Source organism: Miscanthus floridulus, chromosome 9, assembly GCF_019320115.1.
Source record: "Miscanthus floridulus cultivar M001 chromosome 9, ASM1932011v1, whole genome shotgun sequence".
Lineage (NCBI taxonomy): Eukaryota > Viridiplantae > Streptophyta > Magnoliopsida > Poales > Poaceae > Miscanthus > Miscanthus floridulus.
Window position 1 is genome coordinate 114,985,091 of NC_089588.1, and position 69,531 is coordinate 115,054,621.

Here is a 69,531-nt window from a genome sequence, read left to right on the forward strand (position 1 = left end):
TGGTCGACGATGTGCTGACGGTCAGCGCGTCGCGGTCGTCGTCGATGGTGGGGCGCGCGCAGGGCCACTACATCTGGGCGTCCACGGGGAACCCGGAGCTGCTGGTGACCATGAACATGGTGCTCACCTCCGGCCCCTACACCGGCAGCTCCGTCACCGTCGTGGGGCGCGACGACATCCTCGCGCCGGTCCGGGAGCTGTCGGTGGTCGGCGGCACGGGGCAGTTCAGGATGGCGCGCGGGTACGTGCTGTGGAAGACCGTCAGCCTCGACCACCGCAACGGCGTGCTGGAGCTCGACGTCTACGTCATGTGAGCAACCGTGCGTCCGACGTGGCAAGCTCCGCTCACCAGCACGTGTTCTATTCCACCGCCAATAAGCTTTGTAGAAGTACCTACGTGAATTTCTCTGCACTGTGTCACAAACTGAAGTTTATGTTGTAAATGTTGCGGTTGAGTATATAATAAGGGGAATTGAACAATTTATTGTATGTCACCGTAGAAATAAAGAATGTCTACGTGTATCTTCGCATTAGGAACAATATATGTGTTTACATCCAAATTTGAGATTCAGTGCTAAGGGCTTGTTTCACTACTTCCCCGACGGAAGAATATCTATTATCCTGTCACGTGCGTAAAATCGACAAAAAAAAAATTATGAGACCGACAGAAAAATTATTTATTTCAGTGAGTGGTTTACCTACCGACAGGTAAACATGCTTCTCTGTCAGTATAATAATACTCACAGAGAAATTCTTTGTTTTTCTGTTGGTGACATTTTTTCTGTTGGTTTTTCCCTCACACAGAAATATTACAAGGAAAAAATTCTACACGCCTAATCCTCCCGCTGGCCCAAGCGTCCAGCGCCAAACAAAAGTGGATGCCCAGACATGCACGGCAAGCGCTCTTGTACGCGGTGCACATCGTGGCAAAAGCGGTTGTGTGCACGTGCACGGCGTGGCACGGGGCTCGGTCCAATCTGAGATTGTAGGCATGCATTTTGTAAATAACAAGCATCAAGGAAACTGAAAAATCATCATGTCATGGTTATTACTAGCACACCTAGAGGAATGAGTCCAAGCTTGCGGGCATGCTACTAGCAAGAGTATCGGCGGCAACTTTGGACTTGCCTCAACGGGAATTGGTGGTTGGCAAACCACCAAATCTCATGATAAAAATCATCGTATCATCATTGTCTCTATGTTGGTTTGCAAATCCCTATCACTAGTTTGTTTTACTTGTTTTATTACTTGTGCTAGTGTTGTAGTCGTTGCTCTTACGTGGCTAGTTTAGCTTGCGTAGTTAACTAGTTGCTCTTTTATAGCTTGTATAGCTAAGTAGTTGTAGCTCTCTAGTTATGCTTTAATAGTCTAACTAGTTGAGTAGAGCTAGTGTAATGCCAGCGTGTTTCTTGTTTTATGCTTGTGCTCACTAGTATGCGTAGGATCTATCATTTGGTTTCTTAACTAGTTACATAGGTTTACGTGACTTTGCCCACTAGAATTATGTAGGTGAGCTCTCACTAGCTGATCACGTTAGTTGCTTCAATTAGGATCTTTTGCAAGGTGCTTACGACATAGATAGAGAGGTGTAGCCTTGGCTAAGTTAATTAATTTAATTTTGCATTTGTTTCCGTTAGCCCACGTAATTATATTTAAAAAGTACGGTTGAACCCATCTCCCCCTCCTTCCCTTTACTCCGATATCTCGGCCCTACAATTGTTTATTGCTGCGTGACACGTGAGGTTGTGATGTGGTGCCAGGATCGACGCGATATCAGTTGCTACCGTACTACGATTTGATTAACACACACTCAGGTACGGTGGAACTCACGTTCTCAAGTCACCGGCGATTCGTCGTGCTCGCCGCCAACACCGGCGCGCTCGGTTCAGGAGTCTAGATCGAGTTCAACGTCGGGTCAGGCTCCGCTCCCCCCGCGTCGTCTCCCTCAGGGGCGACACCGCCCGCCGCCAGAGGGCCCCCGTGCGAGAGCTCCCCGGCCGCCACTGCTGCTCGTCCGCGAGTGGCGGCGGCGGCCCGCGGTCAAGGGCTCAAAAAGGCTGCTGCCGCAAATACCTCTCCTCCTCCTCACCAGGTCTCCTCTTCCCTAACCTGCTAGTTTGTACGTTTGCTCCATTGGCGGCCGGAGAGCAGGAAAGAAGCCAGATCCGTGACCTCCCAGTCCGGATCCGGTGTCTCCCCACCAAGATCTGCTGGGGCTGCAGCTGGAGGCGTCGGCATGCCGCCGGCGTGCCCGTCGGCCTTGTCCTACTCGTCGCTGGCGGTGGCCCGCTTGAACGACAGCGTGCCCTCCTGCGACGGTACCTCTGGCGGTGTCCGCCCCGGCACGAGCGCGGCCTGATGCGCGCGGTCGTCTCCTACAGCCGTGGCGGCGGCCGGCGGGCGGATCTGGCGAGCGCGGCGGACGCGGATCTGGCGGCTCGCGTCCCGCCCGGCGCCTCCATGGCCAGCGGGCGAGCCGTGGGGCGGGCGCGGCGGCCGGCGGAGGCGAGCCGCGCGGAAGTGGAAGCGGCGCTCTTGGACTCCATGCTGCTCGTGCCCCGGCCCCTCGAGCGATGGCGGTGGTGCGGCCGTGGTAGGCCACGCCCAAGTGCGCTTCGCCAGCTGAGGCTCCATCTCCTGCTGACGATTAAGCAGAACAGGACGCAGACGGCAAAACCCGGGCCTGTCTGATGTGCTTCAGGATCTGCTGCTGGTGGCATGCTCGGCTTGCTGCGTTCGGCGTGGTATTCGCAGCGGTGTGAAATCTGGGTGAAAACCCTGCCTGGCTGTTGCCCCAGGCCAGCGACGGTGACGCAATGGCATCATATCCCCTGGAGGCGTCGTTGAAGATTTTGGTTCCTGCCTTCCAAGCTTGCTGCTATATGCTGAGTAGGTCTCGGGGCAAAAGCCTTTCCGAGCTTGCTGCTACGGTCATCGATGGTGAGCTCGGCCCGACTCGACCCGCGGGCCCAGCCCGAGCCTGATGGGTTTTAGCCCGCCCACGAATCTTACTGGACAGGGCCTGGGTAGAGATCCCGCTGCCTAGAAAAAAATTTCTTGGCTCGAGCCCATCCCAAAACAATATTTTTTGCTATTTTACACTATAAAATGTGCATGTGGCCCGCCCAGACCCGGGCCCGAACCGAGCCCGGCGTGAAAAAATAGGCCCGACCTGCCCAGTGGGACGGTCATGGGTGGGACTTTTTTGGCCCGAAATAACCGGGTTTTTTTCTGGCCCGGCCCATAAAATGCTCAGGTCTAGTCACTTCTCTTCTTGAAGGCATCGATGCAAGTAGGCCTACATGCCAGAGCGTCCTTGAGCTCTCTGTGGCTGATCTCTCACCCCTTCTTGTTTTGGTCTGTCTACCCTCCTACCCTTTGACCTTTGCACACACCGCTTCCTGTCAGGTGCTCGTCCTCAACGGCTCGTTCTCCTCTACACACTTGAGTGCTTCGTCTCATCATATGCTGGGTTGTGGGGACCTTGATCTCTTTTCCGGATCTCCTCGTTCTCCTCCTGATGGTCCTCCCCCTTTGAGGCTTCCTTCCCCTAGATGGCATTGGTGGGCGTCGCTTGGATCCCAGATGCACTCATAGGCGATGCAACTCACGGCTGTCGCCTGTTGGCTCTGACTCTAGGCCATACAACTTCCTAGCTGTCGCATGTTGGATTTAACTAAGTACCTTACAGTTGCACGTGGTTTAGAGTTCTTCGGAGTCTGTCATTGTTGGTGGCACATGCTAGGAAGTAGCGTTTGTATTCGCTTTGGTTAGTAGGTTGAGCTGGTAGGTAAATCATGTTGTTATTGTTGTTGTGTTGTGATGCTGTTGGTGTTGGATGTGGTTATCTCCCTCGTCTTGGTGTAGGTAGTTATAAAAAAACGTCTTGGTTTAGGGTTTAGGGTACATAAGAGCCCGGCTTGGGCCTCACGATGCCTGTTACATGGGCCTAATGCCCTAATACGGACCATAGCCATCCTGGCCCACTAATGCGGATGTTGGCCCATTGTGCATGAGATCCTGCCCTTGGCTCGACTGCCGCTTCGACGTCGCCTTCTTCATGATGACGCGACTCCTGGAAGTGTCCTCGGGTTCGGGTATGCGTTGGTGACACCAAGCTCATGCTCAATTGCTCGCCCATTTGTACGATCAACGTGGAGCGTGGCATCATTCTCCCCTGCTTGCACACACCACTCACGTCAGTAGGCTGGCCTGCTAAGGCCTTGTTGGAAAACTTTGTTACATTAGAGTAGGAGCGCCCTGCTAGACAAATATGTAAAGCATGATTAGATAGAGAACTAATTTAGGTTTATAGTCTCGTTGATGAATTGAACCAACTAGTTTCAGAATCATTCACCTCCTCACCATCTGAGGAAATCAATGCTCATTTGCAACTTCAAAAAAAGAAGTGTCGTGCGCAACACAAAGCTTTCGTCCTCATATCATTGACGAACATAGAGCACAACCAACCTCGACCACAAACAACCTAGACCACAACCGCAGGCGTCAGCTGCAAGCGATTGGTGGCTTGGCACTGCTATAGTAATTTCAGTTATTGAGGAGGGCGTCCCAATCGATCTCATAGGCTGGGTACTTGCGCAAATGAAAGCTTTCAGACTCGTCCCATGGCGGCTCCGTGAAGTCCAGCTCCTGCATATCCATCATGTCGTTGAATCAGTGTATATTTTTCAAATATCCAAAGAAACATCTGATACTTAGTTCTTAGCTTTTCCTTTTCTGGCCTAAATTCAAGTAGTTTAGATTGGAAACATTTATTTTCATCATATATATGGTTAAATTAGTGTATATTTTTATGCATTTAAACTACAGGTGTCTTGCACATTTATGCATGCCCAAAACCAAATTGTGCACAACTAGCATACACTCCTAAATGAATGCATGACATGAGCAACCACATACAAAAATTCAAGTCTAGGGAAATATATAGTAGTATCTTACAGCACAATTATGCTTGCCCAATATCAAATGATGCAACCTAGAACATTGATAGGAAAAAATAATGCACATGCATTATACATATAAATTCAAGTCTAGGGAAACACCAGTCATAGTTTACATCACATTTCAATTTTAGCAGATAATTTCGAAACTTTCCAGTCTAAGATTTAAGTTGAGAAGGGATACGACAAACTAATGGGACTATGACTGAAATAGGTAGTCACAAACTTGTTATAGATCTTAAGACCAAATAAAAATGTATAGAAGGCTCAATGGCCAACTTACTTGACAGAAATAACAGATTTTTGTATTTGTGTTTGTGCAGCACTTTATTTTTATAACTACAAAATATTTTTTTAAGAAAATGATAACTACAAGTCTTTGAAAAGAAATATAATGCTCGATCCTCTTTCAGGGGATATCTGAAACCACTATCGAGAAATCAAGAACAAATATATGTTCCAATATATATTCGCGTAAAACAAACTCATGCAAATCGATGATGCCTCTGTGATAATACCTCCAGGCATGCAGGTGTCATTTCCTCTTGCCTGTCATAGCAGTCGACTATGCTTTCCCATATATGAAGCATTTTCATAATTTGCTTTATTGTAGGCCTTTCATTTCGTTGAATTTTGATGCAGCTTAGACCTATTTCAAGGCACCTTTTTATTTGTTTGCAATCTGTTTCTGATGGCGCTGCTTCCAACCTGTTTCTCCATTTTTTTACTGCCTGCAAAATTAGACCTGTGAGGTCTACACTATGCAAAGCTAAAATGTATAATAAACCAAAAAAAATAGCACCATCTAGAATGTTTAAACACAATTTCTTACAAGTTGAACGAAGTCTTGGCACGAGGATACATTATCAAGAGGGTTGACCTTGTGCCCCGTTATGATCTCTATGATTATTACACCCAAACTGTATATGTCTGCCGGACTTGAGACAACGCCTTGCCAAATGTACTCCGGAGCCATGTAATAACTGTATCACAACATAAGTGTTTGGATTTCAAAGTGTTAAAGAGAACAGCATAGAAAATCCATTTTGCTAAACATTAAAGGAAATAGATTACCAAGAGGCAGTGAACTAACCGTGATCCCATCAATGTAGTAGCACAAGCATGTGTTTTTCTATCATCAAGGAGTTTGCTAGACCAAAATCAGCAATTTTTGGCACCATATTATCATCGAGCAATATGTTCGCAGGTTTCAGGTCCAAGTGGATAACAGAACCATCAATTTGGCATTCATTGTGAAGGTAATACAAACCACAGCAAATCCCCTTAATAATTTTGTAGCGCTCCCTCCAATCAAGTCCATGAGATTCATCTGCATTTGTCACCAAAACAAGAGTGGTGTTGGATAAATGTTATATTAAAATCTATATTGCTGTGTGCTCGTGGAAAATGAAGGACTACATGATTGTACTACATGTTCTGTTAATTCATAGAAAGATATCAGCATCCTCCTAATCATTCATTTATAGTTAATTCATGTGTTCTACTCAACTTCACTATCCACAGTCATCTTCTCCACGTCCTTGTTATTTGTGAGCCACCATCTCTCATCATTTATTTTTCCTAACTAACCTTTTAGAGCTTCAGGTGTATTCTGATGCGACCTGGGCTAGTGGTCCATCTGATCACAGGTCTCTTCCAGCACATTGTGCCTTTCTTGTCTCCTCACTCATAACTTGGAAAATTTAAAAGCAGACTGCATGCAATATCCCAACCCATGCATTGTGCTAAGGCTGAGTTGAGAACTATGGCAACAGTGATAGCTGAGATCACTTACATTGGTATATGGTGGTTCCCCACTGATTTTGGGGTCTCCTACCATTGGAGCAATTAGCATTGCTAGTGATCCTGAGTTCAAGAGTGTGTGATATTGTTCGCAAAAAAAGAGTTTGTGATATCTCTCCAACATGTGCCATCACATATGCAGCTTGCATATTTCTTTATTAATCGCAACCCAAGGCATATGGTGTCGGGTTCCCCGGCAAAAGATCGGCCCAGCAGACGACGTTGCAAACGACGCGTAACTCCTGGGTCGACCCAAATACCTAACGACGGGCCAGAAGGGCGATCCAGTCTCCGACCGGAAGGCCTGGCCAAGGAGGAACAATGCTCGCTTCCGACTCCGGCCTGCCTCTCCGACCGGAAGGCCTGGCCAAAGAGGAACAACGCCGCTTCCGACTTCGACCCGCCTCTCTGACTGGGGATGCACCGAACCTCTGCTTACAGCTCTTCTCCGACTGGCGCAGTCGAAGCCGACTGGGACCAACCGACCGGGGACGCCCGCTCGGTAAGGACCTAGGAAACGGGTAGAGCAAGGCAGGGCGCTCAAGACAACTACAATACCGAGGACCGTACCCTGCACACCCGCAAGACAGTACTGTCAGACCATGTCAGAAGGGTGCTCTGCAACTTTCCAGACATGTCAGAACCCAAACAGTGTTGAGGGCATCGACATTTGCCCTACAGTGTTGTGGGCGCCATCAATTCCCGTACCAGGCAAACGCGATAAGGCCCCCCACATGCATTTGGACATCTACAGTGTTGTGGGCGTTGGCATTTACCATACCTGGTGGAACACGGTAAAACCTCCCAAATGCGTCTGACATGAACAGTATTGTAGGCGTCTACAATCATCTTGTACCCGACGACGTAGACAACAAGACTTAGTAACACACGTACTCTCTCTCTCACACACTTGTAAGACCGTCCCCTTCATCTATAAAAGAGGATGCGCTCTCTCCAAAAGGGGAGGATCCAGATAGTTTGATTCTGATTCTCTCTGCTGGGCTCTACAACTCTAAAGCCAAGACGAAGCATACGTTCAAACACTTAATGCACGTTGGAGCTCCCGTCATTCTTGGTCCTTCGGTCCTGAGTCCAACCGGACCTCTGATGCCCCTATCTTACTCCCTCTCGTTTGTAACCCCACAACAAACTTTGAGCACCTAGACTCAGGAATAAAGTCATCGACCGACTTAAATTGGACACAAAGCATATTGCCTGAACCAATATAAACTCTATGTCATTAAGTGCTAGACCACATCCGATCACAACGTACGACAAAACTACAAATATTTACTTGTTGGTCACTTTCTGCACCGACACATAGTATGCATTGTCAATGTACTTACAGTTAGATGCAGATTGTAATGATTCCCTAGCATATGGGGCTCTTTGTATATGTACACAGTTTTATACATTTACCCTTTTGGTCCATGGAACATGGATTTAGTTGTTCGTTCTTCATCACCTAACATGGTGGTTAAACAGACCAAAGTTAAGAGGCATAAGGTATGATCAGTGGCGGAACCAGGGGGTGGACAGCAGGGGCCACGGCCCCCCTGACACGCCAAAAATATTTGGAACCCTGCCATTGCAAGTCTTCTTCAAAGCACATATACAGCACATACAGTACAGATCATCGTTCTGCACTTTAGCAATAGCAGGTCTCCAGCTTTCTTCCGCATTCGAAGCCCAGGGACCATATTCAGGTCTCGACGAGTCAACAACAAACCGCTACCCATTCCGGATACTGAAGGATGGAATTAGCGCATGGGCGGCTTCGGCTGTCACGACGACTAGAGGTTAATAAAACACCGTGGAGCAGCGGGAGGTGCTCACTGCTCAGGCACGGTGCACTTCTAACCCAGCTGCATGCACCCTCAAGCAACATGCCGACCCATGAAGTTACAGTGTTTGCACGGCCCCCCTACTTGAAGTTCCTGGTTCGCTAGACAATTATATAAAGCATGATTAGAAAGAACTAATTTAGGTTTATCTCGTTGATGAATTGAACCAAGTAGTTTCAGAATCCTTATTCACCTCCTCACCATCTGAGGAAATCAATGCTCATTTGCCAACTTGAAATTTCCTGGAAGAAGAAGTGCCGTGCACAACAGAAAGCTTTCGTCCTCAGAAATTTCCTGAAATAAGTAATCACAAACTTGTTATAGACCTAGGTATAGAAGGTTCCATGGCCAACTTGCTTGACAGCAATAACAGGTTTTTGGTATTGGTGTTTGTGCAGCACTTTAGTTTTATAACTACAAAATATTTTTTTAAGAAAATGATAACTACAAATATTTGAAAGAAATATAACGCTCCATCCTCTTTAAGGGGATATCTGAAACCTCTATCGAGAAATCAAGAACAAACATATGTTCCAACATATATTCTCATAAAACAAACTCATGCAAATCGATGATGCCTCTCTGATAATACCTGCAGACTTGCAGGTGCCATTTCCTCTGTGCTTTCCCATGTACTAAGCATTTTCGTAATTTGCTTTATTGTAGGCCTTTCATTTCGTTGAACTTTGATGCAGCTTAGACCTATTTCAAGGCAGCTTTTTATTTGTTTGCAATCTGTTTCTGATGGCGCTGCTTCCAACCTGTTTCTCCATTTTTGTACAGCCTGCAAAATTAGACCCGTGAGATGTACACTATGCAAAGCTAAAATGTATAATAAACCCAAAAAAATAGCACCATCTAGAATGTTTAAACACGATTTCTTACAAGTTCAACGAAGTCGTGGCACGAGGATACATTATCAAGAGGGTTGACCCTGTGCCCTGTTATGATCTCTATGATTATTACACCCAAACTGTATATGTCTGCCTGCCTTGAGACAACGCCTTGCCAAATGTACTCCGGAGCCATGTAATAACTGTATCACAACATAAGTATTTGGATTTCAAAGTGTTAAAGAGAACAGCATAGAAAATCCATTTTGCTAAACATTAAAGGCAATAGATTACCAAGAGGCAGTGAACTTACCGTGATCCCATAAATGTAGTAGCACAAGCATGTGTTTTTCTATCATCAAGGAGTTTTGCTAGACCAAAATCAGCAATTTTTGGCACCATATTATCATCGAGCAATATGTTCGCAGGTTTTAGGTCCAAGTGGATAACAGAACCATCAATTTGGCATTCATTGTGAAGGTAATACAAACCACAGCAAATCCCCGTAATAATTTTGTAGCGCTCCCTCCAATCAAGTCCATGAGATTCCTCTGCATATGTTACCAAAACAAGAGTGTTGGATAAATGTTATATTAAAATCTATATTGCTGTGTGCATGTGGAAAATGAAGGACTACACGATTGTACTACATGTTCTGTTCATTCATAGAAAGATATCAGCATCCTCCTAATCATTCATTTATAGTTAATTCATGTGTTCTACTCAACTTCACTATACATAGTCATCTTCTCCACGTCCTTGTTATTTGTGAGCCACCATCCCTCATCGTTTATTTTTCCTCACTAACCTTTTGGAGCTTCAGGTGTATTCTGATGCGACCTGGGCTAGTGGTCCATCTGATCACAGGTCTCTTCCAGCACATTGTGTCTTTCTTGTCTCCTCACTCATAACTTGGAAAATTTAAAAGCAGACTGCTTGCAGTATCCCAACCCATTGTGCTAAGGCTGAGTTGAGAGCTATATGGCAACAGTGATAGCTGAGATCACTTACATTGGTTATGGTGGTTCCCCACTGATTTTGGGGTCTCCTACCACTGGAGCAATTAGCATTGCTTGTGATCCTGAGTTCAAGAGTGTGTGGTATCTCTCCAACATGTGCCATCAGATATGCAGCTTGCATATTTCTTTATTAAATCGCAAACCAAGGCACATGGTATGCATTGTCAATGTACTTACAGTTAGATGCAGATTGTAATGATTTCCTAGTATATGGGGTTCTTTGTATTTGTACACAGTTATACATTTACCCTTTTGGTCCATGGAACACGGATTTAGTTGTTCATTCTTCATCAACAAACATGGTGGTTAAACAGACCCTAGACCAAAGTTAAGAGGCTTAAGGTATGATAGTATTTCTTTCATGTTATTATACATCATACATCAGTGTTCTAACTTCTAATATAAAAGGTTACACCAAGGCGTTGGCAACAACCTTCTTTGCCTAGCCCACCTAAAAGTCTGCATAGGATTAGTAGGTTTCACCCCAACACCCTCTTAGTCCTTGTTAAATCAATGCAGTACACTGTACACATGCACTGCCAGAACTTTGTAAAGTTTGATATAAGTGCATTGAAAATATAAATAGGGAAAGATCGAATTGCAATACCTGAAATATACTTACAGAGGCTTCCATTAGGCATATATTCAAAGCAAAGCAACATTTTTGGCTTCGCTGCAAAAACATGTCCACCATTGTGCTCTATGTATTCATATTGTGTTTCATAGCAATAGCCTACAAACCGCACTATATTTTCGTTTCTAACTCTCATCAGATTGTCAATCTCAGATTTGAACTGTTTTTCCTGAAATTCTAATGTTGGAAGAAGGTTCTTCACAGCAACCATTGCCCCATTTCGTAGTACTCCCTGTCCAAAATCGCCTATAAATATAAAAATCGAGTTTTGGAGAACCCAGGTTAAATTAAGTTTCAAATATTAAGAACAGATGATCATACCTTATATACCACACCAAAACCACCTCTACCGAGTTCCCGCTCACTAGAGAAGCCATTCGTGATATATCTCAAATAGTCTAATGATAGATCACATGGTTTTGCACTTGGATCATTCAATACGATCTCTATGGCATCATTTCTATTATATGCACCATCCATCTTAGAAGTTTACTTGTGAAGGGGCATGGGTCAAACAATGCATCTGCCAAGGGAACAAATTAAATATGTCCTTCATGAGAGAGAAAAAGAGAATATGAAAAAAACTGAAATACAGTAAATATTTCATATGCTTGCCGTTTTCCTTTGCAAGGGCATTTTATAAAAGTAAAATTGCTGGAGTGGCTTTAAGTGAAATGAAAGAACAATATTTGTCATGACGCTTTATGAAAAAAAAAATGCAAGCTTTACTACTAGTTTGCTTTCGGTCTAATCGGTGCACCAATGACTGCTTCTGAAAAGGTTGCTTAGTAGTTAGTACTCCCTAGAATGTATGAGGATTTAAAAAGGTCTTTACCAGGATGTTTTGGACATCAATTTCTCTCACAAGTCACAATACAGTATCACCAGTAGACAAAAAAATCATTTCATATCAAACTTCAAAGGTGTTTGAAATGCAAACCTGTGCAATATAAGCATGCATGTAACTTAACTAATTGTTAGTCAAACTCCAAGAAGCTTAACTTTTTAAAATTATAATATACCCCCTCAGCTCCAATCTATAAGACGTTTTAACTTTTCTAGTGTTTGTCTAAATACACAGTAAAAGCTATGTACCTAGAAAAGTCAAAATGTCTTGTAATTTGAAATGGTGGAAGTACCATATACAAGAAATGGACTACTCAATTTTCCAATGAACTTTAAAACAACCAACAATGTTTAGACTAAAAGATACTCCAATCCAATGCAACTTGTGCTAGTCAATGTTTCGAGTAAACAACCGACGATGAGTAAGAAAGGTTGGTGAAGAAACTAGTATGCAAACTTTTTAAACATTGTCCCTGAATAAATAGATTTCTGGAGTTGTCTTAAGTCAAACTTTTTAAACTTCGACTGAATTTTCAGAAAAAATCGTCAAGATTCATGACATCAAATTAGTATCATTAGATATACCATAGAATATATTTTTATAGTGTGCTTATTTTATGTTACAGATGTTGTTAATCTTTCCTATAGAGTTAGTCAAATTTAAGATAGTTTGACTTGCACAGATTCTAGGAATTGATTTATTTAGGAACGGAGGGGCAGTTCATTACGGCTTAATAAACTTAAGATATTTTGATTTATTTAGGGCGCGCGGGGGGGGGGGGGGGGGGGGGGGGGGGGGGGGGGGGAGGGGTCAAACCTGGGTGGAGGTGGAGGATGCTGAAGTAGCTGAATCAACCTCGCCACCAGCATCCAACTGGAGGGCCGTCCCGGAGACCGAATTGGAGTGGAGCGATGGGGATCTGATTTGGACACGATAGAGGGGATCTCAGGGCAACTCGTACTAGATTAGCATGCATTGTAAAGATGACAACAACTGAGACTTTCGTTTGTCTCACTGGTGCTGGGACCCACAGCTCCTTTGGGTCAACATGTCAGTGGCCAGAACGGCACGCGTTAAGGCGCCCGAGAATGGTTTTAATTGAAAACGCGTGGCGCCTTCTACCTCGGGTTGCCGATTAGTGTATCAATTCTGCTTCGTTCGATAAAATGTTTCAACCGATAAGCAAAGCTGCTCTTGCAACAACAGTTTACCTGTATTTTGTTAACTGGTGTTCAACGCACTTCCTCTACAGAATTTCCCTGCCAAGTGCCAACGCTGTTCTTTGCGTTCTGGACACGAAAAATGCTGCATCGCCCTCCACACTGTTTTTCGCCTTGACTGAAGAAACAAAAGGTTCTCCTCCATCAGTCAGCAGTGTCCGTTCAAAAAAAAAAAAAAAGAGGTCTGCACCAGATTCACACGTCTCGCTGCAGGTGGCAGTAACACCGGTAGTAAAATTAGTAACCACCTGCATTGCTCGAGACAATTAGTTGATGGATACATCACAGTTAACCACAGGTTTTAACATAATGTTACTTTGGCATGCCCTAACAACTGCCCCCAAGAATCCCATGATCCGGTCTCGTCCTAAACCAAAGGCGCCCTCTACTCATCTTGTGCCGACAACCCGACCAAGAGTTTCTGCCTTGCTACACTGCAGGCGACAGCCTGACGACGTCCCAAGAGACCCTCATGATGCCACCATTCCTCGCCTCTGCCTCCTGGAACGTCCTCCCAGATGCCTGAGAAGGGTGTGGGAGCTCCCTCCACTTCTCGGTCCTGAGCTCAGTGACGTCGACCATGCAGACGCGGCTCTCCGCCGGGCTCTTCCCTGGCGTTTGGAAGACCTTGCCCCTGCCAACCTCCTTCCCATCGCTGTCAACTAGCGAGACGAGGCGGCCAGGCTCCAGTGAGAAGGATCTCGTGAATGGGCGGATCAGCATCGTGTTCGGGGATAACTCTGCCTGCGATGTTTGCTCATTGCTGTCCGGGCTCACCAGTCTGCCTTTGGATAGAGCGTTCATCACCCTCGCAGGGGGTAGATAGTTGTCCTCCCCAGCACTTTCGGAAGACTCGCCAAGATGGATAGTGGCTGGTGTAGATGGCTTATCAGCATTCTCCCCCTCAAATGGTCCTCTTTCTTTTGCAATGCGAGCAAGCTTAGCTTTCCGATTGTTCAACCTGGAATTTGCATGAGAAAACTGTTACAAATAGCTGTAGATGAAAAGCACAAAAATGGTATTATAAATTTGAAGAAAGAAACTTTAAAGGACAGCTAAAGAAGATTCACAGTTTTACCAGTTTTTAAGTTGTGATGCTGTGATCTCTGGGCCCTACAAAAGCACGGCCGTGTTTTTCATAAATGAGAATGCATTCAGTAATTTGACGTAAGAAGAGAATGCCCAAGTGAAAAATACCTGCAGACTTAACTTCTCTGACCAACTCTGCAATAGAACAGCGTTCTTGTGCATCTCAGGCTCATCTACTAGAGCCTTCTCTAATTCATCTATTTGCTCATTATTCATAAGGGTCCGCTTCCTTCTCTTAGGTTGCCTCTCATCATACATACTACTCTCTCCTTTCTCATCCTCCTGGAGACCATTTTCTTTTGTGAGTTCTGGTGTTTTGAAATTATCCACACTGCTGGATGCTGGATCAAGATCCATTTTGCTGCGCTGGAGTCCAGTGCTAACACCGGAAGTGACAACCGAAGAGCCACCACTGACTGTTCTTGCAACGCCAAGATGGACTAGGTTTTGACCAACTGCATTCTGCAGGAAACCACCATTTCTAGAGACAGTGTTCTTTGGAGTCCCATCCTTATCATTTCCCTCTGGATTTATTGGGGGTATTGGTGTAGACACTTCCATGTTCTGCACATCCTGTTGTCATCAGCTTCCGATTAGAATCCAATTCACTGTGGACCCGATCACCAGTGATGTTTCATTGACCCACTCATCTAAGTATTTACCTTTGGAAGGTTATTCATTTTGGAGTCCGGAGTGCTTGTCCGTGTTAGCAAGGGCTGCTGCACTGGGTGAATGTCCTCCGTGCTTTCTGGTGGAGTATCATTTTGTCCCACCTGAAACATTCCATAATGAGGCCATCCAACAATTGAACAGAGACTGAAAAAAGGATTTGAAGCAAACTGTTGCAAATGCAAACTGAACACCCAATGCAAGTATTCAAGCATCAACAGCCACACAAGTAAAGAGAGCTTAATGTTTTTTATGGCTAATAAAATTTGTACTGAGCAGATTATGTGCAAATTCCTCTATTTAGTGTGCACGCTCTGCAGTTGTGTTATTATGATAAAGATGAGATTTCTGTACCAACAAAATTAACACTTCAGTACCATTGATAGGTCATTATGATAACAATGAGTACAGAAAACAAACCTTTACTGCAACTTGCTCAACTTGTGATTTACACCAAGATTGTAGCTTATCAGAAAAATCACTGCCAAAAGGTAACCAAAAGCTTAGAAATATTATCAAGGCATTCAGAGCAGTAAATTATCAAGGAGTACACAATAAAGTATAATCAAAACCAATAAGTTCAGGCATGTAACCAAAAAAGTACTTAATCGTCATTTGGGAAAACCAGGATACAATATAAAATACAGTAAAATGGTTTTAAGCACCTTAATAACACCACGTCTTCCACATTTAACAAATTCGGAACCAATGTTTTAGCATAATCAGACAAAGATCCTACAAAACCCACAGAAGAGTTAGACATGCCACATAATGGATATATTAACCAACAGATAACTAGAAACAGCAAAACTAACTTTACCTAAGTTTCTACAGACTTTAGTGGCCTTGAAATCACTAGAAGCTGGCTCGTCTGCTGATAGTTTAGGACTCCCAGACACCAAGTATTTTTGAAAGTTCAGAAGGAAAAGATCCCTTTCTTGCTCTGTTGACAGAACAAACAGAACTTATTTTAAAGAATGTGTTGCGAATAATTAAAACTCATAACATGTAGGAATAGTCTAACCTTCACAAATGTTTGGAACAAAAATATGCAAATTTGCTATTATTTTCACTACACATGATGTTCTTGTCTGTGCATATGCCATTGAAGGCAGGCTAGGGCGAAAAGGGCATGAATAGTTAGCTTTAGCTTCAGTCAACACATTATCAGAAGCTAACAGTGCCACCTCAGATGCACCAAAAGGATCATAATCTAGGCTTGCATCTTCCTCAATTGCTGGTACGTTGACAGAGCACCAACTTGAAACAAATTCCTCATGAGGAGTTGCTAAAATCTGGGTTAAAAACGGGACCTGCAAATTTATGAACAAAAAGAAATTGAAGAATACATTATCCTGGCTTAAAAACACATCCAGTTGCTAAGGAAATGCAAGATATAATTGTTAACGCAAGTAGTTAAGCAAAAAATCTTACAGTGTTAGTCATAAAGGAAGATCTGAAGTTTGAATCATCGGAGAAGACATCAACAAGACGCAATGCACTGATAAGCACAGATCCCATGGGGTAAATCTTACCCTTATCATGAGAATCAGAAGTTATGTTTTGTTTTCTTCCAAATGCAATCTTCAGCAAATTAAGAACCTGCAGTAACTGAGCAAAATCAAAATTTGGAGAAAGCGAATATTTTTTTAAGTAGCAGCAGATACAGAGGAATATATTCCTGGGCAGTGGTCAGCCCCAGTAGAACTGACCTTTAGAGCCAAGGTTTGCCCTAGCCGCCTGCTGTTTGGGTTAGTAGCAACTTCATCGAGGTAAGAGACACTTTCAGCCTCACAAAGTTGCAACAGCTGGGAAATTGAATATATCAACAATTTAATCAGTCACTTAATATAGGTTTGCACTACTACGCTCCAATTCTGGTAAATCATGTGCAGTTAACTTACAATAGAAAGTATCTTTGCCTTGAGCCTGGAAATAGAAGCAACAAGATCGGTTGACTGTTTCAAACATTCAGGGACATCTAACTTCAGTATAGTGTGAGAAAGTGACAGTATGCCTCCATTTCTAGAGAGTTCCTGCATTAAGCGAGAAGTTCCTTAACATGCAAGCTTCCAAGAGCATTATATTTAATAACTGTGTAGTAGCCCATTAGAGATTTGGCCAAAAATATAACTTCACCCAAAACTAGTACATAAGGTTTCACACAGTATTCAATTTAATAAGGTTCCAAGCACAGAAAAGAGTAGAAGATGAACCATGTGAACTACAGTGGGGGAAATCATAGTCAACATGATAACTTCTATTTTTGATAATTTAATAAAGTTCCAAGCACAAGAAAGACTAGAAGTAAGATGAACCATGTGAACCAGAGGGAAATCATAGTCAACATGATAACTTCTATTTTTGAAATCAAATGGTATAGCACAACTACTAATCTCTTACAAAGTCAAAATGGAGAAGAAAAGGCAATCACTCCAAGTATTCTTTTTCCCCCTCAATAGCATAAAAAATTATATGCCTTTAAAGATAGGTGAGACCTTATTTTTTAAAATCCGATCTCGAAACAGCTTTTGCTGGCACAACAACAAGAGAAATTGCAGTGATGCTTCACCCTGTTGGCAGATGAAGTGAGCACGACGAGATTCCAAAGAACCAACATGAAAGGAACCGGAGCCCATTGATGATAATCTGATATTTAACAGCCTCACAACTTCATGCAAACTATCAAAGGCCACATCCATAAAGATATCAACCTGATCATGAATCATTAAATGTTAGTATGCGCACCAATGATTGAATTATAAGTGTTCCTAAGCAGATACATATTGCTGAATAGCATATATATTGAAAGAATAGCATTATGAATCAGTATGTGCACAACGGGGTATCCAAAACAGAAACAAGTGCTCAGATAGAATTTTTCCAAACATACACGTATAAGAAACCCAAATCACAGGATAACAAAAAATATACACATGAAAAAACTTGAATCATAGCATCATATAACACACAGAACATAAACTGGGCAATAGTCAGCAAAACATTAGCATAAACTACGTCTCTTATAAGCATAGCCTTTGAGGCATTGGGGGCACGCCTGTACATCTAGGCAACAAGGTGTTACTGTGGTGCCCTGTGGCATTGGGGGCATGCCTAGACACCTAGGCGACACCTCAAAAATCATGCTTATATGACAGTAAGAACACCAAGGGATCTATTGTACTGATATAACCTAGATAAAAAAACTGAGTTTTAACAGCAATGTTAACGTGAAAATTAAGAAGGCATGTACGTATGTGTACAAAATTCAAGCAGCATAGCTCCAATGCAGAAAACTAGCCTCATGTCGACTGCAAGATTTTACAGCAAGTTTGGATTAATAATTGACATGGCAGCTTGCAGTGATTGCTATCAATGTTATCAAAATGTCTAACCGGTCCTAGTCGCCATTGCAGCGATCAGCCCGACAAATCGTGACTAATCACGAGTAATCATGACTAATCGTAGTGCATAACTGATCGCCATGGCACCGATCAGCCCGACAACTAATCGTGATTAGTCAGACGACTTGATAACATTGATTGCTATGTAATTCAAGAACAAAATGCCACACAACGATAGCTAAAATAACTCTGGAATAAAACATCAAGAGCAAGGTTAACACTCAAAATCATGGTACATGACTATATTTCATGGAGAGGATAAATCCAAGAATCAACCTTTGTTACAATGAGATTAGTGTGGAGAAGCTGTTAGCAAAGATGTAGTGAACAAAAATTAGCAGATAAGGAACCAAAATAAAAGCAAAGACAACATGGGGTCTTTTGCTTAAGAAATAAGGTAGATGGCAAAATTCATAAGTTATGTTTCAGATATAAAATTAACATATCACAAGAAATTGAAGAGTGATCCTATGATAATCCCACATGTTACCTTTGGATGTGCAAGCAGAATATGGACAAGTTCATGCCACTGGGAAGAGAAGTAACTTGTCAACAGATGAAGACTAGCTGCTACAAGTGACGCATGCACAAGCGGAGAAGCGCCGACATTATTCTCCTAATTTAAAAACAACAGCTGTTACCAGAATTAGTATCAGATGATAATTCAAAGTGGAGCACACATGAATGAATAAAAGCATTTTGGTTTAACCCATTGAAACCTTCTTCTGTTCAGCAAGAATAGAAAGTAGGAAGAATATCAGGTCCATGACTTGTTCGGATAATTTGACATCATCAAGAAGAACCTGCAAGGAAATATTGCTGTGAGCTAGGTGCCCATCATTTAGCTAAATTAAATCAACCAGAAGATAAAATCCAAATATTAAACAGATTGAGCTCGGTTGGACAAAGTCTATCAGTCTAATGACAACAAAGGAGCTTCATTACATTCCATAGGGCCTCAGAGTAAATAACTTGAATTATCCAAGCATCATATGCATGTGATGTGATTCACAGGCTAGCTTTTAACATGGAATATTAAAATCCTCAAACCATATCATAACCCATAAGAAACATAAGAATGGTTCCATATGTTAAACTTGTATACGAAATAGTAAAAGGAGTAACCTGCTCCAGTCTAGTATGGCGGGATGCTAGATCAGACAAACTATGCAAAAAGCGCATGCCACGAAGCACATAAGTCAAGTCCGGGCCTTGCCCAAGCTCCAAACATACAGCAAGGAGATGAAGAGGAAGCGAGGACACAAGTTTTTCCATGTCCACCTACAACAAAGAACAGGTGTCAGGGAATCGGGCATTGCAAGTTTGCAACATATGCAAACATTTTGTACATACAAGTACCTGCTTTGGACCTCCGTCTTCGGTCTTGGACTGCAAAACAAAGTTGTCTGACTCCTTCAGCATCTCCCCAAGTTCTTTAGAGGTTAACCCACTAAGCTCTTCAATGGCAGACACCATGTCTATCATCTGAACCGAAAACAACAGGGAAACTCTTGTGATCCAGCAAGACCATGGGAATCCTATGGTGAAAATCCTACTTATTCTGATCTTTTAGAAGTTAGAACAAATATTTCTATTTTGTACAGTAGTCAAGAAGTGGGAAAATAACATCCTGGCTTGCAGATGAATCGTTTGGCAGTTGGCACATCAGGCAATATGTATATACGATATTTGAAAATTATCTATTAGAACTGAGTCATTTCCTAGTGTATGTTGACGAAGCCCAGTTCAATAATAATATCTTTAAGGACCTATCTTTAATAGCACAGTGAAATTAACTTTTTTATCACTCAGCCTCCATACCCTATATATACAAAAAAATGGGGAGTTTTAACTACCTAGAAAAGAATTACAAGCTTGAATTCAGAGTTATATTGTATTAGGCAACAAGCATTTCCAAGGAAACTTGCATGAATAAGCTCTGCATGAGCAGTGCTGCTCAGCTAAATGAGAAATGCAGGAAATTTGCATGAACTGGTTGTCCACACTCAAATCACTTCCATCCAAAGGGTATGCATACCAGCCCAGAGGATTTGAAGAGTGGGGCCCATGGCAGACCCAGTGGCACACTGGCCAGTTCGTACTTCGTAGTGGATTAAATCATCATTAAATAAAAGACCTAAAAACTCCCAGTGATATATACGGTAATTTATACTGTACAATTTAACTCCTTTCATACGGTTCTCCGCATCTGTCCTTGTAGGAAATGGGGGGCGGCAGTGAATTCGTAAAGGTGATTCCAATATATACAAAAGAAAAGGCAAAAACAAATGAGAAATAAAGGTGCTCTTTTTAGCCCAAATCATACAGGGAACCTGTGAGCATCAAGCTACGAAATGTAGCAGCGCATCAAATCCATCTCAAAAAAAAACTAACCCCGGGAAGCAAGCTGCAGCTAGCGGGTACGCGGGAGACCCGGGCCGCGGTGGGGGAGGAGAGGGAACTGACCTTCAGCCGGCGTAGCGACGGCGCAGCGGGGACCGAGGCGCGCGGATCTCCGTCCGTCCGTCCGTCCGTCCGCTCCGCACCAGCCCAGCAGGCGGCGGCGGCGGTGGATGGGGACGAGAGGGAGGGGGAGAAGGATTTGGCGGTCGGCGCGGCGACCTTGGCTCCGGCGGCGGGCGGGCGGGAGCGGCACGGCCGGCGTGGGGTGGGGACGGGACGGGGAGGGGAGGGGAGCACGAGGTGGGACTGAGCTCTCGTTTATTTTTTCTAGGGCTGGCTGCTGGCTGCTGGGTTAGAGAAGTGGACCGAGTTCATTTTCGCATCTGCTGGCGACGTTGGATTTGACAAGCCGAGGAGAATGAAGGACATCAGTTGCTGGAATAGCTCAGTTGGTTAGAGCGTGTGGCTGTTAACCACAAGGTCGGAGGTTCAAGCCCTCCTTCTAGCGAAATGTTTTTATTTTTCATTTTCCCCCCTATTTTAATCAGAATATTTTTTGAAATACCTAAATCATGCATTAAAATTTTTTACTTTGCTCCTTCTTATCCTATTTTTCACTGTTTTGACATTGAAATATCTTAACCAAAAGAAATCCCTAAATCATGCACTAAAATGTTTGTATCAAAATAATTTTAACTCATCGGATAACAATTAAAATATATTTATTAGATGCTCTTCGTTACAATAGAAGAGCTTAGCATTGAGATAACTTTATCAGAATAGTTGTTGCTACTTTTAGAATAGAAAAATAGAACTCCCCAAATCACCCCCCTATAGCGTGTAATGTTTTTGGTATTTTTCCACGTGCTTTTTTATTTTAGCACTGACACTTCTTTACCAGAATATTTTTTTCTCCTTGTTGCAATACAGAAATAGAACCCTCAACTCATGCATGCATTTTTCATTGCATATTTCTTTTCGAAAGAGAAAGTCCACTATTTTTTTTCTAATTACCATATCGTCATTCCAAAAGGAGTTGCCATGATGCAATACGCAGATGACATGGTTTTATGTCTAAAGCATGATTTGGAAAATGCAAGGAATCCTAAGTTGTTATTTTATTTGTTTTCTGACAAAGGTATGAGATGATATTTGATTTCAGGATCAATTTTCACAAAAGTGAAGTTCTTGCTATCAATAGAGATAAGGAGATATGTAAAGCGTATGCTGAATTATTTAATTGGCAAATAAGTCATTTGCCTATCAAGTAGTTGGGTGTGCCTAATTTGGAAAATGCGAAGAATCTTAAGTTATTATTATTTTATTTGTATGAGTTGATGTCCGAATTCAAGATCAATTTTAACAAAATGAACTTCTTGCTATCAATGCTGATCGAGACATACAGAGCCTATACTACATTATTTAATTGTCAGACAAGTCGCTTCCCTCTTAAGACCTGGTTTAGTTCCCAAAAATTTTTACCCCAAACTATCACATCGAATCTTACGGCACATGTATAAAATATTAAATATAGACGAAAAAAAACTAATTGCACAGTTTGGTTAGAAATCGCGAGACGAATGTTTTAAGACTAATTAGTCCATGATTAGCCATAAGTGCTACAGTAACTAACATGCGCTAATGATGGATTAATTAGGCTTAATAAATTCGTCTCGCAGTTTCCAGGCGAGCTATATAATTAGTTTTTTTATTAGTATCCGAAAACCCCTTCCAACATTCCCCGAAACATCCGATGTGACATCCAAAATTTTTATTTCGCGAACTAAACGCGCCCTAAAGCAGAATCATTCAAGTATAAACATAATTATTTTCCAATCTTTTTGGCTCATGGAAAATAAGGAAAAAGTCTACTTAACCCCCCACCTATCAACCATGGTCTACTTCACCCCAAACTATAAAATCGTCTATTTTACCCCCTGAACTTTTTAAAACCGTCTATTTTACCCCCCGGACGGTTTTCGACGGTGGTTTGCTACAGTAACAGTGGTTTTGCTATAGTGATGATGGTTTTGTCTTCTTCTTTTTTATTTATTTCTGGTGAATCTTTAAAAAATCATAGTAAATCACAGAAAAATTATAAAATGGAAAATATAATTTTGTTGGACTCCACATGAGTAGATCTACACAATGAACATATAATATGATATGGTTTAGTACAAAATTTTTGCTGTAGTTTTAGATTAATTGGAAAATCCAATTTTGTCTGTAATTAATTGGAACAATTCATAGCTGCAGCTTCTGTGGTCCAATTATGGTGAAATTTTTATGGTAGGCTAATTATTGTATGCTTGAACTATAGTAAAAATTTTGTACTCATTGGACCATGTATAACTTAGTTATAGATAAATTTCAATTAATTACAGACAAAATTAGATTTTCCAATTAATTTAAAGGTACAGCACAACCTTTGTACTAAATCATACAACATTATATGTTAACTATGTAGATCTACTCATGTGGAGTCCAACAAAATTGGATTTTCCATTTTATGATTTTTCTATGATTTACTATGATTTTTCAAAGATTCAGCGAAAATAAATAAAAAAAAAGAAAAAGGTGAAACCACAGGCAGCGTAGCAAACCACCGTTACTGTAGCAAAACAACCGTCGAAAACCACCCGGGGGGGTAAAATAGACGGTTTTAAAAAGTTCTGAGGGTAAAATAGACGGTTTTATAGTTTTGGGGTGAAGTAGACCATGGTTGATAGATGGGGGGTTAAGTAGACTTTTTCCTGGAAAATAATGGGGTCCTGATCAATGATAATGTGATTAACTAAAAATGGGTTGGTGGTTTATCTTTGTTACTTTTGTGATCACTGACAGGATGAGACCATAATTCATACGTATGTTCTTTAAATGTCATGTTGCCCAAGTGGTTTAGGCTGTTGTAGCTATCTGTTTTCTAATAACATTCCTAGGAATCTAACTCAATCCTCGGCATGTGTAAAGAAGTGGTTGCCAAACGGAAAGAAAAAATCATACATTTGGGATTGCTGCCCTATGTTACGTTGGGCAATTTGGAAGACATGTAATAAAGCATGCTTTGAAGAAAAATATTAAGAAGCCTTTTGAAATTGTCTATTTCACTTGTGCACTAATGCATATATTGGTGCAAGATTAAAGATACATACTAGAGGGGGAGTAGATGTATCGGTGTTTCGAACCACCGACTAATAAATTTATGTTTGCGCGTCAGACCCGGATGGTGTGTTCGGAGGACACAAAGGTTTATACTGGTTCGGGCGAAATGTCCCTACGTCCAGTTTGAGGCTACTCGTGTTACCGACACTTGTTTGTAGTAGGGGTTACAAACGGGCAAGAGAGGGAGAAGGTCACAAGTCTCTGATGAAGGATCGAATGGAGTTGAGTCTAGTCGAACTCATTGAGCCGTTGAGCCGCTTTGCCGTGCCTTTCGTGGGGCGTCCTGCCTCCCTTTTTATAGATGAAGGAGAAGGCGTAGTTTACACGAGAGAAAGAGAAAGAGAGAGAGAGAAAAGCAAGGAGGAAGAAGGCCTCCGGGGTCACGGCGTCCTTCGTCTCCTTTACGCGGGTCCCATCGGTCCTATAGATGGTGACGGGGATGGCTCTGCATCACGACCCTTTTCATCACTGGCGCTATATGCAGGCATCGTCAGCCAGCCGTGGAGCCCCATTCCATCCCGGCGGGCGGCATGGTTAGCAGATACCCACATCGGAAGTCATATGGGGATTAGGTAGCATAGCGCCGGCACGCCCGACACTGTTGGTGACGTGAGTCCTCAGGTATGGTCCGTCGTGGCCGCAGGTCACGTCAAGACACGCCTACTCCCATTCTAATGTCAGAAGTTTGACCCTAGGTTCGTACTCTTAGACCCACTATTCGCCTAAATGGTCGTTTAGCCCGTTTAAACACCATGTAAACGCTACACAGTGGTGCGTCATTTCTGTTTAATCACCCATTTACCCCATTTAATTGGCCGTTTAGCCCGTTTAATGGGACGTTTTGCCCGAATAATGGCTAAACGGTAGGTGACCGACTGTTTACCGTTTAGCGTTTAGAAAAACATTGCTTAGACCCATAGTGGTTGGGGGCGATACGGACCCCCGTTAGGCGAGGCAGAATCCCCCTTCGAGGGGTCTGGTGAGGCGAAGTCTGTGCCCGAGGGGTCAGGCGAGATGAAGCACGCACCCTTGGGATCGGGCGAGACGGAGCACATGAAAGGTCGGCTAGATGGGGTGAATAGCCTATTTAAAAATCTACAAATCAACTAGAGCAATTTGATTAGTATAACAAATAGCGAAATGCAAACTTGCTCTAGCACTACAAGGGTTGCAATTCTAGTTGCTATAATCACTAAACACACAATTTGTTATTTCACTACTCACTTAGAGCTCTTACACTTGCTATACTAAAGAGCTTCACTAGATGAACTTAAACTACAAAGCAAGCTCTCAAATCTAGTTACACTAAAGAGCTTGCTACAACTAGTTTGCAAGAATATAAATGAGTGAGTAGGGTGATTATACCGTCATGTAGAGGAGTGAACCAATCACAAGATGAATACTAAATCAATCACCGGAAGAATACCAAAGGGCAAGAGACAATCAATTTTTCTCCCGAGGTTCACGTGCTTGCCGACACGCTAGTCCCCGTTGTGTCGACCAACACTTGGTGGTTCGGCGGCTAAGAGGTGTTGCACGAACCTCGTCCACACAATTAGACACCGCAAGAACCTACCCACAAGTGAGGTAACTCAATGACACGAGCAATCCACTAGAGTTACCTTTCGGCGCTCCGCCGAGGAAGGCACAAGACCCCTCACAATCACCACGATCAGAGCCGAAGACAATCACCAACCTCCGCTCAACGATCCTCGCTGCTCCAAGCCGTCTAAGTGGCGACAACCACCAAGAGTAACAAGTGAATCCCATAGTGAAACATGAATACCAAGTGCCACTAGATGCAATCACTCAAGCAATGCACTTGGATTCTCTCCCAATCTCACAAAGATGATGAATCAATGATGGAGATGAGTGCGAGGGCTTTGGCTAAGCTCACAAGGTTGCTATGTCAATGCAAATGGCCAAGAGAATGAGCTTGAGCTGGCCATGGGACTTAAATAGAAGCCCCCATAAAATAGAGCCGTTGGGCTACTCACTACACTGAACATGGGGCAACCGGACGCTTCGGTCATATCGACCGGACGCAAGACCCTAGCGTCCAGTCGTGCGAGGCATGCCACGTGTCCCCTCTCTTCACATACTGAGCGCCCGATCCCAATGGTTAAATGATGACCGGACGTGCTGCTGCGAAGTGACCGAACGCTGGACCTCAGCGTCTGGTCGTTTCCAGTAAGCATCTAGAAGCGAGAAATTACGACTGGACGCGTCCGGTCATGCTCGACCAGACTCACCCAGCGTCTAGTCACACAGCATCTCCTCTATGCGCTGCCACGTTAGCAGGACTGGACGCACCCCGTCAGCGTCTGGTCACTAAGTGACCCAGCGTCCAGTCGAAGACCAATTCCAGCGTCTTCACACTTCCACTAACCGGACGCACCGGTCCTACCTAAGGCTGGATGAAAAACTCGAAGCTTGTTAGCTCGCTCGGCTCGTGGCTGGCTCGGCTCGGCTCAGCTCGTTATGATAATGAGCCAAGCTAAGCTAAGATTTTAGCTCGTTAGCTATAACGAGCCAACTCGATCCACTTGTTGATCTTGCACTTTGTCATCACTACTTCTTGCTTGAACTTGATCATGAGAACCACTAGCTTGTACATTTGAGTTAGAGAGCACTTGATTCTTATCATCTTCAACATCAATCACCTCTCTAGGCCTTATATCACCAATGTCCATGTTCTTCATTGCATTGATCAATTAAGTGCCTCTTACATCATCTAGATTCTCATCTTCCTCTTGGGAACCATTTGTTTCATCAAATTCCACATTATGAACCTCGTCAAGAGTACCACTAGCCAAATTCTAAACTCTATATGCCTTGCTAGTAGTGGAGTAACCAAGCAAGAAGCCTTCATCACATTTCTTTTCAAACTTGCTCAATCTAGTGCATTTCTTCAATATATAGCATTTACAATCAAAAACTGGAAAGTATGCTATGTTGGGCTTTCTTCCATTCAATAGCTCATAAGGTGTCTTCTCCATCATGGGGTGATAATAGAGTCGGTTGCTATAATAGCAAGCCATGTTGATTGCTTCAGCCCAAAATGAATGACTCACATTGTACTCACTCAACATTGATCTTGCTATATCAATCAAAGTTATATTCTTTCTTTCAACTAGGCAATTTGATTATGGGGTCTACTTGGCCGAGAATTGATGTCTAATTTCAAATTCATCACACAACTCATTAATTCTAGTGTTCTTGAATTCACTACCATTGTCACTTCTAACTTTCTTGATAGTTGTTTCAAAGTCATTATGAATGCCCTTAACAAATCATTTGAATATCGCAAATACATCACTCTTGTCAACCAGAAAGAACACCCACGTGTATCTAGTGAAATCATCTACAATCACAAATCCATATTTGTTTCCACCAATGCTAGTGTGTGTGGTTGGTCCAAACAAGTTCATGTGCATCAACTCAAATGCCTTAGATGTGCTCATCATGCTCTTCTTAGGATGTGTGTTACCAACTTGTTTTCCATCTTGACATGCACTACATAGCTTATCCTTCTCAAATATGACATCTTTCAAGCCTCTAACTAAGTCATGTTTAATCAACTTGTTCAATTGTTTCATTTCAACATGACTAAGCCTTCTATGCCATAACCAACCCATGCTAGACTTAGTGATCAAACATGTTGTCAATTGAGCTTCTCTAGCATTGAAATCAACCAAGTATAGATTCTCATATCTAAATCCTTTGAATATCAAGTTAGAGCCATCTACACTTATGATCTCTACATCATCCACACCAAATATGCACTTAAAACCAAGATCATATAATTGAGCTACCGATAATAGATTAAAGTTCAAGCTCTCTACTAGTAACACATTAGAGATGCTCAAGTCATTAGATATTGCAATCTTACCTAGCCCTTTGACCTTACCTTTGCCATTGTCACCAAATGTGATACTATCAATCCCATTGCTCTTATTTTCATTGATTGAATTGAACATTCTTGAATCATCAGTCATGTGTTGTGTGCACCCACTATCAAGCACCCAATGCCTTCCTCCGGCTTTATAATTGACCTATAAAAGAAGATCAATTTTTTTTAGGTACCCAAACTTGCTTGGGTCCTTAAAGGTTAGTTACCAAGATCTTTGCTACCCAAATGACCTTCTTCTTTGGGACCACAATTGTTGTACCAATAAACTTAGCCTTCACATCATTGGTATCCTTAACAAGCATATAACAAGAATCAAATTTAATTGAGGATACATTAGGTAGCTTATTCTTGTTAATCTTGCAATATTGCTCTACATGGCCAACTTACTTGCATCTATTGCAAAACCGACCATTGCCCTTCACAAAGCTAACTTTGGGAGCAACAAAGGCCACCTTGCCTTTCTTGGGGGTATAGCCTAATCCCTCTTTGTTGAGAGAAAACATTTGGCTACCCAAGCACTTTAGCAAGCGGACATCTCCACTATAGGTATTGCCTAAGGCACGAGTGAGCTCATTCACCTCCTTCTTGAGGGTCTCATTTTCCACTATTAGTGAGGCATCACAAGTGAGACCATCACTCAAAGGTGAAGTAGAAGTGGTAGTGCTACAAGAAGTATTAGTGGGAGCAACTACAATGGGTTTATAAAAAGATTTATCAATAATATCACATGTTAGTCCCATATCACAAGACATAATCACTTGCTCCTTCTTGGCTTCCTCTATTTTGACTTGCTCGATGACAGAGGAGTGAGCTTTTTCAAGCTTAGAGTGAGCTTTGCCAAGCTTCTCATGGGCTTCTATTAGCCTCTCATGAGTGGCATTTAGCTCATCAAAGGATTGCTCAAGAAATTTTACTTTCTTGCATAATTCTTTGCACTCCTTTCTCTTCATCTCAACGCAAGTGTGCACTTCCTCACACATGTACAAGAGCTCCTCCTTGGTGTACTCCTCCTCCTCATCATCATCATCATTCCTACAAGCACCACTTTCCATTCATCATCATCACTCACATCATATTTTACCTTGGTAGGCTTTGCTATGAGGCATGTCGATGGAGTGTCGAAGATGGAGGGCTTGTTGTTGATGGTTATGCTTGCTAGTGCTTTCTTGATAGATTTCTTGCCATCATCACTAGAGTCATCACTATCCAAAGAGCCATCACTATCCCAAGTGACCACATAGCCTCCACCCTTCTTCTTCTTTTAGAAGGTTATCTTCTTCTCCTTCTTCTCCTTCTTTTCTTTCTTGTCCTTCTTGTGCTTCTTCTTCTCATCCTCATCATTATCACTATTGTAGGGACAATCCGCTATAACGTGATTGGGGCTCTTGCAATTATAGCATCTTCTCACATATTCTTTGCTTTTGGTGTGATCTCTTCTCTTTCTTGCACCATATCCCTTCTTTTTCATGAATTTGCCCATCTTGCGCACAAATAGAGCCATGGCTTCATCATCAATGTCACTAAGATCCTCATCATCACTTGATTCTTTCTTGGAATTGCCCTTGTTCTTGGATGATGATCTAGCCTTGAATGCTACACTCTTCTTCTTATCTCTATCTTCCTTCTTGTCATCCTTGTCAACCCCTTCCCTTTCCACTCGGTATGTCTCTTGTGTCATGGCATCACCTAGTACTTAGTTTGGGGTAATCTCCTTCAATCCTCCTCTTATGATAAGCAATCTCAACATCTCAAATCTTGGAGGTAGGCACATCAAGAACCGATGAGAGACATCATCATCCTTGATCTTCTCTCTCAATGCCTTCAAATCATTGACAATCACTTGCAATCGATGGAACATCTCCGAAATGCTCTCATCATCCTTCATCTTGAAGCTTGTCAACTTATCCTTTAGGATGTACAGCTTGGCACTCTTCACTGCTGGTGTGCCCTCATATGTTTCCTCCAATCTCCTCCACACCTCATTAGCTCTTTCACAATCCTTGATTTGCTCACCTTGGAATCAATGGCATTGTATATGGTGTCAAGAGCCATTGTATTACATTGCTTGTTGGTCTTGTCTAGGTTGGTGGGATTGTCAAGATCAATGATAGCATAGTCATTCTCGGTCACATCCCATACTTGATCATTGATTGAACCAAGTTACATCTTTATCTTTCTCTTCCAATAATTATAGCATGTGCCATCAAAGAATGGTGGTTTGCCCCCCACATGGTTGAACACAACTTGAGCCATAATTTAACACCGAGGTTGTTAAGCCTTCAATTAAATAGTAACCTGTCTCTGATACCACTTGAAAGGTCCTAATATGGCTAGAGGGGGGTGAATAGCCTATTTAACAATCTACAAATCAACTAGAGCAATTTGTTTAGTATAACAAATAGCGAAATGCAAACTTGCTCTAGCACTACAAGGGTTGCAAGCCACCTATCCAATAATTCTAGTTGCTATGATCACTAAACACACAATTTGCTATTTCACTACTCACTTAGAGCTCTTACACTTGCTACACTAAAGAGCTCCACTAGATGAACTTAAACTACAAAGCAAGCTCTCAAATCTAGTTACACTAAAGAGCTTGTTACAACTAGTTTGCAAGAATATAAATGAGTGAGTAGGGTGATTATACCGTCATGTAGAGGAGTGAACCAATCACAAGATGAATACTAAATCAATCACTAGGAGAATACCAAAGGGCAAGAGACAACCAATTTTTCTCCCGAGGTTCACGTGCTTGCCGGCACGCTAGTCCCCATTCTATCGACCAACACTTGGTGGTTCGATGGCTATGAGGTGTTGCACGAACCTCGTCCACACAATTGGACACCGCAAAAACCTACCCACAAGTGAGGTAACTCGATGAAACGAGCAATCCACTAGAGTTACCTTTCAGCGCTCCACCGAGGAAGGCACAAGACCCCTCACAATCACAACGATCGGAGCCAGAGACAATCACCAACCTCTGCTCAATGATCCTCACTGCTCCAAGCCATCTAGGTGGTGGCAACCACCAAGAGTAACAAGTGAATCCCATAGTGAAACATGAATACCAGTGCCACTAGATGCAATCACTCAAGCAATGCACTTGGATTGTCTCCCAATCTCACAAAGATGATGGATCAATGATGGAGATGAGCGGGAGGGCTTTGGCTCAGCTCACAAGGTTGCTATGTCAATGCAAATGGCCAAGGGAATGAGCTTGAGCTGGCCATGGGGCTTAAAAAGAAGCCCCCACAAAATAGAGCCATTGGGCTACTCACTGCACTGAACATGGGGTAATCGGATGCTTCGGTCATATTGACCGGACGTAGGACCCCAGCGTCTTGTCGTGCAAGGCACGCCACGTGTCCCCTCTCTTCAAATACTGAGCGCCCAATCCCAACGGTTAAATGATGACCGAACGCGCTGCTGCGAAGTGACCGGACGCTGGACCTCAGCGTCCGGTCGTTTCTAGTAAGCATCTAGAAGCAAGAAATCACGACCGGACACATTTGGGCATGCTTGACCAGACTCACCCAGCGTCTAGTCACAAGGCGTCTCCTCTGTGTGCTGCCGCGTCAGTAGGACCGGACGCACCCCGTCAGCGTCCGGTCACTAAGTGACCTAGCGTCCGGTCGAAGACCGATTCTAGTGTCTTCACACTTCCACTGACCGGACACACCGGTCCTACCTAGACTAGCATCCAGTCACTTACAGTGACCTCCATTAGGCGTGACGGAGCCCACGCCCTCAGGGTTAGGTGTGATAGAGCCCACGCCCTTGGGGTTGGCCGACATGGAGCCCGCACCCTTAGGGTCGGGCGAGACAGAGCCCGTACCTTCATGGTTAGGCGAGACCAAAATACGCTCTTGATTGTCTGGGCGAGTTAGCATTCATGGCCATCAGCTTCCTTCTTCTGGGTATCCCTAATATTGATACCCGACAGTAGCCCCTGAGCCTGTAGAGGAGTAGGATACTTCTTTGAAGGCTTTTTCAGATGGAAGGATTTTGAGGGTCTTGATCTCCCTTTGTGGGTCACAAGATATCTTGGTAGGGTCGCGATTCCTTTCCATCATGTTCGGACTCTTTAGGAGCATGCAGCTGCAGGATTCGGGGGGTCAGAAAAGACCTCTCTTGATTCTAATCCCTCCCTAGGATCTAATCGATCCACCATTGTTATGCAACCACGTATTCGGTCTCCTTGTAAGTCCAACTTCCCCTGAGCCCCCACGCGTAGCAAGGGTCCGGTCGAGGGGTCAACTCGTCTTGTGGTCATCCTCCCTCAATCGTTTTTTTGATAAAACAGAGGGGCTGAGTCATGCCATGTTTTCCTCTATGGACGAATCATGGTGCTCGATGAGCTGTTAACGGGCAAGTCCGAGTGGGGCCCTGGCTTCCCGTTCATGGGGGTCCAGCATGGGTCAGCTGGTGACCGACTTCAGATTCCTGATGGCTAGTCCATATAGTTCTCAGGTCCATTTGACCGGTCCCAAGGGCTCGTTGCTTTTCTTCTTGAGGAAAAACCATGGACCGTGCACCGGCCAAGACTCAAACGTGGGTCGAGATGCCCATGGCGCTCGTGCGCCTAGGTGCTAGCCGCTAGCGGGCCCATCCTTAACCACCCCTCACTCTAAAGGTGCCCCGAAGCAGTTGTGAACCCATCGATGGGCCAACCTATGAACTCCTGGGCCTTAATGGGCCATGGAAACATTTTTAGCTCTGTATCCCTCCTTACCTATGGTAGTTTTCAGCCATCGATGGGGCAAACCATCGTCCAATGCGCCCTTCGAGGGGGTAGCTGGGCGTGGCATGCGCACAACTCTCGGAGAGGCAAAGTGACGAGGCGTGGTAGGCGTGTCGATCGAGGCGGACGGTTCGCCTCTTGCTCCACCTTCCCCTATAACTAGGGGGTTTTCCCTTCATCTTTCATACGCCGAACCGCAGCCTCGTCCTCTTCGCTTCTTCACCACAAGCGCTCGGATCTCTTGCTCTTGCTCTTTCACCGTCAACGAAGTTCTTGTTCCTCCACCCTTGCTTCCCATGGAGTCATGGTATTGCTCCGACGTCACCCACGAGCGCATGGAGGGCCTCATCAAGCACGGTCTTCTCTGTGGGAGAACCGAGGCGGTGGAGTGGCTCGTGCTCGGTCATGAGGAGGTGACTGCTATGTCGTGTCCTTCACGCCCTTCCACGAGCGCGGACTCATGATTCCTCCCCACCTATTCCTCCAGGGACTGCTACACCACTACCAGATTGAGTTGCAGCACCTAAATCCCAATGGGATCCAGCACATCGCGGCCTTCATCATGCTGTGCAAAGGGTATCTAGGGATTGAACCCTACTTTGAGTTGTGGAGGTACTTCTTCTCCGTCTCCCTGCACAAGAAAAGGGAGAGGAGTGGGGACCTATCAGTGCTGATAGGATGCGCAGGTATCCACCTCTGGGGCCACTAGTCCACCGAGTACATGACATGTCCGCTGTTGAGGTCCAATAAAGGATGGCACGTGCTTTGGTTCTACATGAAAAATGACGTTGTCGCTCCCTTGCCGAACTTCATCGGACGCCTAATCGAAGAGGCATTGCTAGTGTGGGGGTGGGGACCCCCCGAGAAGGAAAAGAAAAGGCTCCACGATCTCCTAGATGCCATCGCGCTCCTAAAAAACCATGGTCTCTGTGGGGCTGGTGTCATCAGAGCGTATCACGCGAGTAGGGTGGCACCGCTGATGGCGCGCGCCCTCCCACTGTACGGGATGACGCCTGGCGCATAGCTTGGTGGGATGGTGCTCGCCCAAGGGCCGCTCTGTGACAATGAGGTTGTGCAATGTATCAAGGAAGTGATGGAGGAGTTCGATGCCATGTTCCTGATCCTAGGACATCCCATGATGTGGCTAGACATGGGCTTTGTCGAGCTACCGGCGGGGTTGGGCTTTTGGGCCTCCGTCGTGCGCTGCCAGAGCACGTGGCCATGAGGGTGGTGAACCATGCCACAGACAAGAAGAGGAATAAGAAGAAGGATGAGGAGAAGGCAAAGCGGCGAGCGAAGCTGGACCGAGGAAACAACATAGTCAGAGCGATCATCCACGCAGGTGGCCGTGACTTCACAGGTAGAAATAGCACAGCTGGAGCCATCATCTGTGTAGGTGGCCGCCTCTGTGATAGGGCAGATGGAGGAGGATGCACCCGAGCCATCCATGGCGGACGTGGTGCGGCTGGGTGCGGTCACGACATCATAGGCGAAGACAGCGCAACTGGAGCTATCGTCTGTGTAGGTGGCCACGTCTGTGGTGGGGTGGATAGAAGAGGGCGCACCTGATGCATCCTTAGCAGATGTGGTGATGGGTAGGCCTCCACGTCCACATCACCCACCCCCTCTACCATCAGAGGGGCCGCTCCAGAGGAGTTGCTGCCACAAGAGGGGTCGGCGCTGCTTGGGATTAGCGTAGAGCCATCCCGATCTCTGGTCTAGGTGGGTGGCGACCTACACGCGTGGGGAGGATTCCTGATCTAGTGGGTAGACTAGCGGGACCCAGGGGCAATGCTTTTTGGCCTTGACAACACCGCAGAGGAGAGGGAATGGGGGAGCATCCACATGGAGGTTGGGACCACGGTTAACACCCTAACCACGGCGCTGAGCTCGTTGCACAATGTCATTGCCCCAGTTGGCCAGGTATGATATGATCGTGTTTCTAACTCTCATTTTCCCATTCCGCGCCTCTAAGTTTTGTCCTCTTTGTAGTCCCTTATGGTTTGCAACCAGGAGAAGTCCTAATTCCTTCGTCGCGAGAAGGACATTTGGGACCGCCTCGCTGGAGAGACGTGGCAGAGTGAGGGGCTGGCTGCACAGCTCGCTACCCCCCATTAGGAGGTGGCTGAGCTTGCCCCGCTACCCAGGAGCTGGACGACCTCCGAGTCAGGGAGAAGGATGCTCGCGATGATGCCCGTGAGGCCGAGGAGAAGCTCATGGCCCTGATCAAGAGGGTGCGCATGGACACCATAGAGGCCAAGCGGCTACGGAAAGAGTGTGATGATTTGCTCTAAGCCATAGAGGGGCTCCGCACGGAGTGTCACTTGGCTCACCAGGAGCGTGCCGACGCCCAGCAACGGATCGACTTCCTCGAGGGTGAGCTTGAGGGGGAGAGGGATCTGAAGGTTGTGGCTGAGGGCATGTCCGCTAGGCTTGCCATGGAGGTTGGTCAGCACCAGCAAGAGGTCCGATGCCTGGAGGCTGAGGTGACCCGACAGCGCGATGAGGTGCACAAGCTTTGGGTGAACGTGGATGGTAAGCCTCTGGTTTCCCATGTTGTCTTTCTCCATGGAATCCGTGGTAGGCCTTTTGACATGATTGGTATGTGACTTGGATAGGTCTTGATGACAAGCTTGGGGCGGAGGTGACGAAGAGCTATGGCCTAGAGAAGGAGCTTGGCGAGGTGAAGGCCTCCCTTCTAGGGATGAAAATGGATTGGATACGGACAGATATCACTGATATTACCTTTGTTTTCATATTTCTGTCTAGATTTAGATTCGAATACAGATAGTGTCAACTATGTCGGATAGGATACAATTGGATATCGACATCATAAATATGTGATTTGAGTATTTGGATACGGATACGGTATCGGATGTTGGATATCCGGACTTGGATATGGACAGATCTCAAACCCTCTAAACGGATTCGGTTTCGAATACGGTCGGAAAATATCCGTACTGTTTCCATCCCTACTCTCTCCTAAAGGAGAGCGATGAGCATGATACCCTATGCGTCGCCGTCTATCTGGTCTACGACAACCTCGAGCTAGCCCCGGAGCAGGAGATGAGCTCACTCGTGGTCCATGCCATCCAGATTATGGATTGGGCGCGTGAGATCATGAGGGACATGCTTCACTTTGGCATTCATTGGTCGTTTGCGATCGCTTGTTCTCACTACGAGAACATTGATCTGGCAACGATGAGTCAGGGCTTCGAGCCCGGTTACTCCAAAGCCAAGCTAGAGGAGATCGAGGAGTCAGTGCCCCCCTTGGCGCAGGACCTATCTATCAAGATCGATGATGAGGTCATCCCATGGGGGTTTCGTTAGTTAGATAGGCCAAGCGGCGACCTTGTAATAAGTAGACAAGTTTTTAACTTTTGTTATGGTCAAACAGACTTTTGGTTCTTCTCCCTTTTTTATGTATAAAAAGGTTCATGCGTTTTGACCATTTGATCACACTGTAAAGCTCAGGGTACGGGCAAAAAAACTTTGATCACACTGATGAGCAAAAACGTTGTAGCCACTGGGGCGTAGGTTTCTTGTGGCCCGACCAGTTTTACTCAGCATTTGTTTCCGCAGCCATAGCTACTAGTCTTAACTTAAGAGAGGATCAGGCGTAGTGAATATTTTTGGGTAGATATACTCTTATCAGCCCCCGAGTGAGGCCTGACCCCTTGCCGTTGCTAGGTTCGGGTGTCACTAAAGATCGAGGAGACAAATAGCAAAACCGATAAGAAAAAATATTTTGGCATTTCAGAAACATCATTCTTAATTTCCGCAAGTATATGCATAGGCTAGGGGTAAAAGCGACGTAGTTGTTCGATGTTCTAGGCATTGATGAAGCTTTGTCGTCGATGGTTCTGAGCTTGTAGGTTCCTGGTCGGAGCACCTCCGCGATGACGTATGGTCCCTCCCACGGCGGAGAGTGCTTGTGGCGGTTCTTGTTGCTCTAGACGAAGCGGAGCACCAAGTCTTCAACGTTGAAGGCCCAACCCTGCACCCAACGGCTGTGGTACCAGTGCAATGCTTGCTGGTACTTGGCTGAATGGAGAAGGGCAACATCGCATGCTTCATTGAGCTAATCCATGGTGTCCTCGAGGGACGCCTCGGCTCCCTGCTCGTCGTACACCCTAACCCTTGGTGCTCTATAGTTGAGGTGGGTTGGGAGGACCACCTCAAAACCGTGGACCATGAAGAAAGGTGTGTAGTCGATCGCTCGACTAGGGGTCATCCTCAAGCTCCAGAGTACCGTGGGAAGCTCCACAACCCATCGTCCGCCAAATTTGTTCAGCTGGTTGAAGATCCTAGGCTTAAGGTCTTGCAAGACCATGTCGTTCATGCACTCAACCTGCCCATTCGTGCAGGGGTGCGCCACGGCGGCCCAATCGACGCGGATGTGGTAGTCATTACAAAATCAGAGTATTTTTTTCCTGGTGAACTGTGTGTCGTTGTCTATGATGATGGAGTTTGGGACTCCAAAGCGGTGGACGATGTCGAGAAAAAATTGCACGGCTTGCTCAGATTTGACCACGAAGATCGGCCGAGCCTCTATCCATTTTGTGAACTTGTCCGTGGAGACAAGCAAGTGCGTGTAGCCCCCAAGTGCTCTTTTGAGGGGTTCGACTAGATCAAGCCCCCAGACCGCGAATAGCCATGTGATAGGGATCATCTGGAGCGCTTGGGTCGATAGGTGGGTTAGACGAGCGTAGTACTGACATGTTTCACAGGTGTGCACAATTGGTTCGGCGTCAGCCACCGTGGGTGGCCAGTAGAAGCCCTGTTGGAATGCGTTTCCGACCAAGGTTATGGGTGCGGCATGATGTCCACAGACCCCACCATGGATGTCCTTCAGTAGTAGCCTCCCTTGTTCGATGGGGATGCAATGATGTAGGATCTTGGTGTGGCTTTGCTTGTAGAACCCCCCCTCAATAATGATGAAGGACTTGGTGCAACGTGCGAGCCATCGGGCCTCCGTTTTGTCTGTTGGGATCACCTCGTGGAGGAGGTAATTGAGGTATGGTGTCCTCCAGTTAGCTAGAGGGTCAGGCTCTACCACTAGATCTTTATCAAGCTCCATGACTTTAAGGGTGGAAGGAGCTGATGGTCGGTCAGCCCTGGAGCTTAGGGCAGGCGGCGCCTCATTGGTCTATTCCCACTCCTCATAGTGGACCAAAGGCTTGTACTGATCGCAGGTGAAGACGCCCATCGACACCGTCTCTTAGCCGAACGCCATTTTTGCTAGCATGTTGGCCGCCTCATTGAGCCACCTCGGGATGTGGTTGAGTTCAAGGCCATCAAACTTGTCCTCCAGCTAGCGGACTTCTTAGTAGTATGTAGCCATCTTGGTGCTATGGTTGCTCAACTCCTTCATGACTTGATCGATGACTAGCTATGAGCCGCCTCGGACATCAAGCCGTCGGATGCCCAACTCGACAACAACACATAGGCCATCGATGAGCGCCTCATTTTCAGCCACATTGTTGGAGGTGGGGAAGTGGATGCGAACCATGTACCTCATGCGCACCCCAAGGGGCAAAAACAAGACCAATCCCAAGCCAGTGCCTTTCTTTGTCAGCAATCCGTTGAAGTATATCGTCTAGTACTCTTGGTCGATGGCTATTGGCGGCATCTGGATCTTGGTCCAGTACTCTTAGGACTTGATGGCCATCTGAGGGGCATACAAAATGGCCTGACCCATCAGTTCGAGTGCCCACTTTGCAATTCTTTCTATGGCGTCCCAATTTTGGATGACTTCGCTGAGAGGGAAAGATGTCACGACTGTCCCTGGGTGTGACTCGAAGTAGTGATGCAACTTCTTCCTAGCGATCAGGACGACGTACAAGAGCTTCTAAATTTGGGGGTAGCGAGTCTTGGAATTGGACAAGACTTCGCTAATGAATTATACAGGACGCTGCACCTTGAGGGTGTGTCTCTCTTCTTCCCGTTCTACCACTAGGGCAGTGCTGACCACTTGTGTGGTGGCCTCAAGGTAAAGCAAGAGTGGTTCCCCATCGGTCAGCGAGACCCGAATCGAGGCTTTCATCAGGATTTCCTTGACCTTGTCAAGTGCCTCCTGAGCCTCAGGCGTCCATGCAAATCGATCGGTTTTCTTCAAAAGTCGGTATTGGGGGAGGCCTCGTTCGCTGAGGCGTGGGATACAATGGCTAAGCGCGGCGAGGCACCCCGTAACTCAATGTACTCCCTTTAGATTTTGAATCAGGCCCATCCTCATGATGGTCGAGATCTTCTCCGGGTTGGCTTCGATGCCATGCTCGGAGATGATGAACCCAAGCAGGATACCCCTTGGGACCTTGAAAACATATTTCTCAGGGTTGAGTTTGATGTCATTTGCCTAGAGTTTCACAAAGGTTTGCTCTAGGTCTGCTATGAGTTGGTCAGCCTATTTGGACTTGACCACAATGTCATCTACGTAAGCCTCAACGGTTCGCCCGATGAGGTCCCCGAAACACTTGAGCATACAACGCTGGTATGTAGCCCCTACATTTTTCAAACCAAACGACATTGTGACATAGCAGAATGATCTGAATGGGGTGATGAAAGAAGTCACGAGCTAGTTAGATTCTTTCATCATGATCTGATGGTACCCGGAGTACGCATCAAGGAAGCAAAGGGTTTCGCACCCCGAGGTCAAGTCGACTACTTGATCTATATGTGGCAAAGAAAATGGATCCTTTGGACACGCCTTGTTGAGACTCATGTAGTCAACACATATTCTACATTTCCCATTCTTTTTTGTACAAGGATGGGATTGGCTAACCACTCGGGATGATACACTTCCTTAATGAATCCAGCCGCCAAAAGCTTCGCGATCTCCTCGCCGATGGCCCTATGCTTCTCCTCGTCAAAGCGACGCAGGAGCTGCTTTATTAGCTTGGAGCCTGGCCTAATCTTCAAGGCATGCTCAACGACTTCCCTTGGAATGCCTGGCACATCCGAGGGTTTCCACACGAAGATATCTCTGTTGGCATGAAGAGAGTTGATGAGCGCGCTTTCCTATTTAGAGGAAAGTGTGGTGCCAATGCGCACCACTTTGTCCTCGGAGCTACTGGGGTCTATGAGGACCTCCTTGATGCCCTCCATGGGCTCAAAAGATCTGGCCAACCATTTGGAGTCAGGTGCTTCCTCGATGGTCCCCTCCTTGATGATCGCGAGCTCCTCAGAGGCGATAATCGCCGAGGCGTGCTCACAGCACTCAACTTCGCACTCATAAGCATGCTGGAAGGAGGTGTCGATGGTGATGACCCCATGTGGGCCTGTCATCTTGAGCTTTAGGTAAGTGTAGTTGGGGACGGCCATGAACTTCGCGTAGCACGGTCGTCCCAGGATGGCATGGTAGGTTTTGTGGAACCTAACCACATCGAAGGTGAGGGTCTCCATCCTATAGTTGGTTGGATCCCCAAAGGTGATGGGTAGGTCAATCTGCTCAAGCAGTACGACTTGTTTCCTTGGCATGACACCGTGGAAAGGCGCCCCGATTGGTCGGACATGCGACCGATTGATGCCCATGGCATCAAGCGTCTCAACGTACATGATGTAGAGGCTGCTGCCTCTATCCATTAGCACCTTGGTGAGATGCTACGTGCCGACGATTGGGTCGAACATAAGCGGGTACCTTCCCGGCTGCGAGACACTCTGTGGGTGGTCAGATTGGTCAAAGGTGATGGCGGACTCTGACCACCAGAGGAAAGATGGCATAGCTGGCTCGGCCATGTAGACCTTGCGACGCGTGAGCTTTTGGTAGTGCCTGGAGTTGTAAGCCACTGCCTCACCGATGATCATGAGGCAGCCATCTAACGTCGGAAAGACGCCATCCTTCCCCTTGGCATTGTCCACCGCTGGCTCAGGCTTCTTCCTCTTGTCCCTCTTTTTGGAGATGTCGGACAAGAAACACTTCATGAGGGCACAGTCCTTGTACAAGTGCTTGATGGGGAAGGCATGATTCAAACATGGCCCCTCGAGTAGCTTCTCAAAGTGGTCGAGAGCACCCTCGGTGGGTGCCTGTCCACTTTTCTGCTTGGTAGTGGCCACGAGCGAGCCCCCATGTCACTGCTTGTTCTTCTTCCTGTTCGGGCGGTTGGAGGTGCCCTCGCTGGCATCCTTGTCCTGCTTCACTTTGCCCTTGGGGCGGTTGAAAATTGCTCTAACCACCTCCTCACCTGAGGCATGGCTAGTCGCGATGTCGAGGAGCTCCTTGGTGGTCTGAGGGCCCTTGCATCCTAACTTGTGGACCAGGGACTCGCAAGTGGTCCCGGATAGGAAGGCTCCGATGACGTCGGCGTTGGCGACGTTGGGCAACTCGTTGCATTGCCTGGAGAAGCATTGGATGTACTCGTAGAGAGTTTCCCTAGACTTCTATTGGTAATTCTTTAGATCCCAAGGGTTCCTAGGGCGCATGTAGGTGCCCTAGAAATTTCCCAGAAAGATCTCCTTCAAGTCCACCCAGCTTTGAATCCGGTTGGGCAGAAGGTGCTCCAGCCATGTTCGTGCCGAATCAGCCAGGAACAAGGGGAGGTTGTAGATAATGAAGTAATCACTATCTACACTGTTGGCTTGACAAGCAAGCCAGTAATCCTTGAGCCATAGGCCAGGGTTCATTTCCCTAGAGTATTTTGGGATGTTGGTCAGTGGTTGATACCGTGGAGGGAAAGCCGTGTTGAGGATATGTCGGCCAAAAGCCTAGGCCCCAGTAGATCGGTGCTTGGGCCTCAGTCCTTGCCGCTATCATAGCATCCACCGCGATGAGGGTGGCAGCCAGGCCAGCCTCCTCTCTCTTGTCCCCCATCCACGCCTACGAGCGTCCAGGGTGTTACGTGCATCACGGTTAGGGTTGACACGCTCATGCACCAAGACCATGGCAAGCCCCCCACTGTCGCGCGGTGCTTGGTGGATGGATACGTCTTGTCCATGTCATCCCGAAGACACGCGTTGACTAGCATCAGCTCGTGTCATCGAGATAGCGAGCTTTCCGCCTGCTGCACTGCCGCGCGCTCGAGCAGCGTGTGGATCTCACAATGGGCCTGACGGTCTTTGGGTGTCGTAGGCTTTAGGAGCCCTCGAAGCAAGGCCACCACGACAGCTATGTTTAGGCTTGCTCGGGCAAAGCACGGGAGGCCTCCATCATCCTCGATGATCCTTTGGTTTACGTCATGGGCGATGGCGCGTGCATGACCACTGTCTCTGTGGCGTTTGATCTTACGCTCGAGCTCCACACGCTCCTACTCCAATTGAAGTCATGCATCCTCGATCGCCTTATGTTGTGCCCTCAGCTGCTCCACCCACAGGCGAGGCGGGCCTCCTGCATCTCCCTCGACCGCATCTCCTTATGACGTTGGCGAACGAGAAGGTGAGGCAGTGCAGGTCCTCCTGGGACGGTCGGGGTCCTAGGAAGGCATCGAGCTGGCGCTCTAGCCTCTCGTAATCGAAGTCGAGGAGCTGGTTGCCCTCGGGGGCATGGGCCTCTAGGGCATGCAACTGTAACTCTTCGAGGGCCTCGACGGTTGTGTCGAGGCCGATGGAGCGAAGAAGTTGGACGGGGACGGGAGCCCGCGCCAGCTCTCCCTCCGCGGTGATGAAGAAATCTAGGCTCCCAAAGCTCACGTGCGTGCCCAGGACCCAGCTGATGCCATGGCTAGCCATCCGTGGCCTATTGTGGACGACGAGTCATGCAAAAGGCTCCTACCTGGTGCACCAACTGTCGGTGTTTTGAACCGCTGACTAGTAATTTTGTGTTTGCGCGTCTGACCCGGATGGTTGAAAGCTCTAGTTTGGTTTTGGTGAATTGATGGAACCCTAAGTGCTAACCTAGTTTATCAAGTGATCATGATATAGGTAGCACACTCCAAGTGGTGAATCAAATGAAGATCATGACATGATGATGGTAATGCCATGATGATGATCAAGTGCTTGGACTTAAAAAGAAGAAAGAGAAAAACAAAAGGCTCAAGGCAAAGGTATAAATGATAGGAGCCATTTTGTTTTGGTGATCGAGACATTTAGTGAGTGTGATCACATTTAGGATCGATAGCCATACTATTAAGAGGGGGTGAAACTCATATTGAAATGTGGTTATCAAAGTGCCACTAGATGCTCTAACTTATTGCATATGCATTTAGGATCTAGTGGAGTGCTAACACCCTTGAAAATGTTTGTGAAAATATGCTAACACACATGTGCACAAGGTGATACACTTGGTGGTTGGCACATTTGAGCAAGGGTTAGGAACTTCACCAGTGGAGTGTTCGCCCGTAGAGTGCGGACAGTCTGACGGTGCCACCGACGCCCTAGACAGAAAAGACGGAGGTCACTGTAAGTGACTGGACGCTGGTCTTGGTTGGACCGGCGTGTCTGGTCAGTGGCAGCAGAGGGCGCGCATCGTTGGTCTCTGATCGAACGCTGGGTCACTCAATGACCGAACGCTGATAGGGTGCATCTAGTCCTGCTGACGTGGCAATGGACAGAGGAGTCGCCGAGTGACTGGACGCTGGGTGTGTCCGGTCATGAAAAGTCATCTCTGGATGCTTACTGGAAACGACCGGATGCTGGGGTTCAGCATCCGGTCACTTTGAGCTGCTGCGTCCGGTCATCACTTGACCGTTGAGATCGGGTGATCAACATTTGAAGAGAGGGGACACATGGCACGCATCGCATGATCGGACGCTGGGGTCTAGCGTTCGGTCAATATGACCGGAGCGTTCGGTCACCCCATGTTGTGCCCAGTGAAGGGGTACAACAACTCTATTTCATGGGGGCTTCTATTTAAGCCCCATGGGCAGCTCAAGCTCACTCTCTTGGCCATTTGCATTGACATAGCAACCTTGTGAGCTTAGCCAAAGCCCTCCCACTCATCTCCATCATTGATTCATCATCTTTGTGAGATTGGGAGAGAATCCAAGTGCATTGCTTGAGTGATTGCATCTAGAGGCACTTGGTGCTCGTGTTTTGCTATAGGATTCACTTGTTTCTCTTGGTGGTTGCCGCCACCTAGACCGCTTGGAGCAGTGAGGATCATCGAGCGGAGGTTGGTGATTGTCTCCGGCTCTGATCGTGGTGATTGTGAGGGGTTCTTGACCTTTCCCCGGCGGAGAGCCAAAAGGTACTCTAGTGGATTGCTCGTGGCTTGTGTGATCCTCATCTTGTATTGGTTGTGAGGCACCCTATTGAGGGTTTAGCGTGTGATGCCAATTAGCGCGTGAACCTCCAAGTGAGTGAATCGCCACAACAAGGAGTAACTTGCCAGCTAGCAAGTGAACCTCGGTAAAAAATCATTGTGTTCATCATTTGATTCCGAGGTGATTAGTCTTCATTGGTATTCATTCTTGTAATTGATTAGGTCCTTCCTTGACACGGCGGTATAAACAAATTGCTCATTCTCTTTACTTTACCGCAAACTAGTTGTCAAGCTCTTTAGTGTAGCTAGTTGTGAGAGCTTGTTAGTTTGGTTAGTGTGGCTCTTTAGTTAGCCTTTGAGAGCACATTAACTTAGTGTAGTGTCATAGCTTTTGTGTGGATAGAAACTATATAAAAACTAGAATTGTGGTAGGTGGCTTGCTATTTTAGTAGGCTAGCGCAACACTTACTTTGCCTCATAATTATCTAACTGGTTTGTTAAGTGTTGTTGTAGAAATTTTTAATAGGCTATTCACCCCCTCTAGCCATTAGGACCTTTCAATGGTGTGCTTGAAGGACATAAGTGTTTATACTGGTTTGGGGGGAATGTCCCTACATCCAGTTTGAGGCTGCTCGTGTTACCGGCACTTGTTTGTAGTAGGGCTTACAAACAGGAGAGAGAGGGAGAAGGTCCCAAGTCTCTGATGGAAGGATCGAATGGAGTTGAGTCTAGTCGAACTCATTGAGCCATTGAGCCCTTAAGCCGCTTTGCCGTGCCCTGTAGACGATGACGGGGATGGCTCCACATCGTAGCCCTGTTCATCACTAGCACTATACGCGGGCGTCGTCAGCCAGTCATGGCGCCCCATTCCGTCCTGGCAGGCAACATGGTTAGTAGATACCTCTGTCGGAAGTCGTTCGGGGATTAGGTAGCATAGCACCGGCACACCCGACACTGTTGGCGACGTAAGTCCTCAGGTATGGCCCGTCGTGGCCGTGGGTCACGTTCGAGACGCGCCTACTCCTATTCTGGTGTCAGAAGTTTGACCCTAGGTTCATACTCTTAGACCCATAGTGGTTGGGGCGATACGGACCCCCGTTGGGTGAGGCGGAATCCCCCTTCGAGGGGTCTGGTGAGGCGAAGTCCGCGCTCGAGGGGTCGGACATGACGGAGCTCGCTCTCGAGGGGTCTGGCGAGATGGAGCACGCGCCCTCAGGATCGGGCGACATGGAGCCCGCACCCTCAGGGTCGGGCGACACGGAGCCAGCACCCTCGAGGACGGGCGAGACGGAGCCCGTACCTTCAGGGTCGGGCGCGACCAAAATACGCTCTTGACCGTCCAGGCGAGTTAGTGTTCGCGGCCATCAGCTTCCTTCTTACAGGTATCCCTAATATTGATACCCGACAAGATGGTTTCAACTAAAATCACAAACACTTGACAAATTTATTTTGTAACACAAGAGAGCCCCAAAACACTATTTTTGCTAAGTTAGGTGAAGGTTGGCAACTTGGGATGACAATGCAATAATTTAATGTCTAAGCATGTTAAGTGCTTAAAGTGAATTGCATAGTGGAAATTGAGCACAAGAGATAACCGAAAAAATTATCTTGTGGTATCGATGACTTGCGATCATCCCTAATCTACGTTGAGTTGGATATTCAAAGTTCAACCGCTCATCTCTTAAGGCACAACTTGATCTTGAGCCAGTTAGTACCAACTAGGGTGAAAAAAGGTACAGATATTTTTCGACGCATTCGAGACCGAATCCGTTTAGAGGGGTTTAGATCTCTTCATATCCGAGTCCGAATATTCAACATTCGATATTGTATCCATATCCGTATCCGAATACTCAAATCGCATATTTATGATGTCGATATATCCAATCTTATTCTATCTGTCATGGTTGATACTATCCGTATTCGAATCTGAATTCAAACAAAAATATAAAAATAAATGTAATATCATTGATATCCGTCCGTATCCGATCCGTTTTCATCCCTACCTTCATACCCCGATTCCAATAGAATTGTTTTTCATCGCTCTGGCGAGTGAGCACAAAATCTCATACAACCAACTCTGGGACAACACAATCTTCTTTGAAGTGCTCCATAGATCCACAAGCTCCGAGCCATCTAGCAAGGTGAACCTCTAAGAGTAACAAGCTAGTGACACTTGTTTAAAAATTATTTAGTGCCACAAAACTCACTCTTGATGCAATGCACTAGGATGCTCTCAATCTCACTAAAAATACAATCCAAAGCAAAGTGTGTGTGAGAGAGAGGTGGAAGAAGACTCAAAACATGTCAAGTAAGTTTCCAAATAGTCAAGAGACCTCTCCATGGCATGAGAGGTATACATTTAAACAACACCCCGTCCCCCCAACCATTTTCTAGCTATGGCTATTTTGCAAAACATCCTCAATACAAAGGCTTGGATGGTTCAAAGTTTTATCCAGTGGCTATATTCTTGTGTCAAATCATTGTTAGAGTCGACAGTTGTAGAGTCGCAAACCATCCCCTTTACAATTACAAGGACCAGACCGTCCACGGTTCAAAAATTCAAGTGTTCCAACAACTCCAACAACACAAAAATGATTTCTCGAAGAAAATGGCGTGCAGATCATCCGTCCACAGTTCATCCTACAACCCGCTCTAGCAAGTCATGCACTTCAGCTCAAACCTTAACACACACCTACGCAGACTGTCCATGGTTCAAAAATTCACGTGTTCCAACAACTCCAACAACACAAAAATGATTTCTCAAAGAAAATGGCGTGCAGATCATCCGCCCTAGGGGTGTGAAATGTCCACAATTCATCCTACAACCCGCTCTAGCAAGTCACGCACTTCAGCTCAAACCTTAACACACACCTACGGTTCTTCCGTCACAAGGCCAGGATTGTCCCTAACTCAATTGAAATTGTGTGAACTTCGTTAGTTGAGAATGGTGAAGACCCATGGCGCTGCACAGGACCCTCTCTCTGTCCTAAGATTTAACAGCCTGTTCGGGAGGCCGTATCGTATCGTGGATTATTTACTGCTGGCTGGTTTGGTGTGAGAAAAAAACATTGTTCCTGGCTGGAAATTTACGATCGTTTACGAGCAAGCGAACAGGCTGTAAGTATGTGTTTGGTTAGAGGCCCAAGTGGGGTGGGATGGGGTGAACCTGTTTTTACATATGTCAAATTGGGGACAAGTGAGAGACAGATCCATCCCAAAAAGAAAGTATTCCTGGATGTAGGTGAACCTATCCAAGGGAGAAGGATATTCGACTTTTTCCTCTTTCAGCGTTTGTTGTGGCAACGTGTTGAGGGCAACGCGGCTAGCGAGACAAGTGTGGTGCAACATCGTGTTGTAGGTGAGGCAGTTGACAAGGCAGGTGAGGCGGCAAAGCGTCAGCTAGTGAGGTAGCTCTAGGGTTGGCAGTTGGTATACAACAAAATGAGGAGTGACAGAGGCGCCGTGGAGGCAGGGATGGCAGAGGCACGTGGTGTGCAAAGGACGATTGAGGTATGACAGGAATGGGTAACAAGCGTGGGGCAGCACAGAGCTGAGCAAGAGTACTCCCGTCTATAAAAGAATACAATTCTCGTTTTATGAGAAGTCAAACTATTTAAACTTTGATCAAATTTATATAAAAAGATACTAATAATTATGATACAAAATAAGTATCATTAGAATAGTTATCGAATATATTTTTATAATAAATTTATTTAGAGACATAAATATTAATACTATTTACTACAAACATAATTAATCTTAAGCTACATTAAACGACACGATTCTCATAATTACATTCTTTCATGGGGAGCTGACCGGGGCCATACGGACAGCTTAGGTGGCAACGGACAGGACAGCAAAGGGAGTTTCTGCAGGCCCGCACGTATAGCTCAAAGCAAGGTGTACGAGGCGGAAGAAGAACAAGAAGATGATAGGTGAGGCCCACGTAATTCAGATGTGAGTGTATGACCCAAGGCTAACGGTGCCTAACAATGTGACGAAAAGGTGATCTATGCAAAAAAACTAAGATAAATCTATCTTTTCAACAAAATAAAAGAGAATAGAATGATCCTATCGGAAAATAGGCAGGCATCATCCCATACCATTTCGTCTCCAAACCAATCTGAAAATAAGTGCACATCCCACGATAGGTCAACTAATCTCAAGTTTAACCAAGTATATATAAAAAATATATTAATATTTATGATAACAAAGAAGTATCATTAGATTAATCATATCATATAGTAAACTCCGCCTATGGTGGGGCGCCTTTGGTGTCCCAGCATAGCAGGTCCCAAGCCCTGGTAAAGGAGGAGGGTTGTGTTAGGCGTGGCGAGCCAATGTAAAAACTTAGCCACTTAAATGGAGATGAAACCCGAAAGAAAATCGTTGGGGCGTAACCCTCTTAGCGACGCGCCATATCGGAACCCGGGTATGGTGTTAAATGGGCAAGGGCCGGGTCGTCACCCCCGTGACGCGCCATGTCGTGATCTGGGCATGGTGTCAAGTAACCAAGGATCGGGTCGTCGCTTCCTTAGTGGCGCGCTACATCGGCGCCCGGGTGTAGTGAAAAATGAGCAAGGGTCTTCGCATCAGAGTCGACGGGTGCGAAGGGTAAGGAAGCTAGTCGAACCAACTAGGATCCGTTTAGGTAGTTGGAATGTAGGGTCACTTACAGGTAAGTTAAGAGAATTAGTTGATACCGCGACTAGGAGGCGTGTAAATATATTATGCGTTCAAGAGACTAAATGGAAGGGTCAGAAGGCGAAGGAGGTGGACAATACAGGTTTCAAGCTTTGGTACACAGGGACAGTCGCGAATAGAAATGGAGTAGGAGTTTTGATTGATAAGAGCTTCAAGAATGGTGTGGTGGGAGTGAGAAGGCAAGGAGATAGGATTATCTTAGTCAAGCTTGTCGTTGGTGATATGGTCTTGAACGTAATTAGTGCGTATGCCCCCCAAGTAGGCCTCGACGAGAGTGCTAAGAGACAGTTCTAGGAAGACTTAGATGGCCTGGTTAGAGCTATACCTAGTAGTGAGAAGCTTTTTATAGGACGAGATCTTAATGGGCATGTAGGTACTACAAGCGCAGGTTTCGAGGCAGTTCATGGAGGTTTTGGGTATGGTAGTAGGAATCAGGAGGGGGAGGAAGTTCTGGACTTCGCGGTAGCTTTTGACCTGATGATAGCCAACACTTACTTTAGAAAGAGAGAATCTCATCTAGTGACCTTCAGTAGCGGACAACACTGTAGTCAGATTGACTTTGTCCTCGCAAGAAGAAAGGACAAATGAGCATGCTTGGATTGCAAGGTGATACCAGGGGAGTGTGTTGTTTCTCAACATAAGCTTTTGGTGGCAGATTTTCGTTTTCAGGTGCGTGCCCGTAGGGATAAACAAGCTAAGATTGAAAGAACAAAGTGGTGGAAACTGAAAGGGGAGACGTCAGAGGTATTTAGGGAAAGGGTTATCAAAGAGGGCTCTTGGAAGGAAGAAGACGACATAAACAATATGTGGGACAAGATGGCAACCAACATTCGGAAGGTAGCCTCAGAGGTGTGTGGAGTAACCAAAGGAAGGGGACGCGAGGCTAAAGATACTTGGTGGTGGAACGAGGAAGTCCAAATGGCTATTAAGGAGAAGAAAGAATGTTATAGACGCTTGTATCATGACAGGAGTGTGGACAACATAGAGAAATACAAGGTGGCAAAGAAGACTGCAAAGCGAGCTGTAAGTGTGGCAAAGGGTAGAGCATACGAGGATCTTTACCAACATTTGAGTACGAAGGAAGGAGAGAAGGACATTTATAGGATGGCTAGGGTTCGTGAGAGAAAGACACGGGACTTCAACCAAGTTAAGTGCATTAAGGATGAAAGGGAGCATCTCTTGGTAAAGGAGGATGAGATCCGACATCGATGGCAAGAGTATTTTGACAAATTATTCAATGGTGAGAATATGGACACAACCTTTCAGTTGGATGACTCTTTTGATGACACCAATAGGCGCTTTGTGCGGAGAATCCAAGAATCTGAGGTCAGAGAGGCGTTGAAAAGGATGAAAGGAGGTAAGACGATGGGACCGGATGGTATCCCAATCGAGGTGTGGAGATGCCTCGGGGACATAGCTGTAGTATGGTTGACCAAGTTGTTCAACCATATTTTTCGATCGAACAAGATGCCTGATGAGTGGAGGAGAAGTATATTGGTACCGATCTACAAGAATAAAGGAGATATTCAAAGTTGTACAAATTACCGGGGAATTAAGTTGATGAGCCATACTATGAAGCTATGGGAGAGAGTTATCGAGCATCGCTTGAGAGCAATAACGCGGGTCTCTATGAACCAATTTGGTTTCATGCCCGGAAGGTCAACCATGGAGGCAATTTTCTTAATAAGACAAGTTATGGAGCGGTATAGGGAGAAGAAGAAGGACCTACACATGGTTTTTATTGACTTGGAGAAGGCTTATGATAAAATACCAAGGAATGTTATGTGGTGGGCTTTGGACAAACATAAAGTCCCAACGAAGTACGTCGGGCTCATTAAGGACATGTACAACAATGTTGTGACTAGAGTTCGAACAAGTGATGGAGACACAGATGACTTTCCGATTAGGATAGGACTACATCAAGGGTCAGCTTTGAGCCCTTATTTGTTTGCTTTAGTGATGGATGAGGTCACAAGGGACATACAAGGGGACATCCCTTGGTGTATGCTTTTCGCGGACGATGTAGTGCTAGTTGATGAAAGCCGGACAGGAGTGAATCAGAAACTGGAGTTATGGCGGGAGACTTTGGAGTCCAAAGGTTTTAGACTTAGTAGAACTAAAACTGAGTATATGAGATGTGACTTCGGCACTACTACTCGGGAGGAGGAAGATATTAGTTTGGAAGGTCAAGTAGTGCCTAGGATGGATACCTTTCGATATTTAGGATCAATGCTACAGAGGGACGGGGATATTGATGAAGATGTTAGCCATAGAATCAAAGCAGGGTGGATGAAGTGGCGGCAAGCGTCTGGTGTCCTATGTGACAAAAGGGTACCACAGAAGCTAAAAGGCAAGTTTTATAGGACGGCGATTAGACCTGCTATGTTGTATGGTGCAGAATGTTGGCCTACGAAAAGACGACATATTCAACAGCTAAGTGTCGCGGAAATGCGTATGTTGCGTTGGATTTGCGGGCATACAAGAAGGGATCGAGTTCGGAACGATGATATACGTGAGAGATTAGGGGTAGCGCCAATTGAAGAAAAGCTTGTCCAACACCGGTTGAGATGGTTTGGACATGTGCAACGGAGACCTCCAGATGCACCGGTGCGTAGTGGAATCCTAAGTCAGGATAGTAACGTGAAGAGAGGCAGAGGAAGACCGAAGTTGACTTGGGTAGAGGCAATAAAAGGAGACTTGAAAGGATGGAATATACCCAAAGACTTAGCCTTAGATAGGAGTGCTTGGAAGACAGCTATTCACGTGCCTGAACCTTGATTGTTTCTGTTGGGTTTCAACTCTAGCCTACCCCAACTTGTTTGGGACTTAAAGGCTTTGTTGTTGTTGTTGTTGTAAACTTATTTAGAAATACATGTCAAAAGTATTTTCTACAAAGGGAGTCAGCACCTAAGTGCAAATCATGTACAGTGCCTAAGCAATTAGATGCAGCTCCCCGTGGACTGATGTCCTCGTCAAACTGATGTTAGTGCCAGCCCACTGTGCTGCTTGAATTTGTCGTCCAAAGTCTGGGAATCATCACCAGCAATCTGCGGTACTGCACGCATCCTCTCAGCTATTGCTACCTGAAATTACATGTTCTGGTTAGGATGTGCAAAAGCAGAATGAGAACATCCTACATTCATTATTCTCCGCCTTCATCAAGAGTTCAAGACATCCAATGTAAGAGGGAAAATTTCTGAAATGTACCTGATGGGCCAGGGACCCCTTTGTGGCTGCTTGTTCCCTGTTGAGAGACCTTCAAGGATCGTAGTTTGACGGCGGAAGACCTGATCGTGTTGATTAAGGGCTGATCTGCATCGCCGTCGCTGTCTTCATCTTCACCATGACCCTGATGGTCAGATGCACTGATAGACTCCTCGCCACTAGAATTGTGCCCTTCATCTCTAAAAAGTTTCTTCCCACGTACATCCCGAGCACTGTGTAGATCTGGTGCATCTGGCACATCTCTAACTTTTCTTGGACGGCCCCGTCGCCTCACAGGTTTTTCCTCTTCCTCTAGATATGGACGGAGAAAAATCAGAGTATCAGGCACAATATCAAGACAAAAAGACGAGCACAGTCAACAAAGGAAAGTAGTTTAACACACCATGCAAAACCTCATTCTTCGCATGTTTATCACGTAGGTGCTCTACGAATGTAAAAAATGGGCGCCAAGCACCTTGATCTCCAACCATATTGGTATCTTGAGTCCTCTTCTCTACATCTGCCAGACTACAAGAAAAGTGATAGCTCAAATTAATAATTAGAAGCAAGCAAAGAACTAAGAAGCATGCAATCCAATAACCCATACATATCTGGAATATCTGACGACTGAAGTTTAGAAACAAATGGCAGAAGAGAAGCCTCAAGGAACGACAATTGATTTGGAAGATCGACAAAAGCAAAAGAAACACCATCTTGGATAATCTTCAGGATATCTGACTTGTTTTTAATGCGAGCGGCCCCAACATAGGACCCTGCAAGACGACTAGCAAGATCTTGACATTCTGAATAAGACTTGCCAGTCAGGATTAGGTTTTCTCCGTCGTGAACATGGGCCATGTAACGTTCATATGCCTACATGGATGGAAAATATAGAAATATTTACTCATACACAAACTCAAATGCAAATACCAAGATTAACTGGTACACTTATAGAAGCAATATTCTTAAATTCCAGTCAGGAAATATCTAAAACAATGAACCAAGAGTGAAAACCACGCTGACAAAAACAAGCTAAAGGAGGCATAAGTACTCTCACCAGTAAAATAGAATAAGGTGTCAATTTTTAATTCAGATCACTTGTATACTTAAACTAGAAATTCTAGAAAAAATCTTTGGTATAATCTTAGAGTTTAGTTGCAGATATTATGGGGTGATACTTCTTTGCCAGGACGGACCGGATAGTCATAGGAAATCAGTATAGATATTTCAATGAGATTAGCAGTTGCTGCTCTTCATCTTCAGTTTCACTTGTTTTATAGATAGCTGATGTACATCCATGACGATGCATGATCGACTGAGTTCTCCAAAGCAGTTACAGTATTATTTAATATTTCTTTGGGGGATTGGCTAATAATAATAAAATAACAACACTCTGTTTTTAAATATATGACGTTTGGAACAAGCTGATTAGTTCATAACTGCAGGAGAACAAATATCATTGTTCATACAAAAAAAAAGTTAAAAATAATTAATATCACTCATACATACTTATCGATATGTATTTTACATGCATAGTTACTAATAATAATCATTATATATTTACCCTTTTCAGCGCCTCAAAAAATAGAGCTCCCATGTCAAAGTTTGTGTTTTTCTTTAGAGAAGTAATTAGTTGTTTGATTATCTCTGTTGTACTTGCTCCATGAGATACATAGTGAGAAACAATCTCTGGACCAAGATAATCCTGCAAACAGAAGAGCAATGAAAATTTACTTGACTGGTTAAGGAACAATTAAAAGCAACCAATATTTTGCAAATAATGATTAATTGCCACAACTGTAGTTGGAAGTACAAAGCTTGAGAACTTTATCACAGGATGAAAATGCAGCACAAACCTTTGATACTGTATCAGCGAGCACTAGCTTTGCAGCTGCAATCATGACAGCATCCCTGTTTGTGTCTTCAATATATTCTTCATTTGCATCTTCATCTTCTGTTTCATCTGAGCACAGATATTTAATCAATTTAAATAATCAGAAAGAAAAAGTCCAAATTACTCCCCTTGAGTTTGTCATATGTCCAGATTACCCCCTAAACTTACATTTGGTTCAATTTACTCCCTCCAACTATTTCGGTTGGTCTAGTTTACCCCTTAACATGGTTTGTTATTTTTGTTTTTCCACGTATTAGTTGAGTCTTAATATCAACTTTTGTGATATGATAGAGAACATCATAAGTTATGTTAGAAAAATATATCTTTAACTTTTTGCCACTATTTTGATAGCTTAGGAAATTTAATAATAAATTAACACTGGAAATACAATATCGTATAAAACATAATGATGAATAATTCATAGGTGCATTTTTCTAATACAAAATACAATGTCCTCTATCATCTCACAAAATTTGAAACTAAAATATAATTTGTACATAGAGAAACAAAAAAAGAAAAAACACTTTTAGGTGTTAGTTGGACCAACTTAAATAGTTGGAGGGAGTAAATTGAACCAAATGTTAGTTTGAGGGGTTATTTGGACATAGGCCAAACTCGGAGGGAGTAATATGGACTTTTTCCTAATAAAAAACATAATAGACACATACTTAGTAAAACTGCTAAGATCATGAAAACACCCTATTTTGCAATTCAAGGCAGGAGTGTGTGTCCCATAGCAAGACCTGATATATTGAGCTGTTGTTCACATAGTTTCCAGAACTTCTGAACCATATCTGACTGTGGGAGATAACCCAGACTCTCTAGTCTTGTCGAAGAATATTTTGACTTCTTAAACAAGCACCACATCTCTGCAGTAATGATGCAGACCTAAAAACAAAACAAACTAATAAGTCAATTAGTCCAATCCAATGTAACCATGGAGATACACCAACATGTTCCTGATATTTTTTACGTTCAGAAATCACAAGACTTACTCTGCATGAAAGTACAGTGGTGCTCCTCCCCTCTTTCTGATAAGTGGGCAGTACCACTAAATAATAATAGAGTTGATCAAAAAGTGAGCTTTGCTTTGATAAAAGTTCATCAATACATGTTTCAGATGGGTTTTCACCATCAATTGCATGAAGGGACCAAGCTACTTGAAGGTGCATATTGAGGAGGAGAAAGCTCTTCACCTAAAATTGATGAAAACATCAGCTCAATGTGCTATCAATTCTGCAGAGATGAGAGCTAATCATCAAAAACAAAGTGTTCACACCTCATTATCCATATCCCTAAGATGAGCAAGGATTCGGTACATATCCTCAAATAAACTATCATTCTTGACAGGTTTTGACAGCTGAAGTTCATAAAGCCGCTTCAAATTAACCAAGAGGGAGTATTCATCATCACCTGCCTGTAATGACAATTGTATCGTATTACCCTCATTACTTCAGTTCAGGAAAAAATAGAATGAATAATGTGTACCTCTACTTCCTTGATTGCAGTTCTGACTTTCAAGACCAACTCATCTTCAAGATTCTTAAGTTTATTTTCAGCATAATCTTTAAGATCAGCCTGGCACTCGGTGTTACAGAAAATAATTGCCTTGATGCAAGATCTCAGTGGGCCCTTCTCACCATGTTTAAAGAAAGCATCTGCGATGAGATCTATGGCTGTCTTGAAATGCTGAACCAAATTCAAGAAATTATTAGCAACAAGTTCAGCAGAAGAGCATAAACAGAAGGAAAAAAAATATATAGCTTTGACACTGACCTTCTCTTGCCTTTTGTATGAATACAACTCAAGTTTCAAAAGAGTCATCATATCAACTAGGGGTGATATCTTAGCTTTGTCAGATATGAATTTTCTTAAAAGCTGTGGATACCTTGTCAATAAGGCACTTGTTATTTCACGCCTGCTATTTTCCAATAATTCCTGTAAATACTTTTATGTTTGAGTAATAGCACTAAAAAACATTGAACAAAGTCAAGCGTAAATTGATTTTTTTTAAAAACCATCGATGACATGAACAAAATATTTAACAAGGAGTTGATCAGGAAGAATCTGAAAATAACACAGATATAAGATGCAGCCTTCAAGGGTAAAGAACACTACATAAAGTAATTTAGTACAGATCCGTAGGATCTAAATACCTTTAACTAAAATAATTTTTCCACAAGATCAGAAAAAAAGAAGTTTGTATTCAATAAATTAGTTAATGTATTTACTGTTTAACAGTTAACTGATCCGGAGAAGCCTACCTATTCAGACACATTACATTCCAACAAGCTAGTGTTAGACTGTTAGCAGTTACAGCAGTAACAAGGGCTGTTCAAGGGTTAAGCTAACCCAACCCACCCAGACTGAACCGGACCAGACTGTTTATGCTGGTTACGACGGGTTGGGGTGGGTTAGTAGCAGAACTGTCAATATACACCAATGGGTTGCATGCTCAATCAAAATTACAGGGACCCTGCTCTCTTGCAACCAGCATACATGTCAGCCCATCTGCACCTAGAAGCAGACCGATTCAACCCTAAACCCAACACAGATGACAGTTACTCCCCAAATAGGCATACCCAGAACTCCTTAAAAGTAACCAGGTAGAGGTAAGGAATACTAAGAGATATCCTGAAGTTCAGAAAATTCACTTATACAACTAATATTACCTACATAATCATTTACCTATTCAAACAGAATATTTATTCCGGAACCAAATTGAAGACATTGTCAGTATTTAACAAAATTAAAGTAGTTTCTGAGTGGAATGCTTGAAGACCTATAATATCTCCCAAGCTGGTACTGGAATAAAGAACACTAATGAGGCAATGCCACAAACCATCAAGAATAGAACTACTAATCATCAGTGTTAGCAAGTCGTCTAGTCGATCCTAATCGCTATGGGATCGACCAAGCAACTAGTCACAATTAGTCATCAGCCAGGGCGATTAGTGGTCACTGGTCGGTCCTAGTTGTCCCCTAGGCATCCTTATATATATACCAGGACTAACATACCAAATATATACTAATATACTATATGTTCTAGAGCACAAATCTAGCATGAAGATAACTCTAGGGTGGTGGCTGTATGTACAGTTGCAAATTGGGCTGAAAAACATGAGCCGAAGTGGCCTAAGCCATCACAGATGTAGCCCATGTCCTACACTGCCCAGCAATTCCATTCTGTTTCTGGTTGTCCACCCCCTAGTCGACCAGGAGACTAATTGGCCTAATCGAGTTGTAGCCCCTAGTCGAGTCCAGGATACCAACTAGGACGATTAATCGTGATTAATTGGACAACTTGATAACACTGCCAATCATTAACAAATTTATTAAAGTGAAAATGAACCAGAAATGGACTAGACACCTTTTGGCCTTTATTGTAGTACAGCTTTCTGTTGTCCACTGCAGGAACTATTCTTTCCCCAACAGCCTTCCTTGCAGAGGCATGCAGCATGCGAACTAGATTTGTTCCATCCATGTCAGTAAGCTCAATTGCAGGATTTTCATCAAGAAGCACAGAAACTATACACCTCCAATCCTAAAAATCAAAATATTTCAGTTGCATCAGGAATGGCTCACTGACAACAATACATGATAATTCTTTTCAAGGATAAAGTTAATCAAATTTGTAGAGCATACTTTCATCGCCTTCATGTCATCCCAAATATCATCAATGACGTATGAACTGAGGACTGGGTCATCTGAAAATTCCCTAAGGATTTGCAGCATTCGACCAATATGGACCTCAGAAGGTTCATTTTCCCCATCTGGAATAAGAATATAATTAATAACTGACCAAGTAGTTTGATAGAACCCTACTTTGAAGTATAGAAAGCTTGTAGAAGAAAGTACCTCTAGCTCCGGGATGAGAGGTCTTGATGTTTTGTGCTATTAGGTGATCATAAACTAACTCACCAATCGCACGCCTAATCATTGGAGGCTCATCAATGAGAAGATCATATAGTGGGCCCAAATCATCATCACTCAACAGTTGATGCCTGGAAAAGAAAGAACAATATATATTTCATTTGTTTTAAGAACAAAAACACTGTTCTCATGGTACCTAGTGTAAGATGATTAAATGACTTAAGAAATAGCGTCTCTTAGTCATTACTAGATCATATAGTATTGTATGGACTTAATTTTCTACCAACAAAAATTAGGTTAGTCAAAGAGCCTAAATATTGTTTAAACTTAATTTTCAACAGATAAAATTAGTGCAGAGTTCAAAAGGTTTGAATAAGCATCATGTAACTGTTAATCGAACATGAAAGAGCTATACTGGTTCAAAGAATTCATTGGCAAGCCAAACCATCAAAGACTGTAGATCCCGAACCTTGACCTAGTCACCTAGCTTATGAATGTGCAGGCAAAATAATCAGCAAACTAGATAAGAAGGGTGCAAAAGAGTATATCTTGCAAAAACACACCTCAGCAATTGCTTGATCAACCCTATAGCTGACACAGCTACTGAAACATCAATATCATCAGCAAGCTGGATCATCCTGGTGTAAAACCTCTCAGTAAAGAGACCAAGAGAAGGTATGTTATCATCCACTTCATAAAGACTTTGCAAGGCAAGAATGGAAGTCCTCCTAACTCCAGCATTCTACATTGATGGAATGCACAAAATAAAGTCTTCATTGTCACAGACGCATAGAAGCTTTAGTAAGCTAAAAAACAAATGAACTTAATATCTGTTACCTTGTCATTTAGTGTCCACCCAAGATACTTCAAATATATATCTTGCAAAAAAAGTGATGGATAGGAGACAACCCAAATACCTAGAGATCTGATACAGGACATCCGGATCTCAGGATCAACATCACGATAACGGTGCATGAATAACCTACATGTGACAAGTAGAAATTCAGCAGACACAAAAACCAACATAAATGCAGATACTTCTTTGAAATGAAGATGCAGGAGATCTGCCTATTATATACATATTAAAAAAATCAGGCTTCAAGCCCTGACAGGCAATGCAACACCGACATACATCACCACCAAGTATACTGAGGGCCCAAAGAGAAGATAACAAAACAATACCAACTAACAACAAATTTCCCAAAGCATACAGCAGGACAACCATATTGAAACATCAAATGCTTGCAACTTTATTTGGGCGCGTGTGAAATAATTTCATATGTAAAAAAAAGGGCGTACCTAGTGCTGAGAGCTCCCGCTCTGTGCGGGGTCTGGAGAAGGGTGTTAGTGGTACTAAGAAAAAAACAAATATGTATAGTAGAGTACAATTACACGTGTTTTGTACAAGGTCTCACCCGCCGAATATCTTCCGCATCAATTCCTCCAAGTATGTAATGTTTGCATGAGTAAGGGCTAATCTATTGTTGAGAGATTCAATAAGTGGTCCATCACTTTGCTTTTTCTTCTCCGCATTCAGCTGCCTTTGAGTGGTCTCGCGTTGTCCGCTCAGAGTCTTAGCAACAGATATGAATGACGTTACAAGCTGGAGCCCAATCAATGAAGCTACTTGGCGATATACCCTTGGAGGAGCACTAAGATACACCAAGTAATAAGCATGTTAAATACATGCATACAGTGCAACGGGGCAGGGAGGGAGGGGGGAAGTAAGCCCAAATTACCATGACAGAGCAACCACATAGTCTTTGATTTTTTGGAACAAGAGGTCATCAAACAATGGGCCATTCTGGCATTCAAGCACTAAGCTATCCCAAAAAGAAACCAGGTTCTCTTTGAAGTTTTTGAGATCCTTATGCTTTGAGTTGTAATTATCTTCCACCAGACCCTAATTTCAAGTTAAGGTATCGCAAATTCACTCAAAAGAAAACATACATATTAGTTTGAGCGGAGGGCAATACACATGATACGGTCAATATGAATATTGGACAATCAATCAGATTACAGACGATGATTCTCTGTTCACTCTTCTGAACAAGTCACAAAAGGATACTTTCCTAGCTAGGTCAACAAGAGACACCACAATGTCATCCACATCAGACTCGCGAAGGTAGTCAGGATAAATCTCATGCTTGGCACCACAAGCCTGCCATAATAAGATTCATAGGTTTATCAACTAATGCAGCAGGAGAACCAAGACCAAAAAACACAAAAAAATCAGTGCTAGTACCTCAAATAGCATTGTTAAAATCTGAAACGTCACCGAATTTTTCTTTGACTCGTAATCCTCAACCAACCTTTTGACAGCATGGCTGATCAGCCTGCCATTATGTTTGATAATATCTGCAAGTTGCAAGATAGTACGAATTAAAAAAATTCATACAGGTGAAAGATTATATAGTTACTAAAAGAGATTTAGTTCAGGCATGTTCCAATTAGTTATATCCCTTAATAAACGCTCAAATGGTAACCAGTAAACTGGTCAGCTGAAGCCTTCTTACTAGAATACCCTGCTCATCATGTGTAAGTGGGACATGGTAGAACTAGGTCCAGGGCTACCATATTGGCTGGGATTTTAAATACTAACTCTAATGTTTTCCAAGGGAGCCTCGGTACCATTCTCTACCATGAACCGATATGCTTCATCAGAACGGGGGAGAGCGAGCGAGAGAGAGAGAGGGCGTGGACGGGTCACAGACCGATGAGTGGCTGGTCCTCCAGGGACGCGGCGGCGGCGGCGGAGGCGGCGCGCTTCCGCTTGGACTGAGGCGGCGCGAGCCCATCCGCCTCGGCCACATCCTCGAAGTCCGCGTGGTGGTACTCCTCCCGCGGCCGCGGCGGGCGGCCTCGGCGCTTCTGCAGCACGAACCACACACCCACAAAACAAAATTCAGCCAAACACACTGGTAGGAATCGCAGCTAATACGGGGTCCGGCCAGCGCGGCGGAGACTTACCGGGCGGCGGAGCAAGGCGAGCGTCTCCTCCATTGGTGTTTGGATCTCGCGGCAGGGAAGTGGGCAAACCCTAGGAGAGGATTTTGGGGGGCCGTTTGGGAGGGGAAAATGGAAAAGAAGGCGAGCTGGCAGTCGAGATGGGCGTGGCCGTGTGCCTGCGTGGGTCGGGGTCGGACCGACGGAGCCACGAAGAGGGGAATGAGAAGACGTAAGCCTAGAGGTCTATTGAAATACGTCTTGCAGTCACGGATACGGAAAGATGTTATGGGTGAGATTTCTTGCCTTCTGGGTGCAAAACTGCAAATCAAGTGAGACACCATCTTCACTGAAAAAACTCGGTAGGTGTGTTTGGGATGACTACAGATCAGGAGAGAAACAAACTACACTGAAAAACGCCCAACGTAATGCAGGAAGGTCAGCTATTTGCTCTCATGTGTAATTTAGAGGCTATAGCTCCATTTAGATTGCTGGCTATCATGGGATTGAGAAGGCCAAGGGCTAAAAATGCCAAAGCCTTGATATAAAACATTGCATCAGTCGTAAACTTCTCATCAACAATCTCCTCTGCATAAGATCCTCCTGTGAATAATTTAAGCCTTTGATTTATCCTACTGTCAATTCTTTGGCGACCGTGTGACGCTAGGAATGGTGAAGTTTTTAGAAATGAAATCTCTTCTAGTCATTGTATTATAACCAAAGTCTCTGATGATCTTGTTGTCTGGCGCAAACGCCTGAGGCATGATCATGATGTACGCTGTACGCAGCCTGAACAATTGGCATCGCTACCTCCTGTCCTGTAATTCTCCTGTAAGCTTCAGTTAACTGGAGCCTTTGGTTCGTAATGGAATTTGGTGGGGAAGCTCTCCCCCCGTTTGATTTTTTTTTAAAAAGCATAATAATATTCACTCCAAAATGGATTGATAATTTACATATTGCTTAATCATAGATGGTACATATTTTGTGATCCAATATATAGAGAGTATTTTATATATAAATACAAATTCATTGTGAGATGTTGATATCCAGAACCGTATGGTCACTGGTCAGCCAACTAGCCTACATTATAGTATGTATATACAAGCTGAATCTACCACCTAGATCTACATCATTTAATTATATAATTAATACCTAAGCGAAGCTAATTTACAAAACTTCTGCTGAATTCACAGTCCCCAGGATACGCTGGTTTCAGTTCTCATTGCCAGGAAGCAGCGGCACGCTGCTCTCAGTCGGCGAACCAGGGACGAAGGGGACGAAGCCGCGGCCGCCAAACACGGGCCTCATGAAACTGTTGTCAAACTTGCGCCAGTAATAGTGGACCGACCGTGCCGGGCTCACTAGGAGCAAACGGAGGCTTGTCGGGCGGTGTAGGCTTATGCTATTCTCAAGATCCGGGAGACCAGGGCTGTTCGCGGCTAGCTGCTCAAAGAAAGACTTCGGGCTGGATGGTTCGGAAAGGGCGCTTGCTTCCCTGGATAGGTGCCTTGGTGGGATCAAGAGCCTGATCAGTGGCTTTGTCAGTAGCCCAAAGACCTGCATGAACAGAGAATAGTTGTTTGAGTCAGACCCATGTTGTAGCAGGAAAAGGAATGCCTCTATCACAAGTCATGTTCTTATGTCTGGTATTTGTCTGCAATATAAGTTTGAAAATCAACCTAGCTTGTTATATTGTGTGTAATCTATCTATAGGCATTGGAGGTTGAGAAAGAACTTACAATTGTGCTGAAAAAAACAACACTGATTGTGCTTGTGATCATGATAGCATTGCTAGGTTGTTGCGTATGGCCTGATCTTGTGAACTGCAGAATAGAAAACCAGCTGTTACATCAAAAGCATTAACAACAGACAATTGAACACTTAACACTCCAGACCTTGTGAGGCCAATGTATTGAGGCATATATAGGCAAGAAAAGGAAAGAAAACCAAACCACTAGTGAACAATTTAATTTACATAAATGCGCAGATGGCATTCGAATAAATTGGGCTTCATTATTACAGTAAATGGACAAAGTGTGAATATTTTTTAAGGAATTATCCTTCATCAATAGAACAAAGAGAGCTATAACGTGACATACTTCCTTAATCACATGTGTCAATTTTATGGACACAACAAGAGTTCAAGATATGCTAGTATAATATGTTTTGGGTTCTAGGAAAATGATTATGTAAGTGGTATGTGTGTGTGTGTGTGAAGGGCGGGCCTGGTGTAAGCGGTAGAGTCTTACCGCCTGTGACCGGAAGGTCCCGGGTTCGAGTCGCGGTCTCCTCGTATTGCACAGGCGAGGGTAAGGCTTGCCACTGACACCCTTCCCCAGACCCCGCACAGAGCGGGAGCTCTCTGCACTGGGTATGCCCTTTTTTATGTGTGTGTGTGTGTGTGTGTTTCTGGGTTGAGGTGCTAAGAGTGTTTTCCATTCTTCCTCTCCCTTCTACATATTATCCTCTCTTAATGAAATAATGCACTGTCCTGCATGTTCGAGAAATAAAAAGTTGTGACAGAAAAGCTAGATGTTGATATACAACATGCCAAGCTTTAGCCTGATCTGCGCCTATGTTACTTTCAAGAGGGAGCAACTCAACTATGGTAGGAACTAAAATATATGTGAATGTTACACAAACACATAAAAAAATTAAGTTTCCCCAATTTACTAAAAACCAATTTCAACATTGTTTCTTTGAATCACCTGTTTGAGGACCAGGTAACTCACTGATTAGGTTTTAAATCTATGATTATAACATCAAAGAACACTTGCAAGGTTTAATGTTGCAGCTTCAGTTTAAATACATTTAAAGAGACTATTTCTATAAACTTTGTAAAAGTTAGAGAAGTTTGACCTAGTATAACAAAAATTACCTATGTTTTGGAATGGACGGAGGACACAAAAGCTAAGCATTTCCAGTCCAAAGCTCAAATCAAGTGGACCAAACAGAAGATTTACCTTATTGTAAGCCAACGCAATGGACACAGCACCTCTCATGAGACCCGCCCACCAAACAATAACCTGAATGATCAATATCATGTATAAGGAACATAACAACTGTTTCAAGAGGACAAAAGAAGTTAAGATGTTGCTAAGTTAAAGACTCACCTGCTGCCTAAAAGATATCTTTCCATTTGGAGTTTTTTTGGTCAAATTTGATAGAAAGGATAGTGGGAAAACGAAAGCAGCTCTTGAAACCAGCACCAAGGCTAAAATGGTGGAGCTCAAAGCAATAGACTTTACTGGGCTGCACATGACAGAAAACACAGATTAAGAAAAAAAAATCTTCTACTTGAGCAGTGAAGATTGAGAAAGAGGGAGAGAGCATGCCTATAAGTTTGACTGACAATCTTCCACTTCTCTATATCCAATGCATCCATGCCAACATAGAGAAACAGAAAAGTCTCGGCAATAAATGACAATGTTGCAAAGGCATGCCTGTGGTCCATTCAATGGTATATTAGTATAAGCATGACCATAGAATACATGATCAAAGGCAAATGTCCACACAGAAGCTATGAAGCTACTTACTTGGTTGTGACCCTGGAACTTTCTGTTACATTGTGCCAGGTATAGTGTGACATTACGATACCGCAGAAGAACACTGTGAGAATGCCACTCAAATCAAGCAACTACCAAAAAAAGGCAACCCGTCAATAACTGTTCACAGCTGTAATTGCTTTTCTGAAATACACAATATCTACAGAGGTTAAGAGTACAGGACGCTCACTTCGGCTAGCATGTAAGATAAATAAGCCATTAGCATCATAATGGAAACTTCGCGATCAGTTGAGTGCCTGGGGTGCATGTCAAATCAGAGGAATATATAAGTTGTGGAAATGTCATCAATTTCAATTAAACAAATCATGTTGTGTCAAGTACAAACCTGCCAAAGTACAACTTCTTAATAATATAAGCACTAAGAAGTCCAGACTGCAGCCAAAACGCATGTCAGTAAAGAATAAACTTAGGCAAAGCTAGAGGTGGAAGCAGCATATAACTTACAGCTACTCCAAGAATGGTGCTGGTGCCGAACAGATAAAGGAAACTGCCAATAAAGTTCAGTAATTTGGCACCACTGATATTTCCAAGATCAAAGTTCTGGATTGCATTGAACAACACAACAGAAGTTGCGTCATTGACAACACCTTCACCAAACACGAGGCTGTACAAGAAGGGTGTCTCATCTTGGCTTAACACCTGCAAGGTGCAAACCGAGTCTGTGGCCGAGAATATTGCCCCAAGTGCTGAAATTTAAGATATACAAGAGTCAGAAAGAAAGAACTGCATATGGGCAATGGAAGTGCTTATACTTTGCGTAATGAACTTACCGAGATAGTCTCCAAGCTCAAGTGCGCCAATATTAAGCCTTGATACTAGTCCTAGAGTGCCTGTGAGATCAAATGTGAGTTAAGGCAGGCAGAAACCCAGAAACTGACAATCATGATAAAAATGAAATTTGGGAGCAAACCTACCAAGGGATATCACAGTAAAAGAGATCAAAGTGCCAACTGCACCAAACAGTGTAATAGTAATGAAGTTTCGAAAGAACTGTTTCTTCTTCACTTGGAACCTAGCTTACACGGAAAAAAAGGAGAATTGTGAGTGAGTTATACATATAGGTTCTTAGTGCTAAATATTCAGTAAATTATACATGGCAAATATCATCTACACTCTTAATGCAAAAACTCAGTGAATAATTGCAGATTTATATTTAATAGCACACCATAGTTGCTTTGCTACTGAAGTGTTTAGAAGAGGGAATGTTTTTTTGGATTTTAGCTCAGAAAGCTCCAAAGAGAAAACTTACGAAAGAGGTCCTAAAACAGTAACCAAATACATGTAATGCTCCTGTGTTAATTTTTTTTAACATAAACACCTAGAGCTCCGCCTTTCAATTAAGGATGCTCCGTGTTAATTAGAAGGAAAAGAAAGGGGGGAAATTCCAAGCACAGGGATGGCAGCAACAGCTCTCTTGAGCTAAAAATCTTATTAAAGTCATCGCAAATTTCTCAGTCACCAATGTGTCGCCCAGCTCAACTTCTTAACTGTCAGAATATTCTTTATTTGTCCTTTATGTAGGAAAAGCTGATAAATTTGTGACAGCAATCCTTTATGTAGGAAAAACTGATAAATTGTAACAACGAATAAAATAATGGCCTCCATAACGCTAGAACGTAGCATCAATTGCACGAATTCCATACCCTGCATTAAATATGATGGGCGGCAGCAGGTAAATAAAGAAGAGGTCCTCGCTGAACTGGAGCACGCGCGAGTGCTTCCCGCTGGACGCGAACAGGATCACCGCTCCAGTTCCCAGCCCCTGCAAAGCCACACGCATCGAACAGGCCACAATTACCCTCAATTCCCAACAGACAACATTGCAACACCAAGATCCCGGGACACAAGAACGAACTCAGGGCAATAGCGAAAAGGGAGGCGGTTGGACTCACGATGAAGAGCGCGGTGATGGACTCGTTCATCCAGCGGTTCTCCTCGAGGAGGTGGCCGACGATGATGCAGACGCACATGAGCGCCACGAACAGCCCCACCGCCGCGATGGAGGCGTAGTCTGCCGGCGGGTCGCCCAGCGCCATCGCCGCCTCAGCCCCCAGCAGCCCCATCGTCGCACCTCCCTCGGCCTCACAGCCTCGCTAGTCACCCCCAACCCTAGTAGCTTTACCACCGCCCCTACTACACCCGACCTAAACACTCGATTCCCTCTCGGCTTGCCTTTCAAGCAAGGCCGCCGCCCGCACGCAACCTGCTAGGCGGAAAAAGAGTCCCACCCAGCCCGGATTGTGTAGAGGATGGGCAATGGATCTGCTAGGCCGCCGGAATTGACGAAATCCGGCGCCTCTACGCGTGCGCGAGCGCCCGTGGTCAGGACTCTGGAGTCTGGAAGCTGGTGGACTGTGTGTGGAGGGGAAAATCAGGGGCAATGACGGAAGACGGATCCGGATGCGGAGATCCCGGCGCGGGCGGCGGGTATCGGAGGGAGGCTCCGCGAGGCGCTTCTCCGATTCGGGGAGGGTTTATCGGCGGGGCGGGTGTCGGGTGGCGCGCCACGGCGAACTCGTAGTCGGCGAGGAGGAGATACGATTCGAAGGTGAGATTTGTGCGGAAATTTTAGCACAGTAGGTAGCGCGTCCGTACGTGTACGGACAGCTAAAAGCATAAGGAAAATTAAATACCAACGTTAAAGTAACATTAATCTAAAAAGTAAAGTTCGTAGAATTAGCATAGTCATGGAGAACGCGGCGTCGCAGGCTCACAAACTCTAATGTATAGATCTTTTCGTGACGCGGCTAAGATAATATTTTATATCGGCACGAAGAAAACTCCGATATCTATTTCTTTCGTGCGCCAATAAATCCATGAATAAGTTCCGCCGCATCTTCATACCATCGTGTACACAAGTTCAAGTATATATATGTAAATATTAGTGCCTATTACATAGGCAATACTGCCAACAAAAGATTTGAAAATGTCAAAAAAAAACGAGGTGTTTTCCTATCCATATAGGAAATTTAAGCTATGGCCGTTATAATTTTAAATTCCCGTACATTGCCACATGAAAAAATGATACCTCGGTAACATACGTATGAGCAACGTGTTTTCCTATCCATAGCAAAGATTTTTTTTTTGCTTTATACTCATAAATTTTTCATTTTTGTTATCTCATAAAATTCACTTTTGTTTAAAATTTCTTCTATATACCTGTTTTGAATTTCCATGGCGTACAATCTTCCTCCACTTATACATAACGGTAGCCACTCATATTTCAGAAATTCGTAACAGAATGACAAAAACACTAACAACAAAACAATATACAAGGCCACCAATTCTTCCGGCGTAACAATGTGCTAGAACCTGATAGACACAAGGGAAAACATCTGGCTATAATCAAGAGATAAAAACAAATTCCACATTTTTCATTCCATAAAATATAATCACACATAACATTGGAGCATGTTTGGTAACCCTTCGCTTCATGATTCTCGACCGGAGCGAGCATTCGGGTGAGGAGCTGAAAATATCGAGCACACACAAGCACAACACACATTCTTTGTCAGTTTTCTCTCATCGCCCGCAGCTCTCTCCGCGGGCAGCGTCCCTTCTCAGCAGCATGGCTGCCCTTCTCAATAGCCAGCGTCACCACAACCTTTGTAGTTGGACTGCATGAAGCAATGCGACTATGTGGAAACATGTAATTCGAACATGCATACAAGAAAAACATTACCAATCAGAGAATGAACAAAACAAAGCAATACAAATCATGCAAAACAAAGCCAGGAAATATGTTCGGAAACCCAAAAAGTCAGTGGCTTGTGCATTGCTTCATAGCAGGGGAAAAATAAAAATTCGAACAAATTGATATAGCATGCGCCTGATATTTTCAAGTCTCCATCAGTACATATGAACAATTTTTTTTTAAATGACGAGACAGCATGCTAATATTAACCTCTTATTGCAACCAACATAGATATTGCAACCCAGTAAACAGAAACCAACAACTCCCAAGATGGACTAACTTACATCATGAGACCATATTTTTCCCAGATTTTAACTTTTACTACATCAATAAATGGACATGCCATAGAATTTGGGTCTAACTTACATCATGAGTGAATGAAGCGCCCTAAAAATATCACAGTCAAACTCGAAACCATATCACAGTCAACCTCGAATTACAGTGGCATTATTGAAAAGGCTTACATATTAGGACTTTCACGACCTCAAAGAACAACGAAAACATGCATGTGAATCCACACAAATGCAACAACAGTATGCATGATGGTACAGGCCATTCTGTGATTCAGTGATTTGATCCCTTCCAGATTCAGTGATTTATTTAATTTTAATGATGCTTTTTTAGATCATTTACTTAGACTTCAACTCCTGGGTTTTTCAGAACCGGCAAAGTTGTTTCCAATGATACCTATGTTTAGTGAGCGAGCTAGTAAGAAATAAGGAACAGAAAATAAAGATTTACAGGTTCTATGAATACATGCATAGATATAAGTTGATTTAGCATCTGGCTAGTTCGAATGTAACTGTAACAGTAAAGCATACCATTTTTCCCGTTGGGGCAGAGAAACATGCCATTATATTGAAAGAATTGGACAAACTCTCGTTATATATTTTCCACAGCAAAATGAAATGTGCAAATAAATTACTACTAACAGGGCAAATTGTGGATCAATGTAAGAACAAAGTTTTCCTTACAGTAGATGGTGGTGATTTTCTCATGGATTTTCTTTCTGATAGATTTCCGTGTACTCAGAATGTTGCGTGCTTTCACCTTTCACAAGCATCAATTTCAGATGTCTTATCCGCATACACATTTAAAAGATAGAATTTTTAATGAAAAATACAAAACAATAGAATCAAAAGAACACCAATTTGAAAAGTAACATCCAGCTTACCTCCCAGCACCAAAGAGCCGATTCTGATCCATATTCTAACACATCAGCGTCCAAAGGAAGATTTCCCATACATGATACATCGTCCTCTGCCCAACGAGCAGCACAAAGTTATGGACTGAAGCCGCACGGATGCCTTGAGGTAGGGCAGTGTATTAACGTATCTTCCATGATAAATTCTACAATGTCAGCCGGCCGAGGGGAAAGCAGGGCAGTCTGGAGCTCTGTTCAGTAGCTAAAGTGCTAAATAGGCAAAAATAAGAAAGTTCATTTATCCTTAATGTGATGAACCAAACCTCAAATTGAAATATTGCACACTGCAGGTCACAACCTCTAATCAACACAGATAGACCAAGCCAAAAACAGCAATTTCTGGTAAGAACCATACAATTTCCACTGACAGCTACATCTGTTTTCAGCAACATGACATCGTCATAACCTATAAGTAGCTCCTTCTGTTTTCAATAAACAAATAGCCATGCAAAAGATAATTGCTATTCAGTTAGAATTATCAAATGACCAGCAGCTGTCCAGAGACTATTTCTAGCCTTGATAAACAAAAAACCCTGTAACTTGAAAATAAACTCTTAATTGAGCCCAACATGTATAATTGGAAGCTCTGTATAGCTCCATATGTCTAGACTAAAACATGCGGTACTGTTTCTCAGAGCTGCAGTGCTCCTATCTCTCTCAGAGATGACTGATGCATGGTGAGGGTGCAATGATTATGAATGCAGAAACAGAAAAAGAATTGCAGTTCAGTACAGATATTACAAGCATTGTCTGAATCAAGTTACAAGGGCCTG

General features: G+C 44.2%; 7 protein-coding genes, 1 non-coding gene and 1 pseudogene across 11 annotated transcripts in view; 3 read left to right on the plus strand and 6 right to left on the minus strand.

The window, feature by feature from the left end:
• Positions 1–354, plus strand: part of LOC136484160 (dirigent protein 21-like) — a 559-nt gene extending 205 nt beyond the window's left edge. The window contains exon 1 of the mRNA XM_066481362.1: positions 1–354. This exon is cut by the window's left edge and continues 205 nt beyond it. Coding sequence (XP_066337459.1) covers positions 1–314 — 314 coding nt within the window. The 3' untranslated portion in view covers positions 315–354.
• A 3,992-nt stretch (positions 355–4,346) lies between these two features.
• On the minus strand, positions 4,347–6,499 carry LOC136484161 (cysteine-rich receptor-like protein kinase 8). The gene is made up of 4 exons (XM_066481363.1): positions 6,055–6,499; positions 5,794–5,944; positions 5,480–5,692; positions 4,347–4,650 (listed from the first exon to the last, which is right to left on the minus strand). Exons 1-4 carry the CDS (start codon positions 6,063–6,065, stop codon positions 4,549–4,551), a joined length of 477 nt encoding a protein of 158 aa, XP_066337460.1. The 5' UTR covers positions 6,066–6,499; the 3' UTR covers positions 4,347–4,548.
• A 1,655-nt stretch (positions 6,500–8,154) lies between these two features.
• Positions 8,155–12,876, minus strand: LOC136484157 (G-type lectin S-receptor-like serine/threonine-protein kinase At1g61370). The gene is made up of 8 exons (XM_066481359.1): positions 12,758–12,876; positions 11,416–11,617; positions 11,068–11,326; positions 9,755–9,992; positions 9,494–9,644; positions 9,201–9,392; positions 8,802–8,902; positions 8,155–8,709 (listed from the first exon to the last, which is right to left on the minus strand). Exons 2-7 carry the CDS (start codon positions 11,572–11,574, stop codon positions 8,822–8,824), a joined length of 1,080 nt encoding a protein of 359 aa, XP_066337456.1. The 5' UTR covers positions 11,575–11,617; positions 12,758–12,876; the 3' UTR covers positions 8,155–8,709; positions 8,802–8,821.
• Positions 12,877–13,390: 514 nt separating this feature from the next.
• Positions 13,391–20,926, minus strand: LOC136484151 (nodulin homeobox-like). Of its 4 annotated transcripts, none has more exons than XM_066481351.1 (17): positions 20,790–20,926; positions 19,683–19,808; positions 19,449–19,604; positions 19,043–19,126; positions 18,814–18,939; positions 17,418–17,633; positions 16,824–16,955; positions 16,632–16,727; positions 16,354–16,521; positions 15,944–16,232; positions 15,740–15,862; positions 15,585–15,654; positions 15,340–15,400; positions 14,913–15,023; positions 14,359–14,823; positions 14,240–14,274; positions 13,391–14,122 (listed from the first exon to the last, which is right to left on the minus strand). In XM_066481351.1, exons 2-17 carry the CDS (start codon positions 19,806–19,808, stop codon positions 13,591–13,593), a joined length of 2,790 nt encoding a protein of 929 aa, XP_066337448.1. In that variant the 5' UTR covers positions 20,790–20,926; the 3' UTR covers positions 13,391–13,590. The 4 variants fall into 4 exon arrangements, with proteins under 4 accessions (XP_066337448.1, XP_066337447.1, XP_066337449.1 ...); XM_066481350.1 differs by having other exon boundaries at positions 16,354–16,530; XM_066481354.1 differs by lacking the exon at positions 14,240–14,274 and having other exon boundaries at positions 13,954–14,122; positions 16,354–16,530.
• A 234-nt stretch (positions 20,927–21,160) lies between these two features.
• Positions 21,161–21,234, plus strand: TRNAN-GUU (transfer RNA asparagine (anticodon GUU)). Its single transcript has one exon. It is a non-coding gene; the product is annotated as a tRNA-Asn (tRNA).
• Positions 21,235–39,559: 18,325 nt separating this feature from the next.
• On the minus strand, positions 39,560–40,123 carry LOC136480646 (uncharacterized). The gene has a single exon (XM_066478128.1). The coding sequence runs from the start codon at positions 40,121–40,123 to the stop codon at positions 39,560–39,562; it is 564 nt and encodes a 187-aa protein (XP_066334225.1).
• Positions 40,124–47,925: 7,802 nt separating this feature from the next.
• On the plus strand, positions 47,926–48,739 carry LOC136484158 (uncharacterized; annotated as a pseudogene).
• Positions 48,740–51,211: 2,472 nt separating this feature from the next.
• LOC136484150 (sister-chromatid cohesion protein 3-like) lies at positions 51,212–60,471 on the minus strand. The gene is made up of 22 exons (XM_066481349.1): positions 60,319–60,471; positions 60,063–60,219; positions 59,594–59,706; positions 59,417–59,509; positions 59,088–59,251; positions 58,764–59,000; positions 58,186–58,330; positions 57,912–58,090; positions 57,334–57,479; positions 57,121–57,248; positions 56,846–57,019; positions 55,252–55,413; positions 54,964–55,164; positions 54,755–54,892; positions 54,471–54,671; positions 54,219–54,363; positions 53,438–53,544; positions 53,146–53,286; positions 52,189–52,454; positions 51,985–52,109; positions 51,585–51,893; positions 51,212–51,460 (listed from the first exon to the last, which is right to left on the minus strand). The coding sequence occupies exons 1-22, from the start codon at positions 60,349–60,351 to the stop codon at positions 51,447–51,449; spliced, it is 3,378 nt and encodes a 1,125-aa protein (XP_066337446.1). The 5' UTR covers positions 60,352–60,471; the 3' UTR covers positions 51,212–51,446.
• A 762-nt stretch (positions 60,472–61,233) lies between these two features.
• On the minus strand, positions 61,234–66,381 carry LOC136484162 (sodium/hydrogen exchanger 1-like). Its single transcript, XM_066481364.1, has 13 exons — positions 65,753–66,381; positions 65,504–65,622; positions 64,775–64,872; positions 64,631–64,690; positions 64,305–64,546; positions 64,186–64,232; positions 64,030–64,096; positions 63,831–63,931; positions 63,630–63,737; positions 63,408–63,546; positions 63,258–63,320; positions 62,034–62,117; positions 61,234–61,851 (listed from the first exon to the last, which is right to left on the minus strand). The coding sequence occupies exons 1-13, from the start codon at positions 65,921–65,923 to the stop codon at positions 61,507–61,509; spliced, it is 1,644 nt and encodes a 547-aa protein (XP_066337461.1). The 5' UTR covers positions 65,924–66,381; the 3' UTR covers positions 61,234–61,506.
• Positions 66,382–69,531: the final 3,150 nt, after the last annotated feature.

Coding starts and splice junctions, on each gene's coding strand:
- LOC136484161 (XM_066481363.1), bottom strand. Junction 5,693..5,793: donor GCCAAGACTTCGTTCAACTT/GTAAGAAATTGT, acceptor CTAATTTTGCAG/GCAGTAAAAAAATGGAGAAA. Junction 4,651..5,479: donor TGACACCTGCATGCCTGGAG/GTATTATCACAG, acceptor ATGGATATGCAG/GAGCTGGACTTCACGGAGCC.
- LOC136484157 (XM_066481359.1), bottom strand. CDS start 11,574: ATGGATGGTGCATATAATAGAAATGATGCCATAGAGATCGTATTGAAT. Junction 11,327..11,415: donor GTTTTGGTGTGGTATATAAG/GTATGATCATCT, acceptor GATTTTGGACAG/GGAGTACTACGAAATGGGGC. Junction 8,903..9,200: donor TGGCACCTGCAAGTCTGCAG/GTATTATCAGAG, acceptor TACTTATTTCAG/GAAATTTCTGAGGACGAAAG.
- LOC136484162 (XM_066481364.1), bottom strand. CDS start 65,923: ATGGGGCTGCTGGGGGCTGAGGCGGCGATGGCGCTGGGCGACCCGCCG. Junction 64,873..65,503: donor CCCATCATATTTAATGCAGG/GTATGGAATTCG, acceptor CGTGTAAGCTAG/GTTCCAAGTGAAGAAGAAAC. Junction 64,691..64,774: donor TTTTACTGTGATATCCCTTG/GTAGGTTTGCTC, acceptor TTGATCTCACAG/GCACTCTAGGACTAGTATCA.
- LOC136484151 (XM_066481350.1), bottom strand. CDS start 19,808: ATGATAGACATGGTGTCTGCCATTGAAGAGCTTAGTGGGTTAACCTCT. Junction 15,863..15,943: donor TGTTCCAAACATTTGTGAAG/GTTAGACTATTC, acceptor TTCTGTCAACAG/AGCAAGAAAGGGATCTTTTC. Junction 14,275..14,358: donor CAGAGAAGTTAAGTCTGCAG/GTATTTTTCACT, acceptor GTGCTTTTGTAG/GGCCCAGAGATCACAGCATC.
- LOC136480646 (XM_066478128.1), bottom strand. CDS start 40,123: ATGGATAGAGGCAGCAGCCTCTACATCATGTACGTTGAGACGCTTGAT.
- LOC136484150 (XM_066481349.1), bottom strand. CDS start 60,351: ATGGAGGAGACGCTCGCCTTGCTCCGCCGCCCG. Junction 57,249..57,333: donor CTCTCATCCCGGAGCTAGAG/GTACTTTCTTCT, acceptor TTCTTATTCCAG/ATGGGGAAAATGAACCTTCT. Junction 57,020..57,120: donor ATGACATGAAGGCGATGAAA/GTATGCTCTACA, acceptor TTTGATTTTTAG/GATTGGAGGTGTATAGTTTC.